Source organism: Rutidosis leptorrhynchoides, chromosome 6, assembly GCF_046630445.1.
Source record: "Rutidosis leptorrhynchoides isolate AG116_Rl617_1_P2 chromosome 6, CSIRO_AGI_Rlap_v1, whole genome shotgun sequence".
Taxonomy (NCBI): Eukaryota; Viridiplantae; Streptophyta; class Magnoliopsida; order Asterales; family Asteraceae; genus Rutidosis; species Rutidosis leptorrhynchoides.
Genome location: NC_092338.1, coordinates 31,814,858 through 31,886,946, shown reverse-complemented (window position 1 = coordinate 31,886,946; position 72,089 = coordinate 31,814,858). Strand labels below are relative to the sequence as shown.

At 35.3% G+C, this 72,089-nt stretch overlaps 5 protein-coding genes across 5 annotated transcripts; 3 read left to right on the top strand and 2 right to left on the bottom strand.

Moving 5' to 3' along the window:
* The first annotated feature begins 29,069 nt into the window (after positions 1 to 29,069).
* LOC139851830 (putative DUF21 domain-containing protein At3g13070, chloroplastic) lies at positions 29,070 to 33,353 on the top strand. Its single transcript, XM_071841005.1, has 14 exons — positions 29,070 to 29,820; positions 29,907 to 30,004; positions 30,086 to 30,179; positions 30,513 to 30,590; positions 30,682 to 30,785; positions 30,879 to 30,960; positions 31,052 to 31,191; positions 31,441 to 31,519; positions 31,597 to 31,660; positions 31,741 to 31,832; positions 31,905 to 31,970; positions 32,062 to 32,178; positions 32,778 to 32,957; positions 33,051 to 33,353. Exons 1-14 carry the CDS (start codon positions 29,281 to 29,283, stop codon positions 33,288 to 33,290), a joined length of 1,974 nt encoding a protein of 657 aa, XP_071697106.1. The 5' UTR covers positions 29,070 to 29,280; the 3' UTR covers positions 33,291 to 33,353.
* Positions 33,354 to 35,864: 2,511 nt separating this feature from the next.
* Positions 35,865 to 38,218, top strand: LOC139851538 (scarecrow-like protein 21). The gene is made up of 2 exons (XM_071840621.1): positions 35,865 to 35,989; positions 36,528 to 38,218. Exon 2 carries the CDS (start codon positions 36,586 to 36,588, stop codon positions 38,104 to 38,106), a length of 1,521 nt encoding a protein of 506 aa, XP_071696722.1. The 5' UTR covers positions 35,865 to 35,989; positions 36,528 to 36,585; the 3' UTR covers positions 38,107 to 38,218.
* A 4,415-nt stretch (positions 38,219 to 42,633) lies between these two features.
* LOC139853036 (probable serine/threonine-protein kinase WNK11) lies at positions 42,634 to 45,390 on the top strand. Its single transcript, XM_071842403.1, has 2 exons — positions 42,634 to 43,179; positions 44,713 to 45,390. The coding sequence occupies exons 1-2, from the start codon at positions 42,664 to 42,666 to the stop codon at positions 45,088 to 45,090; spliced, it is 894 nt and encodes a 297-aa protein (XP_071698504.1). The 5' UTR covers positions 42,634 to 42,663; the 3' UTR covers positions 45,091 to 45,390.
* A 1,158-nt stretch (positions 45,391 to 46,548) lies between these two features.
* On the bottom strand, positions 46,549 to 47,850 carry LOC139853531 (beta-1,2-xylosyltransferase-like). The gene is made up of 3 exons (XM_071842922.1): positions 47,737 to 47,850; positions 47,456 to 47,617; positions 46,549 to 47,010 (listed from the first exon to the last, which is right to left on the bottom strand). Exons 1-3 carry the CDS (start codon positions 47,848 to 47,850, stop codon positions 46,549 to 46,551), a joined length of 738 nt encoding a protein of 245 aa, XP_071699023.1.
* A 570-nt stretch (positions 47,851 to 48,420) lies between these two features.
* Positions 48,421 to 54,167, bottom strand: LOC139851505 (glycerophosphodiester phosphodiesterase GDPDL3-like). Its single transcript, XM_071840579.1, has 8 exons — positions 53,913 to 54,167; positions 52,954 to 53,247; positions 51,685 to 52,299; positions 51,553 to 51,588; positions 51,180 to 51,464; positions 50,070 to 50,212; positions 49,070 to 49,556; positions 48,421 to 48,954 (listed from the first exon to the last, which is right to left on the bottom strand). Exons 1-8 carry the CDS (start codon positions 54,013 to 54,015, stop codon positions 48,653 to 48,655), a joined length of 2,265 nt encoding a protein of 754 aa, XP_071696680.1. The 5' UTR covers positions 54,016 to 54,167; the 3' UTR covers positions 48,421 to 48,652.
* Positions 54,168 to 72,089: the final 17,922 nt, after the last annotated feature.

Here is a 72,089-nt window from a genome sequence, read left to right as displayed (position 1 = left end):
CGAAGGGTGTCCCGGAATGATGGGGATATTCTTATATATATGCATCTTGTTAATGTCGGTTACCAGGTGTTCACCATATGAATGATTTTTATCTCTATGTATGGAATGTGTATTGAAATATGAAATCTTGTGGTCTATTGTTACGATTTGATATATATAGGTTAAACCTATAACTCACCAACATTTTTGCTGACGTTTAAAGCATGTTTATTCTCAGGTGAATACTAAGAGCTTCCGCTGTTGCATATTAAAATAAGGACAAGATTTGGAGTCCATGTTTGTATGATATTGTGTAAAAACTGCATTCAAGAAACTGATTTCGATGTAACATATTTGTATTGTAAACCATTATGTAATGGTCGTGTGTAAACAGGATATTTTAGATTATCATTATTTGATAATCTACGTAAAGCTTTTTAAACCTTTATTTATGAAATAAAGGTTATGGTTTGTTTTAAAAATGAATGCAGTCTTTGAAAAACGTCTCATATAGAGGTCAAAACCTCGCAACGAAATCAATTAATATGGAACGTTTTTAATCAATAAGAACGGGACATTTCAGTTGATATCAGAGCGTTGGTCTTAGAGAACCAGAAAATTTGCATTAGTGTGTCTTATCGAGTTTGTTAGGATGCATTAGTGAGTCTGGACTTCGACCGTGTTTTCTTTAAAAATGATTGCTTAACATTTTTGTTGGAAACTATATATTTTTAACATATGAATATTATGTGATATATTAATCTCTTAACGTGTTTGATATTATGTGATAGATGTCTACCTCTAGAATAAGTCCCATTGACTCACCTAATAATAATGAAGAGTCAAATGCAAATTGAAATGATTCGTGGACTGATTCACAAGTTCCCGAAGAGGAACCGGAAGAAGAGTCGGAACCGGAAGAAGAATCGGAACCGGAAGAAGAAATAGAACCGGTGGGGAAAATAATAAAACGGTTATGTAAAAGAGAATCCTCAACCAACCGACCAAGGTTAATTATGGTCAATGGTGTTTCCGCCAAGGAAGCAAAATATTGGGAGGATTACCAATTCTCCGATGAATCGGATTCCGACGAGAATTCCGATGATGTTATAGAAATTACCCCAACTGAATTTAAAAAGGCAAAAGAAAATAATAAGGGAAAGGGCATAAAAATAGAGAAATCTAATTCCAACCCCGATGAACTTTATATGTATCGTCAACCCCCGAAGTCCTTAAGTTGTAACAATGACCCGGGAACCTCTAAACCACCAGGTTTTTCTAAACCAATGTGGACAACGACGGCTCGTATTAGGGGAACATCATATATCCCTAGAAACTTGGCAAAACGAACCAAAACCGAAAAAGAAGAAACGAGCGAGTCGGAATAAGATAGTTGTATTCGTGTGGTGTAATATATGTAATATAGTGTGCTTATGCTTTATGATATATGTAAAACTTGCTTGTATTAATAAGTATTTTTTTTATGAATCTAACTCTTGTCTATTTTACAGTATAAAAACACAAAATGGATAGACAACCCAATATTTTAAGAGACTTACCCGGAGACATGATTGATGAAATCTTGTCTAGAGTCGATCAGAATTCCTCCGCACAACTATTTAAGGCGAGATCAGTTTGTAAGACATTCGAAGAACGTTCCAAGAATGCCTTGGTTTATAAAAGGCTTTCGTTCGAAAGATGGGGGATATCACATTGGGAAATCCATAAGTTACGATGTGTTTACTTTGACGCATATATTGCGGGGAACCCAAATGCTATTTTACGCAACGGGTTAAGAAATTATTTTGATTCAGTATATCCGAATATAGGACTTCGTGATTTAGAAAAAGCGGCTAACATGCAACATAAAGAAGCATGTTATGCTTACGGGTTAGTAATGTTCGCTTCTCACCAAAGTGAGAACAAGAACATCGGGCTACAACTATTAAACAAAACGTTCCCACAAGTGACGGAGTCGGTAATTGGGGTAAGAAATGAGGTTTTTAGGTTATTACGAGACTGTTGGTCATTACGTAACCCTCGTCCCTTTGACGATGTTACAACACGCTGTCTTATCAACGGCCATAACGGTTATGTTCCACAAGACCAAGGATGGGAAGTAGTCCTAGTAAAACCAGAATGCATGACTTGTTTCTGGACGTATGAATTACGTGTCTTTATTGCCTTTGCTGAACGACTTGTGTACTAGCTAGAATTATCTTCACAACTATCTTGTATCAAAGTTATTGTGTGCTATATTTCATGCTTTATGTAAAATAAGCGGTATTGTAAGTTTGTAAAATATTGTATAAAAGTTTGAACGCGAAATATTATTACAATCAGTTTTTCATATAGAATTGTAGTAGTTGAATTGTATATTAGCTACTAAGTATGAAAATTAACGGGTAGGTACTACCCGAATTTAAACTTATAAAACGCTAATATGAAGAAAAAGCTTTTATAAATGAGTTCATATTATGCTACGAAATACTATTAACTACTCTTAATATTCTGTATGATTAACTTGTTCCATTTGACTATTTTGAAGGAAATGGCACCGACTACTCGACACACCGTGAATATGAATGAAGAGGAATTCCGTACTTTTCTAGCTTCAAACATAGCCGCAGTACAGGCTGCGCTACATACCAACAATAACCTTGGATCTGGCAGTACAGGAAATCGTGTAGGATGCACCTACAAAGAATTAACTGCCTGCAAACCTTTGGAATTTGATGGAACCGAAGGACCGATCGGATTGAAACGGTGGACCGAGAAGGTCGAATCGGTGTTTGCCATAAGTAAGTGTAGTGAAGAGGACAAAGTGAAGTACGCTACGCATACCTTCACAGGTTCTGCGTTAACATGGTGGAATACCTATCTAGATCAAGTGGGACAAGATGATGCGTACGCACTACCGTGGTCAGCATTCAAGCACTTGATGAACGAGAAGTACCGTCCCAGAACCGAGGTCAATAAGCTCAAGACAGAACTTAGAGGGTTACGAACCCAAGGATTTGATATTACCACGTATGAAAGACGATTCACAGAATTGTGCCTATTGTGTCCGGGAGCATTCGAAGATGAGGAAGAGAAGATCGACGCGTTTGTGAAAGGATTACCGGAAAGAATCCAAGAAGATATAAGTTCACACGAGCCCGCCTCCATACAACAGGCATGTAGAATGGCTCACAAACTAGTGAACCAGATTGAAGAAAGAATTAAAGAACAGACTGCTGAAGAGGCCAATGTGAAGCAAGTCAAAAGAAAGTGGGAGGAAAACGGTGATAAGAATCACCAATACAACAACAACAGTAATTACAACAATAATCGCAACAATTATCCCAACAATCGCAACATCAATCGCAACTACAACAAACGGCCCAACAACAACAACAACAACAGCAACTACAACAATCATCCCAACAACAATAATAACCGCAACAACAACAACAATCAGAAGCAGCTATGCCAAAGGTGTGAAAAGTATCACTCGGGGTTCTGCACCAAATTTTGCAACAAGTGTAAAAGAAATGGTCATAGTGCGGTGAAGTGTGAGGTCTACGGACCAGGGGTTAATAGAACAAAAGGAACAAATGGTGTCAGAACGAGTAATGGCGGAGCAAGTAGTGTCGGAGCAAGTTATGCCAATGTAGTTTGTTATAAATGTGGAAAACCGGGCCACATTATTAGAAATTGCCCGAACCAGGAGAACACGAATGGACAAGGCCGCGGAAGAGTTTTCAATATTAATGCAGCAGAGGCACAGGAAGACCCGGAGCTTGTTACGGGTACGTTTCTTATTGACAATAAATCTGCTTACGTTTTATTTGATTCGGGTGCGGATAGAAGCTATATGAGTAGAGATTTTTGTGCTAAATTAAGTTGTCCATTGACGCCTTTGGATAGTAAATTTTTACTCGAATTAGCAAATGGTAAATTAATTTCAGCAGATAATATATGTCGGAATCGAGAAATTAAACTGGTTAGCGAAACATTTAAGATTGACTTGATACCAGTAGAGTTAGGGAGTTTTGATGTGATAATCGGTATGGACTGGTTGAAAGAAGTGAAAGCAGAGATCGTTTGTTACAAAAATGCAATTCGCATTATACGAGAAAAAGGAAAACCCTTAATGGTGTACGGAGAAAAGGGCAACACGAAACTACATATTATTAGTAATTTGAAGGCACAAAAACTAATAAGAAAAGGTTGCTATGCTGTTCTAGCACACGTCGAGAAAGTACAAACTGAAGAAAAGAGCATCAATGATGTTCCCATTGCAAAAGAATTTCCCAATGTATTTCCGAAAGAATTACCGGGATTACTGTAGTGACCCGAACTTTTCCATGTTTATATATATTAATTGAGATTGATGTTTACATGATTAAATGTTTCCAACATGTTAAGCAATCAAACTTGTTAAGACTTGATTAATTGAAATAGGTTTCATATAGACAATTGACCACCCAAGTTGACCGGTGATTCACGAACGTTAAAACTTGTAAAAAAAAACTATATGATGACATATATATGGTTATATATATAGTTAACATGATATTATGATAAGTAAACATATCATTAATTATATTAACAATGAACTACATATGTAAAAACAAGACTACTAACTTAATGATTTTGAAACGAGACATATATGTAACGTTTATCGTTGTAACGACATTTAATGTATATATATCATATTAAGAGATATTCGTACATCATAATATCATGATAATATAATAATTTAAAATCTCTTTTGTTATTATAAACATTGGGTTAACAACATTTAACAAGATCGTTAACCTAAAGGTTTCAAAACAACACTTACATGTAACGACTAACGATGACTTAACGACTCAGTTAAAATGTATATACATGTAGTGTTTTAATATGTATTTATACACTTTTGAAAGACTTCAATACACTTATCAAAATACTTCTACTTAACAAAAATGCTTACAATTACATTCTCGTTCAGTTTCATCAACAATTCTACTCGTATGCACCCGTATTCGTACTCGTACAATACACAGCTTTTAGATGTATGTACTATTGGTATATACACTCCAATGATCAGCTCTTAGCAGCCCATGTGAGTCACCTAACACATGTGGGAACCATCATTTGGCAACTAGCATGAAATATCTCATAAGATTACAAAAATATGAGTAATCATTCATGACTTATTTACATGAAAACAAAATTACATATCCTTTATATCTAATCCATACACCAACGACCAAAAACACCTACAAACACTTTCATTCTTCAATTTTCTTCATATAATTGAACTCTCTCAAGTTCTATCTTCAAGTTCTAAGTGTTCTTCATAAATTCCAAAAGTTCTAGTTTCATAAAATCAAGAATACTTTCAAGTTTGCTAGCTCACTTCCAATCTTGTAAGGTGATCATCCAACCTCAAGAAATCTTTGTTTCTTACAGTAGGTTATCATTCTAATACAAGGTAATAATCATATTCAAACTTTGGTTCAATTTCTATAACTATAACAATCTTATTTCAAGTGATGATCTTACTTGAACTTGTTTTCGTGTCATGATTTTGCTTCAAGAACTTTGAGCCATCCAAGGATCCATTGAAGCTAGATCCATTTTTCTCTTTTCCAGTAGGTTCATCCAAGGAACTTAAGGTAGTAATGATGTTCATAACATCATTCGATTCATACATATAAAGCTATCTTATTCGAAGGTTTAAACTTGTAATCACTAGAACATAGTTTAGTTAATTCTAAACTTGTTCGCAAACAAAAGTTAATCCTTCTAACTTGACTTTTAAAATCAACTAAACACATGTTCTATATCTATATGATATGCTAACTTAATGATTTAAAACCTGGAAACACGAAAAACACCGTAAAACCGGATTTACGCCGTCGTAGTAACACCGCGGGCTGTTTTGGGTTAGTTAATTAAAAACTATGATAAACTTTGATTTAAAAGTTGTTATTCTGAGAAAATGATTTTTATTATGAACATGAAACTATATCCAAAAATTATGGTTAAACTCAAAGTGGAAGTATGTTTTCTAAAATGGTCATCTAGACGTCGTTCTTTCGACTGAAATGACTACCTTTACAAAAACGACTTGTAACTTATTTTTCCGACTAGAAACCTATACTTTTTTTGTTTAGATTCATAAAATAGAGTTCAATATGAAACCATAGCAATTTTATTCACTCAAAACGGATTTAAAATGAAGAAGTTATGGGTAAAACAAGATTGGATAATTTTTCTCATTTTAGCTACGTGAAAATTGGTAACAAATCTATTCCAACCATAACTTAATCAACTTGTATTATATATTATGTAATCTTGAGATACCATAGACACGTATACAATGTTTCGACCTATCATGTCGACACATCTATATATATTTCGGAACAACCATAGACACTCTATATGTGAATGTTGGAGTTAGCTATACAGGGTTGAGGTTGATTCCAAAATATATATAGTTTGAGTTGTGATCCATACTGAGATACGTATACACTGGGTCGTGGATTGATTCAAGATAATATTTATCGATTTATTTCTGTACATCTAACTGTGGACAACTAGTTGTAGGTTACTAACGAGGACAGCTGACTTAATAAACTTAAAACATCAAAATATATTAAAAGTGTTGTAAATATATTTTGAACATACTTTGATATATATGTATATATTGTTATAGGTTCGTGAATCAACCAGTGGCCAAGTCTTACTTCCCGACGAAGTAAAAATCTGTGAAAGTGAGTTATAGTCCCACTTTTAAAATCTAATATTTTTGGGATGAGAATACATGCAGGTTTTATAAATGATTTACAAAATAGACACAAGTACGTGAAACTACATTCTATGGTTGAATTATCGAAATCGAATATGCCCCTTTTTATTAAGTCTGGTAATCTAAGAATTAGGGAACAGACACCCTAATTGACGCGAATCCTAAAGATAGATCTATTGGGCCTAACAAACCCCATCCAAAGTACCGGATGCTTTAGTACTTCGAAATTTATATCATATCCGAAGAGTGTCCCGGAATGATGGGGATATTCTTATATATGCATCTTGTTATTGTCGGTTACCAGGTGTTCACCATATGAATGATTTTTATCTCTATGTATGGGATGTGTGTTGAAATATTAAATCTTGTGGTCTATTGTTACGATTTGATATATATAGGTTAAACCTATAACTCACCAACATTTTTGTTGACGTTTTAAGCATGTTTATTCTCAGGTGATTATTAAGAGCTTCCGCTGTCGCATACTTAAATAAGGACAAGATTTGGAGTCCATGCTTGTATGATATTGTGTAAAAACTGCATTCAAGAAACTTATTTTGTTGTAACATATTTGTATTGTAAACCATTATGTAATGGTCGTGTGTAAACAGGATATATTAGATTATCATTATTTGATAATCTACGTAAAGCTTTTTAAACCTTTATTGATGAAATAAAGGTTATGGTTTGTTTAAAAATGAATGCAGTCTTTGAAAAACGTCTCATATAGAGGTCAAAACCTCGCAACGAAATCAATTAATATGGAACGTTTTTAATCAATAAGAACGGGACATTTCAGTTGGTATCCGAGCGTTGGTCTTAGAGAACCAGAAAATTTGCATTAGTGTGTCTTATCGAGTTTGTTAGGATGCATTAGTGAGTCTGGACTTCGACCGTGTTTTCTTTAAAAATGATTGCTTAACATTTTTGTTGGAAACTATATATTTTTAACATATGAATATTATGTGATATATTAATCTCTTAACGTGTTTGATATTATGTGATAGATGTCTAACTCTAGAACAAGTCCCATTGACTCACCTAATAATAATGAAGAGTCAAATGTAAATTGGAATAATTTGTGGACTGATTCACAAGTTCCCGAAGAGGAACCGGAAGAAGAGTCGGAACCGGAAGAAGAATCGGAACCGGAAGAAGAATCGGAACCGGATGAAGAAATAGAACCGGTGGGGGAAATAATAAAACGGTTAAGTAAAAGAAAATCCTCAACCAACCGACCAAAGTTAATTATGGTCAATGGTGTTTCCGCCAAGGAAGCAAAATATTGGGAGGATTACCAATTCTCCGATGAATCGGATTCCGACGAGAATTCCGATGATGTTATAGAAATTACCCCAACTGAATTTAAAAAGGCAAAAGAAAATAATAAGGGAAAGGGCATAAAAATAGAGAAATCTAATTCCAACCCCGATGAACTTTATATGTATCGTCAACCCCCGAAGTCCTTAAGTTGTAACAATGACCCGGGAACCTCTAAACCACCAGGTTTTTCTAAACCAATGTGGACAACGACGGTTCGTATTAGGGGAACATCATATATCCCTAGAAACTTGGCAAAACGAACCAAAACTGAAGAAGAAGAAACGAGCGAGTCGGAATAAGATAGTTGTATTCGTGTGGTGTAATATATGGAATATAGTGTTCTTATGCTTTATGATATATGTAAAAATTGCTTGTATTAATAAGTATTTTTTTTATGAATCTAACTCTTGTCTATTTTACAGTTTAAAAATACAAAATGGATAGACAACCCAATATTTTAAGAGACCTACCCGGAGACATGATTGATGAAATCTTGTCTAGAGTCGGCCAGAATTCTTCGGCACAACTATTTAAGGCGAGATCAGTTTGTAAGACATTCGAAGAACGTTCCAAGAATGTCTTGGTTTATAAGAGACTTTCGTTTAAAAGATGGGGGATATCACATTGGGAAACCCATAAGTTACGATGTGTTTACTTTGACGCATATATTGCGGGGAACCCAAATGCTATTTTACGCAACGGGTTAAGAAATTATTTTGACTCAATATATCCGAATATTGTACTTCGTGATTTAGAAAAAGCGGCTAACATGCAACATAAAGAAGCATGTTATGCTTACGGATTAGTAATGTTCGCTTCTCACCAAAGTGAGAACAAGAACATCGGGCTACAACTATTAAACAAAACGTTTCCACACGTGACGGAGTCGGTAATTGGGGTAAGAAATGAGGTTTTTAGATTATTACGGGACTGTTGGACATTACGTAACCCTCGTCCCTTTGATGACGTTACAACACGCTGTCTTATCAACGGCCATAACGGTTATGTTGCACAAGACCAAGGATGGGAAGTAGTCCTAGTAAAACCAGAATGCATGACTTGTTTCTGGACGTATGAATTACGTGTATTTATTGCCTTTGCTGAACGACTTGTGTACTAGCTAGAATTGTCTTCACAACTATCTTGTATCAAAGTTATTGTGTGCTATATTTCATGCTTTATGTAAAATAAGCGGTATTGTAAGTTTGTAAAATATTGTATAAAAGTTTGAACGCGAAATATTATTATAATCAGTTTTTCATATAGAATTGTAGTAGTTGAATTGTATATTAGCTACTAAGTATGAACTTAACGGGTAGGTACTACCCGAATTTAAACTTATAAAACGCTAATATGAAGAAAAAGCTTTTATAAATGAGTTCATATTATGCTACGAAATACTATTAACTACTCTTAATATTCTGTATGATTAACTTGTTCCATTTAACTATTTTGAAGGAAATGGCACCGACTACTCGACACACCGTGAATATGAATGAAGAGGAATTCCGTACTTTTCTAGCTTCAAACATAGCCGCAGTACAGGCTGCGCTACATACCAACAATAACCTTGGATCTAGCAGTACAGGAAATCGTGTAGGATGCACCTACAAAGAATTCACTGCCTGCAAACCTTTGGAATTTGATGGAACCGAAGGACCGATCGGATTGAAACGGTGGACCGAGAAGGTTGAATCGGTGTTTGCCATAAGTAAGTGTACTGAAGAGGACAAAGTGAAGTACGCTACGCATACCTTCACAGGTTCTGCGTTAACATGGTGGAATACCTATCTAGAGCAAGTGGGACAAGATGATACGTACGCACTACCGTGGTCAGCATTCAAGCACTTGATGAACGAGAAGTACCGTCCCAGAACCGAGGTCAATAAGCTCAAGACAGAACTTAGAGGGTTACGAACCCAAGGATTTGATATTACCACGTACGAAAGACGATTCACAGAATTGTGCCTATTGTGTCCGGGAGCATTCGAAGATGAGGAAGAGAAGATCGACGCGTTTGTGAAAGGATTACCGGAAAGAATCCAAGAAGATATAAGTTCACACGAGCCCGCCTCCATACAACAGGCATGTAGAATGGCTCACAAACTAGTGAACCAGATTGAAGAAAGAATTAAAGAACAGACTGCTGAAGAGGCCAATGTTAAGCAAGTCAAAAGAAAGTGGGAGGAAAACGGTGATAAGAATCACCAATACAACAACAGCAATTACAACAATAATCGCAACAATTATCCCAACAATCGCAACATCAATCGCAACTACAACAAACGGCCCAACAACAACAACAACAACAACAACAACAACAGCAACTACAACAATCATCCCAACAACAATAATAACCGCAACAACAACAACAATCAGAAGCAACTATGCCAAAGGTGTGAAAAGAATCACTCGGGGTTCTGCACCAAATTTTGCAACAAGTGTAAAAGAAATGGTCATAGCGCGGCGAAGTGTGAGGTCTACGGACCAGGGGTTAATAGAACGAAAGGAACAAATGGTGTCGGAACGAGTAATGGCGGAGCAAGTAGTGTCGGAGCAAGTTATGTCAATGTAGTTTGTTATAAATGTGGAAAACCAGGCCACATTATTAGAAATTGCCCGAACCAGGAGAACACGAATGGACAAGGCCGTGGAAGAGTTTTCAATATTAATGCGGTAGAGGCACAGGAAGACCCGGAGCTTGTTACGGGTACGTTTCTTATTGACAATAAATCTGCTTACGTTTTATTTGATTCGGGTGCGGATAGAAGCTATATGAGTAGAGATTTTTGTGCTAAATTAAGTTGTCCATTGACGCCTTTGGATAGTAAATTTTTACTCGAATTAGCAAATGGTAAATTAATTTCAGCAGATAATATATGTCGGAATCGAGAAATTAAACTGGTTAGCGAAACATTTAAGATTGATTTGATACCAGTAGAGTTAGGGAGTTTTGATGTGATAATCGGTATGGACTGGTTGAAAGAAGTGAAAGCGGAGATCGTTTGTTACAAAAATGCAATTCGCATTATACGAGAAAAAGGAAAACCCTTAATGGTGTACGGAGAAAAGGGCAACACGAAGCTACATCTTATTAGTAATTTGAAGGCACAAAAACTAATAAGAAAAGGTTGCTATGCTGTTCTAGCACACGTCGAGAAAGTACAAACTGAAGAAAAGAGCATCAATGATGTTCCCATTGCAAAAGAATTTCCCGATGTATTTCCGAAAGAATTACCGGGATTACCCCCACATCGATCCGTTGAATTTCAAATAGATCTTGTACCAGGAGCTGCACCAATAGCTCGTGCTCCTTACAGACTCGCACCCAGCGAGATGAAAGAACTGCAAAGCCAATTACAAGAACTTTTAGAGCGTGGTTTCATTCGACCAAGCACATCACCGTGGGGAGCTCCTGTTTTGTTTGTCAAGAAGAAAGATGGTACATTCAGGTTGTGTATCGACTACCGAGAGTTGAACAAACTTACCATCAAGAACCGCTACCCACTACCGAGAATCGACGACTTATTTGATCAACTACAAGGCTCGTCTGTTTATTCAAAGATTGACTTACGTTCCGGGTATCATCAAATGCGGGTGAAAGAAGATGATATTCCAAAGACTGCTTTCAGAACACGTTACGGTCATTACGAGTTTATGGTCATGCCGTTTGGTTTAACTAATGCACCAGCTGTGTTCATGGACCTTATGAACCGAGTGTGTGGACCATACCTTGACAAGTTTGTCATTGTTTTCATTGATGACATACTTATTTACTCAAAGAATGACCAAGAACACGGTGAACATTTGAGAAAAGTGTTAGAAGTATTGAGGAAGGAAGAATTGTACGCTAAGTTTTCAAAGTGTGCATTTTGGTTGGAAGAAGTTCAATTCCTCGGTCACATAGTGAACAAAGAAGGTATTAAGGTGGATCCGGCAAAGATAGAAACTGTTGAAAAGTGGGAAACCCCGAAAACTCCGAAACACATACGCCAGTTTTTAGGACTAGCTGGTTACTACAGAAGGTTCATCCAAGACTTTTCCAGAATAGCAAAACCCTTGACTGCATTAACGCATAAAGGGAAGAAATTTGAATGGAATGATGAACAAGAGAAAGCGTTTCAGTTATTGAAGAAAAAGCTAACTACGGCACCTATATTGTCATTGCCTGAAGGGAATGATGATTTTGTGATTTATTGTGACGCATCAAAGCAAGGTCTCGGTTGTGTATTAATGCAACGAACGAAGGTGATTGCTTATGCGTCTAGACAATTGAAGATTCACGAACAAAATTATACGACGCATGATTTGGAATTAGGCGCGGTTATTTTTGCATTAAAGACTTGGAGGCACTACTTATATGGGGTCAAAAGTATTATATATACCGACCACAAAAGTCTTCAACACATATTTAATCAGAAACAACTGAATATGAGGCAGCGTAGGTGGATTGAATTATTGAATGATTACGATTTTGAGATTCGTTACCACCCTGGGAAGGCAAATGTGGTAGCCGATGCCTTGAGCAGGAAGGATAGAGAACCCATTCGAGTAAAATCTATGAATATAATGATTCATAATAACATTACTACTCAAATAAAGGAGGCGCAACAAGGAGTTTTAAAAGAGGGAAATTTAAAGGATGAAATACCCAAAGGATCGGAGAAACATCTTAATATTCGGGAAGACGGAACCCGGTATAGGGCTGAAAGGATTTGGGTACCAAAATTTGGAGATATGAGAGAAATGGTACTTAGAGAAGCTCATAAAACCAGATACTCAATACATCCTGGAACGGGGAAGATGTACAAGGATCTCAAGAAACATTTTTGGTGGCCGGGTATGAAAGCCGATGTTGCTAAATACGTAGGAGAATGTTTGACGTGTTCTAAGGTCAAAGCTGAGCATCAGAAACCATCAGGTCTACTTCAACAACCCGAAATCCCGGAATGGAAATGGGAAAACATTACCATGGATTTCATCACTAAATTGCCAAGGACTGCAAGTGGTTTTGATACTATTTGGGTAATAGTTGATCGTCTCACCAAATCAGCACACTTCCTACCAATAAGAGAAGATGACAAGATGGAGAAGTTAGCACGACTGTATTTGAAGGAAGTCGTCTCCAGACATGGAATACCAATCTCTATTATCTCTGATAGGGATGGCAGATTTATTTCAAGATTCTGGCAGACATTACAGCAAGCATTAGGAACTCGTCTAGACATGAGTACTGCCTATCATCCACAAACTGATGGGCAGAGCGAAAGGACGATACAAACGCTTGAAGACATGCTACGAGCATGTGTTATTGATTTCGGAAACAGTTGGGATCGACATCTACCGTTAGCAGAATTTTCCTACAACAACAGCTACCATTCAAGCATTGAGATGGCGCCGTTTGAAGCACTTTATGGTAGAAAGTGCAGGTCTCCGATTTGTTGGAGTGAGGTGGGGGATAGACAGATTACGGGTCCAGAGATTATACAAGAAACTACCGAGAAGATCATCCAAATTCAACAACGGTTGAAAACCGCCCAAAGTCGACAAAAGAGCTACGCTGACATTAAAAGAAAAGATATAGAATTTGAAATTGGAGAGATGGTCATGCTTAAAGTTTCACCTTGGAAAGGCGTTGTTCGATTTGGTAAACGAGGGAAATTAAATCCAAGGTATATTGGACCATTCAAGATTATTGATCGTGTCGGACCAGTAGCTTACCGACTTGAGTTACCTCAACAACTCGCGGCTGTACATAACACGTTCCACGTCTCGAATTTGAAGAAATGTTTTGCTAAAGAAGATCTCACTATTCCGTTAGATGAAATCCAAATCAACGAAAAACTCCAATTCATCGAAGAACCCGTCGAAATAATGGATCGTGAGGTTAAAAGACTTAAGCAAAACAAGATACCAATTGTTAAGGTTCGATGGAATGCTCGTAGAGGACCCGAGTTCACCTGGGAGCGTGAAGATCAGATGAAGAAGAAATACCCGCATCTATTTCCAGAAGATTCGTCAACACCTTCAACAGCTTAAAATTTCGGGACGAAATTTATTTAACGGGTAGGTACTGTAGTGACCCGAACTTTTCCATGTTTATATATATTAATTGAGATTGATGTTTACATGATTAAATGTTTCCAACATGTTAAGCAATCAAACTTGTTAAGACTTGATTAATTGAAATAGGTTTCATATAGACAATTGACCACCCAAGTTGACCGGTGATTCACGAACGTTAAAACTTGTAAAAAAAAACTATATGATGACATATATATGGTTATATATATAGTTAACATGATATTATGATAAGTAAACATATCATTAATTATATTAACAATGAACTACATATGTAAAAACAAGACTACTAACTTAATGATTTTGAAACGAGACATATATGTAACGTTTATCGTTGTAACGACATTTAATGTATATATATCATATTAAGAGATATTCGTACATCATAATATCATGATAATATAATAATTTAAAATCTCTTTTGTTATTATAAACATTGGGTTAACAACATTTAACAAGATCGTTAACCTAAAGGTTTCAAAACAACACTTACATGTAACGACTAACGATGACTTAACGACTCAGTTAAAATGTATATACATGTAGTGTTTTAATATGTATTTATACACTTTTGAAAGACTTCAATACACTTATCAAAATACTTCTACTTAACAAAAATGCTTACAATTACATTCTCGTTCAGTTTCATCAACAATTCTACTCGTATGCACCCGTATTCGTACTCGTACAATACACAGCTTTTAGATGTATGTACTATTGGTATATACACTCCAATGATCAGCTCTTAGCAGCCCATGTGAGTCACCTAACACATGTGGGAACCATCATTTGGCAACTAGCATGAAATATCTCATAAGATTACAAAAATATGAGTAATCATTCATGACTTATTTACATGAAAACAAAATTACATATCCTTTATATCTAATCCATACACCAACGACCAAAAACACCTACAAACACTTTCATTCTTCAATTTTCTTCATCTAATTGAACTCTCTCAAGTTCTATCTTCAAGTTCTAAGTGTTCTTCATAAATTCCAAAAGTTCTAGTTTCATAAAATCAAGAATACTTTCAAGTTTGCTAGCTCACTTCCAATCTTGTAAGGTGATCATCCAACCTCAAGAAATCTTTGTTTCTTACAGTAGGTTATCATTCTAATACAAGGTAATAATCATATTCAAACTTTGGTTCAATTTCTATAACTATAACAATCTTATTTCAAGTGATGATCTTACTTGAACTTGTTTTCGTGTCATGATTTTGCTTCAAGAACTTTGAGCCATCCAAGGATCCATTGAAGCTAGATCCATTTTTCTCTTTTCCAGTAGGTTCATCCAAGGAACTTAAGGTAGTAATGATGTTCATAACATCATTCGATTCATACATATAAAGCTATCTTATTCGAAGGTTTAAACTTGTAATCACTAGAACATAGTTTAGTTAATTCTAAACTTGTTCGCAAACAAAAGTTAATCCTTCTAACTTGACTTTTAAAATCAACTAAACACATGTTCTATATCTATATGATATGCTAACTTAATGATTTAAAACCTGGAAACACGAAAAACACCGTAAAACCGGATTTACGCCGTCGTAGTAACACCGCGGGCTGTTTTGGGTTAGTTAATTAAAAACTATGATAAACTTTGATTTAAAAGTTGTTATTCTGAGAAAATGATTTTTATTATGAACATGAAACTATATCCAAAAATTATGGTTAAACTCAAAGTGGAAGTATGTTTTCTAAAATGGTCATCTAGACGTCGTTCTTTCGACTGAAATGACTACCTTTACAAAAACGACTTGTAACTTATTTTTCCGACTAGAAACCTATACTTTTTTTGTTTAGATTCATAAAATAGAGTTCAATATGAAACCATAGCAATTTGATTCACTCAAAACGGATTTAAAATGAAGAAGTTATGGGTAAAACAAGATTGGATAATTTTTCTCATTTTAGCTACGTGAAAATTGGTAACAAATCTATTCCAACCATAACTTAATCAACTTGTATTATATATTATGTAATCTTGAGATACCATAGACACGTATACAATGTTTCGACCTATCATGTCGACACATCTATATATATTTCGGAACAACCATAGACACTCTATATGTGAATGTTGGAGTTAGCTATACAGGGTTGAGGTTGATTCCAAAATATATATAGTTTGAGTTGTGATCAATACTGAGATACGTATACACTGGGTCGTGGATTGATTCAAGATAATATTTATCGATTTAATTCTGTACATCTAACTGTGGACAACTAGTTGTAGGTTACTAACGAGGACAGCTGACTTAATAAACTTAAAACATCAAAATATATTAAAAGTGTTGTAAATATATTTTGAACATACTTTGATATATATGTATATATTGTTATAGGTTCGTGAATCAACCAGTGGCCAAGTCTTACTTCCCGACGAAGTAAAAATCTGTAAAAGTGAGTTATAGTCCCACTTTTAAAATCTAATATTTTTGGGATGAGAATACATGCAGGTTTTATAAATGATTTACAAAATAGACACAAGTACGTGAAACTACATTCTATGGTTGAATTATCGAAATCGAATATGCCCCTTTTTATTAAGTCTGGTAATCTAAGAATTAGGGAACAGACACCCTAATTGACGCGAATCCTAAAGATAGATCTATTGGGCCTAACAAACCCCATCCAAAGTACCGGATGCTTTAGTACTTCGAAATTTATATCATATCCGAAGAGTGTCCCGGAATGATGGGGATATTCTTATATATGCATCTTGTTATTGTCGGTTACCAGGTGTTCACCATATGAATGATTTTTATCTCTATGTATGGGATGTGTGTTGAAATATTAAATCTTGTGGTCTATTGTTACGATTTGATATATATAGGTTAAACCTATAACTCACCAACATTTTTGTTGACGTTTTAAGCATGTTTATTCTCAGGTGATTATTAAGAGCTTCCGCTGTCGCATACTTAAATAAGGACAAGATTTGGAGTCCATGCTTGTATGATATTGTGTAAAAACTGCATTCAAGAAACTTATTTTGTTGTAACATATTTGTATTGTAAACCATTATGTAATGGTCGTGTGTAAACAGGATATATTAGATTATCATTATTTGATAATCTACGTAAAGCTTTTTAAACCTTTATTGATGAAATAAAGGTTATGGTTTGTTTAAAAATGAATGCAGTCTTTGAAAAACGTCTCATATAGAGGTCAAAACCTCGCAACGAAATCAATTAATATGGAACGTTTTTAATCAATAAGAACGGGACATTTCAATTACCCCCACAGCGATCCGTTGAATTTCAAATAGATCTTGTACCAGGAGCTGCACCAATAGCTCGCGCTCCTTACAAACTCGCACCCAGCGAGATGAAAGAACTGCAAAGCCAATTACAAGAACTTTTAGAGCGTGGTTTCATTCAACCAAGCACATCACCGTGGGGAGCTCCTGTTCTGTTTGTCAAGAAGAAAGATGGTACATTCAGGTTGTGTATCGACTACCGAGAGTTGAACAAACTTACCATCAAGAACCGCTACCCACTACCGAGAATCGACGACTTATTTGATCAACTACAAGGCTCGTCTGTTTATTCAAAGATTGACTTACGTTCCGGGTATCATCAAATGCGGGTGAAAGAAGATGATATTCCAAAGACTGCTTTCAGAACACGTTACGGTCATTACGAGTTTATGGTCATGCCGTTTGGTTTAACTAATGCACCAGCTGTGTTCATGGACCTTATGAACCGAGTGTGTGGACCATACCTTGACAAGTTTGTCATTGTTTTCATTGATGACATACTTATTTACTCAAAGAATGACCAAGAACACGGTGAACATTTGAGAAAGGTGTTAGAAGTATCGAGGAAGGAAGAATTGTACGCTAAGTTTTCAAAGTGTGCATTTTGGTTGGAAGAAGTTCAATTCCTCGGTCACATAGTGAACAAAGAAGGTATTAAGGTGGATCCGGCAAAGATAGAAACTGTTGAAAAGTGGGAAACCCCGAAAACTCCGAAACACATACGCCAGTTTTTAGGACTAGCTGGTTACTACAGAAGGTTCATCCAAGACTTTTCCAGAATAGCAAAACCCTTGACTGCATTAACGCATAAAGGGAAGAAATTTGAATGGAATGATGAACAAGAGAAAGCGTTTCAGTTATTGAAGAAAAAGCTAACTACGGCACCTATATTGTCATTGCCTGAAGGGAATGATGATTTTGTAATTTATTGTGACGCATCAAAGCAAGGTCTCGGTTGTGTATTAATGCAACGAACGAAGGTGATTGCTTATGCGTCTAGACAATTGAAGTTTCACGAACAAAATTATACGACGCATGATTTGGAATTAGGCGCGGTTGTTTTTGCATTAAAGACTTGGAGGCACTACTTATATGGGGTCAAAAGTATTATATATACCGACCACAAAAGTCTTCAACACATATTTAATCAGAAACAACTGAATATGAGGCAGCGTAGGTGGATTGAATTATTGAATGATTACGACTTTGAGATTCGTTACCACCCGGGGAAGGCAAATGTGGTAGCCGATGCCTTGAGCAGGAAGGACAGAGAACCCATTCGAGTAAAATCTATGAATATAATGATTCATAATAACCTTACTACTCAAATAAAGGAGGCGCAACAAGGAGTTTTAAAAGAGGGAAATTTAAAGGATGAAATACCCAAAGGATAGGAGAAACATCTTAATATTCGGGAAGACGGAACCCGGTATAGGGCTGAAAGGATTTGGGTACCAAAATTTGGAGATATGAGAGAAATGGTACTTAGAGAAGCTCATAAAACCAGATACTCAATACATCCTGGAACGGGGAAGATGTACAAGGATCTCAGGAAATATTTTTGGTGGCCGGGTATGAAAGCCGATATTGCTAAATACGTAGGAGAATGTTTGACGTGTTCTAAGGTCAAAGCTGAGCATCAGAAACCATCAGGTCTACTTCAACAACCCGAAATCCCGGAATGGAAATGGAAAAACATTACCATGGATTTCATCACTAAATAGCCAAGGACTGCAAGTGGTTTTGATACTATTTGGGTAATAGTTGATCGTCTCACCAAATCAGCACATTTCCTGCCAATAAGAGAAGATGACAAGATGGAGAAGTTAGCACGGCTGTATTTGAAGGAAGTCGTCTCCAGACATGGAATACCAATCTCTATTATCTCTGATAGGGATGGCAGATTTATTTCAAGATTCTGGCAGACATTACAGCAAGCATTAGGAACTCGTCTAGACATGAGTACTGCCTATCATCCACAAACTGATGGGCAGAGCGAAAGGATGATACAAACGCTTGAAGACATGCTACGAGCATGTGTTATTGATTTCGGAAACAGTTGGGATCGACATCTACCATTAGCAGAATTTTCCTACAACAACAGCTACCATTCAAGCATTGAGATGGCGCCGTTTGAAGCACTTTATGGTAGAAAGTGCAGGTCTCCGATTTGTTGGAGTGAAGTGGGGGATAGACAGATTACGGGTCCAGAGATTATACAAGAAACTACCGAGAAGATCATCCAAATTCAACAACGGTTGAAAACCGCCCAAAGTCGACAAAAGAGCTACGCTGACATTAAAAGAAAAGATATAGAATTTGAAATTGGAGAGATGGTCATGCTTAAAGTTGCACCTTGGAAAGGCGTTGTTCGATTTGGTAAACAAGGGAAATTAAATCCAAGGTATATTGGACCATTCAAGATTATTGATCGTGTCGGACCAGTAGCTTACCGACTTGAGTTACCTCAACAACTCGCGGCTGTACATAACACTTTCCACGTCTCGAATTTGAAGAAATGTTTTGCTAAAGAAGATCTCACTATTCCGTTAGATGAAATCCAAATCAACGAAAAACTCCAATTCATCGAAGAACCCGTCGAAATAATGGATCGTGAGGTTAAAAGACTTAAGCAAAACAAGATACCAATTGTTAAGGTTCGATGGAATGCTCGTAGAGGACCCGAGTTCACCTGGGAGCGTGAAGATCAGATGAAGAAGAAATACCCGCATCTATTTCCAGAAGATTCGTCAACACCTTCAACAGCTTAAAATTTCGGGACGAAATTTATTTAACGGGTAGGTACTGTAGTGACCCGAACTTTTCCATGTTTATATATATTAATTGAGATTGATATTTACATGATTAAATTTTTCCAACATGTTAAGCAATCAAACTTGTTAAGACTTGATTAATTGAAATATGTTTCATATAGACAATTGACCACCCAAGTTGACCGGCGATTCACGAATGTTAAAACTTGTAAAAATGACATGATGATATATATATGGATATACATATGGTTAACATGAGATTATGATAAGTAAGTATCTCCATAAGTATATTAACAATGAGTTATATACATATAAACAAGACTACTAACTTAAGGATTTCGAAACGAGACATATATGTAACGATTATCGTTGTAACGACATTTAAATGTATATATATCATATTATGATATATTAATATATCATAATATCATGATAATATAATAATTTAACATCTCATTAGATATAATAAACAATGGGTTAACAACATTAATTGAGATCGTTAACTTAAAGGTTTCAAAACAACACTTACATGTAACGACTAACGATGACTTAACGACTCAGTTAAAATGTATATACATGTAGTGTATTTAGATGTATTAAAATACTTTTGGAAGACTTCAATACATATATCAAAACACTCATACTTAACGAAAATGGTTACAGTTACTTTTCCATTCTTCTCTTTCATCAAGAATTCTAGTCGTATTCTTACCCGTATTATACACAGTTTCAAAACGTACTTACTATGAGTATATACCAATAGGAACTAGCATGGGATTCCATTCTTGATTATGTCATGTATGACTAATCAATTTTAACTTCTACCATGAGCTAGTCAACTAACTAGAACTCCTTTTAACCCCACTCACCACTCACCAATTACCACTCATCATTCACTCCATTTCACTTCCAATTCTCTTTCTAATTCTCTCTCAACACACACACACACACTATTATGAACGTATTTTTCCAATAGTTAATCATCATCTTCATCAAAAATCACTTCAAGAATCAAGCTATAATCATCATAGGAAGAACACTTCAAGAACACTTCAAAAATCCCTTCAAGTTTACTAATTTACTTCCAAGCTTTCTAATCCATTCCAAGTAATCATCTAAGATCAAGAAACCTTTGTTATATATAGTAGGTTATCTTTCTTATTCAAGGTAATATTCATATTCAAACTTTGATTCAATTTCTATAACTATAAACTATCTTAATTCGAGTAAAAATCTTACTTGAACTTGTTTTTGTGTCATGATCCTACTTCAAGAACTTTCAAGCCATCCAAGATCCTTTGAAGCTAGATCATTTCTTGTCACTTCCAGTAGGTTTACCTACTAAACTTGAGGTAGTAATAATGTTCATAACATCATTCGATTCATATATATAAAACTATCTTATTCGAAGGTTTAAACTCGTAATCACTAGAACATAGTTTAGTTAATTCTAAACTTGTTCGCAAACAAAAGTTAATCCTTATAACTTGACTTTTAAAATTAACTACATACATGTTCTATATCTATATGATATGCTAACTTAATGATTTAAAACCTGGAAACACGAAAAACACCGTAAAACCGGATTTACGCCGTCGTAGTAACACCGCGGGCTGTTTTGGGTTAGTTAATTAAAAACTATGATAAACTTTGATTTAAAAGTTGTTATTCTGAGAAAATGATTTTTATTATGAACATGAAACTATATCCAAAAATTATGGTTAAACTCAAAGTGGAAGTATGTTTTCTAAAATGGTCATCTAGACGTCGTTCTTTCGACTGAAATGACTACCTTTACAAAAATGACTTGTAACTTATTTTTCCGACTATAAACCTATACTTTTCTGTTTAGATTCATAAAATAGAGTTCAATATGAAACCATAGCAATTTGATTCACTCAAAACGGATTTAAAATGAAGAAGTTATGGGTAAAACAAGATTGGATAATTTTTCTTATTTTAGCTACGTGAAAATTGGTAACAAATCTATTCCAACCATAACTTAATCAACTTGTATTGTATATTATGTAATCTTGAGATACCATAGACACGTATACAATGTTTCAACCTATCATGTCGACACATCTATATATATTTCGGAACAACCATAGATACTCTATATGTGAATGTTGGAGTTAGCTATACAGGGTTGAGGTTGATTCCAAAATATATATAGTTTGAGTTGTGATCAATACTGAGATACGTATACACTGGGTCGTGGATTGATTCAAGATAATATTTATCGAATTATTTCTGTACATCTAAATGTGAACAACTAGTTGTAGGTTACTAACGAGGACAGCTGACTTAATAAACTTAAAACATCAAAATATATTAAAAGTGTTGTAAATATATTTTAAACATATTTTGATATATATGTATATATTGTTATAGGTTCGTGAATCAACCAGTGGCCAAGTCTTACTTCCCGACGAAGTAAAAATCTGTGAAAGTGAGTTATAGTCCCACTTTTAAAATCTAATATTTTTGGGATGAGAATACATGCAGGTTTTATAAATGATTTACAAAATAGACACAAGTACGTGAAACTACATTCTATGGTTGAATTATCGAAATCGAATATGCCCCTTTTTATTAAGTCAGGTAATCTAAGAATTAGGGAACAGACACCCTAATTGACGCGAATCCTAAAGATAGATCTATTGGGCCTAACAAACCCCATCCAAAGTACCGGATGCTTTAGTACTTCGAAATTTATATCATATCCGAAGGGTGTCCCGGAATGATGGGGATATTCTTATATATATGCATCTTGTTAATGTCGGTTACCAGGTGTTCACCATATGAATGATTTTTATCTCTATGTATGGGATGTGTATTGAAATATGAAATCTTGTGGTCTATTGTTACGATTTGATATTTATAGGTTAAACCTATAACTCACCAACATTTTTGTTGACGTTTAAAGCATGTTTATTCTCAGGTGAATACTAAGAGTTTCCGCTGTTGCATACTAAAATAAGGACAAGATTTGGATTCCATGTTTGTATGATATTGTTTAAAAACTGCATTCAAGAAACTGATTTCGATGTAACATATTTGTATTGTAAACCATTATGTAATGGTCGTGTGTAAACAGGATATTTTAGATTATCATTATTTGATAATCTACGTAAAGCTTTTTAAACCTTTATTTATGAAATAAAGGTTATGGTTTGTTTTAAAAATGAATGCAGTCTTTGAAAAACGTCTCATATAGAGGTCAAAACCTCGCAACGAAATCAATTAATATGGAACGTTTTTAATCAATAAGAACGGGACATTTCAACATGCACCTATTAGCAGAGCACCTGCGCATCCAATGATACCAGTCTCCTCACCGTGGCCATTCTGCAAATGGGCAATCGACATAGTCGGACCATTCCCAAAAGGCCGAGGAAACATCAAATTCTTGATTGTTGCAATCGACTATTTCACAAAGTGGGTCGAAGTGAGACCGCTGGTAGCAATCTCAGGAAAAAGGGTGCGAAATTTTGTATGGGAAGACATCGTCTGTTGATTTGGTATACCAAACGAAATTGTTAGCGATAACGGTACGCAGTTCGCGGGTGACCCTTTTCGCAGCTGGTGCGCGGAGCTTAATATTAAGCAAACTTTTACATCTGTTGCGCATCCGCAGGCGAATGGCCAGTACGAAGTCACCAACCGGGATATAGTAGCTAGAATCAAAGCTAGGTTGGGTCATGGTCGCGTTGGTTGGGTGGATGAACTACCGAAGGTTTTATGGGCGCATAGAACAACACCCAAAGCAAGCACTGGTGAGACCCCGTTCAGTTTGGTCTATGGATCAGAAGCTGTTGTACCCGCAGAAATTGGGGTACCAACGTTCCGCATACAAAATTTTGATGAGCAAAATAACTCTGAAGCTTTGCGGGAAAATCTTAATTTGCTGGAAGAGCGCAGAATCTCTGCGGCTGTCAACGAAGCAAATAACAAGCAAAAAATTGCAAAGTACTATAATCAGCGTGTGCGTTCGCGCTCTTACAAGTGCGGTGACTTGGTTTGGCGTCAGAACGACGCAAGTCATGCGGAGGATACTGGGAAACTGGGCCCCCGTTGGGAAGGTCCAAACAGGGTAGCGAAGGCAAACAATACCGGGGCGTACCATCTCGAGACATTAGATGGAAAACCTGTGAAACGCACTTGGCATGCGACGTTATTGAAAAAATGTTATATGTAGCTAGGTGGACCTGATCACTCCAGTTTATTGTAGCACATTATTTTTTCTATGTATTTTCCGTCCGTTTGGATGTGTCGCGGTTGTAATTGTGATTAATGCCAATTAAATATTTACTCGCGCATACTTTTGTTGTTTAAATCTTTTTTGTATGCGGTTCCTGCCTACTTAAGGGGTGTCCTCTAGCCCCCGTGCGGCAGAAGCCTGTTTGGTTACAAGGCTAGACGCTAACGGCAGGCAAAGGGAATTGGTTTTCCCCTAGCCAAGCGCCACGCAGACTAGATGGCTGCAAAGTCGACTTAAAAAATTACAAGCATTGGTTTGCTTGTGCGTAATTACTCTCGCATTGGTTTGCTTGAGGAACTCAAAGCATAAAAACATTGGCTTGTTTTTAGTTGCGTTGCTTACCATACAGCTATAGTGCACCTCTAGTACATGACAAAGCGATAACGCAGTAGCTTTCGAGTCTAAATTATTAAAGGGTAATTGTTAAAGTATTGGTTTATTTTACGCAGTAATACCCGCATACGCATGAGTTTTGGTTAACTATGCGCATGGGCATGCGGTTCACCTTTTGTTTTGATTCGCGATATATAAACAAACAAACTACGCATGCATAACAGTAAGATACATATACATTGAATTGAGTTATTACATAAGTGGTAATTGTTTCAAATGCCTGCCCGACACGGGACTTAGGGCTCAAAATACATTTACAATTGCCTGCCTAAGCATAGGACTTACGGCGCAAACCATCACAAATACAAACTAAAAATCCTCCTTGAGAAACCCATCAATCGGCATGTTTGGGTCCGCCGCAAACGCATCGATTAGAGGGATAGGAATGGTGGTGGTAGCATTCTCCGCTTCCAGCAATGCCGCAGCTGTACCCTCCTTCAATTTCTTCTGCACAGCGTCAGGGTACGGTGGTGTGAGGCTGCAGGCTTGAATCACCTCTAAGACTGCCTTGTTGACTTTGTGGTCTTTCACCGCGTCAACATAGGCATTGAACTTATCGGTAACTGGCCCCAGAATCCATCACCTTTTGCGCAATGGTGGGGAGTGCAGTGCGCAGCTTCGCCAGATCCGCCTCTGCCAGCTCGCGGTTGGTTACCGCGTCATCCCTTTCCCTCGTCACCCTTTCTAGCTCCACCCGCAGACGCTCCGCCTCCCCCTTGGACTGGTCAACCGCACTAACCAGCTCGCGGTTTTTCTTTCTCTCTTCAATCAGTGCAGTTTTGGTTTCCGCCGCGGTTAACTCCACCGCCTTGCGCGCTTCTTCTGCGGCGTCCCTGTCTTTCTTCACCTGATCAACCCCCGCTTGCAGCAGCCCTAGCTCTGTTTCTTTCCGCAAGGCCACTTGATACAAGTTAGTCGAACGGCGGGCTTGATCTGCAACCATGCCAAAAAAGACAAGGCCATTTTGGATGAAGGCGTTGAGTGCCTGATTAAAAGGCAGTGCGGCTAGTTGGTTGCGGAACTCAGCCGGGAAGATTTGTTGGAGGAAGGCGGACTGCTCTGCGGCGTTTTTCGCCGATGACTGGGTGAGCTGCGCCAGGTTTGCCAATCGGAAGCTACCGTGTGGCGGGGTTGGTGTGGACTCGGAGTCCAGGTGTATCGTCTTATCCTTTGACTCGGCAGTAGCTTCGAGGTCCGGATTGACCCGCGGTGGGGTGTGATGAGTTTCTTCCGCATGCCCTGCGTGTTAATAAGTGGTTATATAAATGCAAACTTAAATGTGCGATATGCGCGAAAGCTGAACTCTTACCAGAGGATGGGGGAGGTAGATCCGCAGAACAGGGTTCGATGGGAACGAAGTTATCGTTCCGCTTGTCCTCCCTCTGTTTGGGAGTGAGTTTCTTCTTCTTCTGTTGGGATTGGGAGGCTTCGGCGGCCTTGCGCTTATTGCCGGAGGTGGCAGGTGCATTCTCGCCAGTCTTCTCCTGCTCTAACGGCTGGTTCACATTCTGTTTGCGGAAGGCGATGCCCGCAATCTCCTCCGCAGTCAGTACTCTCTTCATCTTCATCTCTGCAAACATGCACGCATGCGTTAGAGCACATAAATAGCAAACTGTTGTTAGTACGTGATTATACTATTCCTACCCTTTCCATCCGGTCCGACTATGGCTGGACGCACTTCCTCCCATGGCCAGTTTGCGGATATCTTCCCTAGCCGCAACATCACGTTCCCGTATGACCGGTGCACCAACTGTGCGTTAGCGCACTCAACTAACAGCTTTGTTTCCTCGTCATCAAGGACCGGGGTTTTGTTCACATCCTTTTCCACCTTCTCGCACCATATAAGCGTTTGCGGAAAAGCGGTACCAACTACAGTTTGGTCAATGAAAAAGAAAGATTCTTTCCAGTTACCCGCATTCGACTTTGGGGTTTTGGTGAAATTTTGTCGGGCGAAGAAGGTGAACCAGGATTTGTGGTGATTGGCTAGGCGGTATAGATGACAGAAAACTTTAACCAACGGTACCCTGTCGATTGCGGCACACCACATTTCAAACAGAACTATTTTGCCTATGGCATACGGGTGTAGTTGCCCTAATCTCACTCTGAAGTGATCTAATACGCCTAAGTAGAAGTCAGAGGGAGGAACCCTAAAGTTACCATGCTTGAACGCATGTTCATAAATGGCCACTTTCTTCTCCGGTGGCTCGTGAGCACGCTGATGGGGTAGGGGTGGCACCGGATTGTACTTGGCTAAGGGAGGATACTGTTTCACTAAGTAATCTATGTGCTTCTTCTCTATAACAGACTCTACGCTATCTACATACGTCTCGTTAGCTTTAGTCATTTTCTAGGAGTAATCGGATGAATACTAACCTTTAAATGGTGGCCGGAATGTTTGATTTTTGATCGGAATTCAAATTGGCAGCGTAACGAGGAAGCTTGAAGTAGGAAAGTGGAAATGAGCTGCAAAATGGGGTATTTATAGGGAAGATTGGGAGTCATGGGATGGAGTGGTGTGATCGTGGCTGTACACGTGTTACGCGATCGACGGCCAGCACTTTATTGATGCGCGTGGATGCCAGTTGGGTATGATTACATGTACGTGAGTGGTTGGCACGCGCCTGACACACTGCCACTTTATGTCATGTCCGCCGAATGGGCTTCTGCGATTGTGACAGGCATTTAATGGCATCGAGGCGCACGCGGAATATTAAATGCTAGCCGTTTTCTTATTTTTTCCGCTTAATAGTTTGATGTCATGTGTCTTGCGTCATATAACATCAAACTGGGGGGACATAATGATACCGCAACCCGCATGCGCACCTCATATGCATGCGGGCGCTTAATAGTGTGCGTATGCGTGTGCTTGTGTGCGCTATGCGGTATGCGGATTGTATCTGATTCCTTTGTTCCCGGTACGGCGGTTGCTTAGCTGTCAAGTAAATATCTTTTCCATAATTATATCCGTGATTCGGGGGAGTCAGTTATGGATGAGATTAACGTGATCTGGGACGGTTCTAGAATTAGGGTTTGCCTATAAATACAACCCTAATCATCATTTACCAGACACGGCATATTACGTAACTATCGCACACGAGATACATTACGCAAAACAGCATCATTCAGCATCTCTTCAAGGTTAACAGGTTAGTCTTTCGTAAGCTAGTACCTACGACCTTATTTGGGGCCTCTTGATCGATGACCGTTATCAGAGGTGGACTTAATCACTTGGCCACCCCGCCGACATCATCATGTCGGCCAGGGTTATTCACGGTAGCCGGACCGGAGAGCCACGTTCTAAGATCCTTAAACCCCTCCTTATGTATTGAGCAGGCATATTAAACCTCACGGTTAAAATATGCATGATCAGCAATAAAGTTAATGCAACAATATACTATACTTCATAATTCATAATACGAGTTTAAATTAAATATTTAACAGCCGTGTAGATGGAAGTGTTTCCAATAGAGTTTATTTTGAGTTATAATGTTATAGAGGTTAAATATCTAACACTCACTCTAATGTTAAAATGCTTAAAAATGTGGGTTCAGTTTTGTTATTGAACTCGATAAAATTTTGACTTGGAACAATTTACTATACTCAACCAAATGTGGTGGTTAGGGTTGAACCTTTAGTAGTGAAGGTCGGGGTTCGAATCCACAAAATTTTGACTTGGAACAATTTACTATACTCGACCAGATGGGGTGGTTAGGGTTTAACCTTTAGTAGTGAAGGTCGTGGTTCGAATTCACAAAACTATGTAGCTCACCGATGATTATTCAAGCTCCTTGTAAAACAATTAATCGTTCTGAAATTAGTCAGTTCCTAAATTGAGATACTATATTCCTTTATCCTTTATTAAGATTGTAACTTAAATCTAGTCTAGATCAAACATATTATTCATTTTTTCCCCTTGTTTTCACTTTTCACCAGAAAGTTTATTTTATTTATATATATATATATATATATATATATATATATATATATATATATATATATATATATATATATATATATATGCCAATCAAATTGTTAGATCTGCACCTTTAAGGCTTTAACAATGACACTTTATACTATGCTAAAATGACACTTTTACCTATGCATATTTTTCTATACTATGCTAAAATGTAAGGGTGTAAATGTCATTTTAACAATCAATCCCACTTGATGAAAATTCAAGAAAAACAAAAAAAGAAAATAGGGGTTGTTGTTGTGTGGAACGACGACGATGATGGTGATGAAGAAACAACAACAAAAACAACAACAAAACCCTAATCTCATCAAATTCAAAATTCATCATCACTAATTTTACACCCATCTCTTAAACCCATAATTTCATCTTCCATTTTCATCCCCATTAACAATCTATCAATCAATTTCAATCTCAAGATAGAAAATTGAAAACCCACATGGATGTAGCAGCAGTAGAAGCCTTTTTAGTTTGGAACAATTCATCTTCATCATCATTATATAAAAAAAGAATTCCAGAACCATCTTTTTTCAGATTATCAACAACAACAACAAGATTAAGAAGTTGCAACCCTAAAATCTTACATTGTAGGAGCGACAGTTCATCTGCTGCAGCTGTTACTGGATTCAGAAACCATAGGCTAAACATTCTTGATTCAAGAAATAGTTTGAGGTCTGTTTTGGTTAAAAGTAGCAACCACCATTCAACAAACCCCAACCCAAATGTTGTGGATTTTGTTAAAAAAGGTTTGATTTTGGCTGCAGCATGCTGTGTGTTAGGATGCTGTAAGGCTGCTCATGGTGTTGAATATTCTGTGGGTTTAGAGCAGATTAAGTTGTCATTTATTGATTCTTTACCCAAAATTTTGATGGTTCTTAAAGTTTTGAAGGAACAAGGTTTAATCTTAGCTGCCCTTTTTGGTCTTTCTGCATTTTTCTCCATGGCTGAAACTTCAATTACCACTCTTTGGCCTTGGAAGGTATCTATTACTATTTGTTTATTTGTTCATCTATCATTTAGAGATATAAAAATTTAAATTTTTATACATATATGTGTTTTTTTCAGGTTCGAGAATTGGCTGAGAAAGAGTCGGAAAATGGTGTGTTTAAAATGCTCCGTAATGACGTTACTCGGTTCTTGACAACCATACTTATTGGCACGACGTAATGTTCTGTCTTTACTTGCATTGAAAATATTGATTTTAAGTTCGATATGAGTTGATACTTATTTGTTATCACTCTTAGTGTTGTCAATATTGGAGCTACAGCACTGGTTACTGAAGCTGCAACTACAATCTTTGGCGAAGCAGGTGTCAGTGCAGCCACCGGAGTAATGACGGTATGTTTAGTAACTACTTTTTTGCGTGGTGTTTGGATTTGTGATATTAACTTGCAATCTAAAAACTTTAAAATTTGAATTGTAGTATTTACAGTATAGTGTTTGCATAAAAGGTATGCTAGTTATGGTTGTTTGACTATTTAGAGGTTAATTAATCAGTTTCATTTCATTTCAGCTGCAACGAAAAAACTAAATACTCTGTATTGCTTAGATGTTGTTAGATGTTTGTTTTAAAAGGGATTATATTATTATTATGTAATAATTAAATATGTAATAAACTAATATAGTATCAGCAATGAGACTTTAACCCAAATAGTTATCTATTAATACCAGGTTGCTGTTTTGCTACTGACTGAAATAACTCCAAAAAGTATAGCTGTTCACAATGCTACCGAGGTTGCTAGATTTGTGGTACGCTGACAACTTTATTTTTTCTTAGAAACTATAAAAACAGCCATTTTTTAAGGGCTTTACCTGACAAATTAACCGTCGTTGGCTCTAGGTCAGGCCGATTGCATGGCTTTCGTTAGTTTTATATCCCGTTGGAAGAGTTGTAACTTATCTATCAATGGGAATGCTAAAGTTGCTTGGGCTGAAAGGAAGAAGGTGTGCTACGTTTACGACTTTCTATTTTTTATTTTTTGAGTATTTTGGATTTATGTAATGCTGATGCTAGCTAACAATTGTAATTTCTGCTAGTGAACCGTATGTGACTGAGGATGAGTTGAAGTTGATGTTGCGAGGTGCTGAACTTAGTGGGGCCATAGAAGAGGAAGAACAGGTATATCATCACTTTTGGAGTCTTATAACACATGTTCATGAGGTTATCAGTTATTGGATAAATCGATTAACACTTTTTGTCTTTTTTTCAGGATATGATTGAAAATGTTTTGGAAATTAAAGACACGTATGTTCGTGAGGTTATGACGCCTTTGGTTGATGTTGTTGCTAGTGATTCTAGTGCAACACTCGTTGATTTCCACACCTTATGGGTAACTCATCAGTATTCAAGGTATGTTATGTGTCATGGTTGCAAAAATCGCTACTCGGGGGAGTACTCGGTCAAGACTTTTTTATGGAGTACTCGAATGTTGACCAAGTTTGACTTTGACCGGTTTTGACCGATTTTTTGAGTAATCCTAAGTTTTGACCGAGTACTCACTGAGTAATTCTGAGTTCTGCATCACTGTTATCTGTTATTATATTAAGCTGGAAATTTGATGTATTTAAGCATGCTAAAAAAAGTTGCAAATGCTCACAGGGTACCGGTATTCGAGCAACGTGTTGATAATATAGTGGGTATCGCTTATGCGATGGATCTATTAGACTATGTTCAGAAGGTTAGGAATCGACACGTCAGCTTTCTGTTACTACTTATCAAGTTGTATTTAATGTTCAAATTTGTTCTGTTTTGAAGGGAGACCTACTGGAAACTACCACCGTGGGTGATATGGCTCATAAACCTGCTTATTTTGTGCCTGGTATATCGATTTTTTTTTTTCATTAGTTGAATCAGACGAAATATTTTGGATATAATATGCTGATTGTTCATAAAATTCAGATTCGATGTCCGTGTGGAATCTTCTTAGAGAATTTCGCATCAGGAAAGTGCACATGGCAGTTGTCTTGAACGAATATGGTGGGACAGTTGGAGTAAGTACGATCATTTTGTTGTGGATACTTAACTCTCTAGTTTTTGTGATGCTAACATCATGAATGCAACAGATTGTAACATTGGAAGATGTGGTTGAAGAAATTGTTGGCGAAATCTTTGATGAAAATGATTCAAAAGTGAGCACTGCGGCTTTAGTTGTTGTTGATATTTTTTTTTAAATGTATTTGTGATTCAAAGCTAATGTTGTTTTTATTTTGGTTATAAAAGGAGGAAATAGAGAAAAAGACTGGTTATATTGTAATGCGGGCTGAAGGAATTTACGATGTGGATGCAAATACATCTATTGATCAGCTTTCTGAAGATCTCAACATAAAGATGCCAGAGGTATCCCCTGTTCAATAGTTATAGTAAGATTCTCGTTTGCCCGAAGAAATGTGCTTATTAATCAATTTACGTGTGTGCGAGCCTCTAATGTTATATGGTTATATGAATTATGAGGTCCAAAGTTTGGGTAGGGTTCACAGTAGGTTTTTGTACTGAATCAATTCGAATAAGTACTTTACTGAAACCAAATCGGTGCCATACAATACAGTATTTTGTATGTAAATTTTCAAATTCTTGAAATTGGTACAGGATGATACGATGGTCCCGTCTTCATAACATTACACACCTCAACTTAAGGTGTACAAAAAGGAATTTATGTTGCATAACATGAATATCTTTTAAGAGTACATTTGTTATTATATGCGATTATATATCCCTTGATAATACCCTTTAGGTGATTTTTGACCCGTTTGACAAATTCAATCCATTTCCTTTATAGCTAAGTTTTTTAGATTTTACCCATTTGATTCATCATGGGCATAACATAATTCGACTGACCTAGTATTCAACTATTCACAAGTAAACGGGTCGACATTTCCACCTGTACCCGTGCATGATGGATTTTTTATTATTCTCTGAACCGGTTTTGGTTTTGATAGGGCCATCAATATGAAACAGTGTCAGGATTTGTGTGTGAGGCATTTGGATACATCCCAAAGACAGGTGAAAGTATAAAAGTTGTGCTTGAGAAGGAAGAAGATCATGATGAGTATCCCGAAGATGATGGTGATCGCCAAAATCATAAAGAAAAAGAAAAGAACCAAATATTTCAAATAGAGGTACATTTACCATCTTCCCTTCTTTTTCCCACCTTTTAATCGGTAATAGTTTTTCGAACATAGTATGTGAACGTTGTGGTGTATGGTGTGTAGATATTAGCAGGAAATGCGAGAAAGGTCGGTGCGGTGAGGTTTGAACGTGTAATGCATGAGGAGGAGGAGGAAAAGGCGGCGAAAGATGTGAAAAAGGTGGTTCCAAAAATCATGAAAAGAAGATGGGGAGGTGATGATTATTATAGTTATAGTGATAATGATAATGAAACAAGTAGGAAAATTGAGTATGAGAAGAATAATGATGTAATCCCACAACTTGAAATCAAACAGGGAGAATAAATACCCTTTTTTTTTCTTTATATTCAATATTTATATTTATAGCAGCAAAATTTTGTAGATGCTACTTGTAGAAAAAAAGGAGGTTCAAGGCATCTGGTTAAAGTGCTTCGAATAACAAACAAGGAGGATAAAGTTTATTTTCCTGTTTGTTTCTTTTCAAAAATAAATAAAAAACAAAGCCTTTATCAAAGGAGAAAATTAGTCATAATAGGTGATTCATATATGCATTTTGTTGATATCTTGATTGATCTTTACTTTATGTGTTGTGACTCGAAGGTTTTATGTAAGTGGTGCCAAGATGAGTGACGAGACACGTGAGATGGAAATAACCCAAAACAAGCTAAGCTTATATACTATATACAATAATATACACTAAACAACCCTGATGGTGTCACATGTCATGTCACCTTATAAAGTTAATACAGGTAAAAAGTATCAAACATCAAGTTCAACACATACAATGGAACTCGGATAATTCCATACATCACTATGAATGTATGAATGCTGTAAAATACAAGTAATTACGTTGTCGCATTAAGTTCACCACAGTGGGTAACTGAGTTGCGGCTCAGTTATTATGTCGAGGACGGGGGTGGTCACACACTCCATGCTCTAAACATATTAAGCGAAAATATAACGATTTATTTTTTATTTTTATTAAGAGGCGTATAGAAATAAACAGAAACATGCATCCAAAAAGTGTTGGTAAATCGAGTGATCAATAGGTGAGGAAAGAGTTTGACAAACACCAGATTGAGTCAACACAAGTCAAACCTGTCTAAGGTCTTAAACGTGGTACGAGAGTATCTACGAATATAAAAATGTTTGTTAGGGGACAAGAATATTTGTATAATTTGTTCGGGTAAGCCTCAGACCGTGTGGACTGCCATAACCCATAACATGCTCACGTGCACAATTTATTTTGTGTCTAACATGCACCACCCAATTACCCACCTCACGAGCTCATGATATTCTTGTTCCTTCCACACATGACTAACTATTTTTTCATGATTGTATGTAAGTTGTTGATAAAAGATATTAATTCTATTATTATTCAGTTTAATTCAGATATAGATATTTAGATTTAGATTAAGCTAGTTACAAGAAAATACCATTCATAATTTCCAACATCCACATCAACCAGTTGGACTTGACACAAATACTGTGTAATTTATGGCTTCCGTATAGGGTAGTGATATATCCAAATGCATTTTTGATAAATCCAACTAAAAGTACTTAAATACCCTTAAATGATAACTACACAGATTTTGATATTAGAATTTTTCTAAGAGTATTTTGGGAAGAAAGCACCAAATATATGTGGATCTATCAAAATTGAATTTGGATATATCATCTCCGGTCTTTTGTATAAGTAAGGACCATATATGTATCTTATTTGGAAATTTCATCCTAGTTTTGGATTGGTTTGCCTATGGACAAATTTGACTACAAGGAACTAATATTGACACAACAACCATTTTTTGACTTGGACTTTTTACACGCAATTCAGTTTGATGTTTTTATAAAAATCAATAATGTTTTAGTTTGACTTTAACTACATCACAATTTTCCTACATGTCGAACTCGCCTTTCGTTTTCAGTGGTACCAAATAAGGAGTGATATTTATACAGAGTACAAAATGAACATCATATAATTTCATTTTTCATTTTTAGTTAAAAAATACTACGAGTAAAATTTGTCATTAAAGCGTCAAACAAGTTTCTCACATTTGTACGAGACTTGAGATATATGGTTGACAAAATCCGTAAAAGTTTCGTAAATCTCGTTAGAACATTTGACAATATATAAAATGTGTGTGTGAAACTCATAAGACTTATCCCATCGTAGCGTTAAATCCATTCCGTCAGATGAGTTGGCATGATTTGGCATCATGTGACGGAACTAACGCCGGTTAACCTGGTGTCAGTTTGTGACTCACAGTAGTGTGATTTGAATTTTTTTTGACGAAAGTGTATTTGCATGTGACATTTTTCTTATCCAATCACAATTCAACACATTTTATATTTATTATTTGATTTGTTTTTTTTTCACTTAATTTTCAATCAGATTTTACTATATCACCTTATCAATATATGACACAAAAATTTGACCTTTAGAATTAATGAAAGTCAAATACAGTCACAATCAAAAACTCTTTTTTTCATTAAAAAGTGCATAATTCGACTCTAACATCACAGTCAGGGTTAGAAATAGTCTAAAATATCAACTAAACCGATCTACATTAACTTGTTAATTATGGTTGAATACTTTTGCGTAATGGTTGATATATATATATTAGTAGAAACGTGTTTTTAGATGCGAGTGGTTAGACTTGAATTATCAGACCACATGCTTTATCATCTGGTGAAGTGCAGTAAACCAGCAGAATCAGACAATGTCATAGAAACTTCCAACTAATTGTACTTGAATAACCTTACACTTTTTTTTTTTTTTTTTTTAGACAAAAAAATAACGAAAACTTTAATTACAAACACCGCGTCATTCATTCTTTCTTTCTTTCTTCCCAACAGCTTTATAAAATAAAGCAACTACCTGTTTCTTCTTTATATATATATATATATATCTATACTATATATCTATATATCAGTACTCTATACTACAGAGGACTTCATTACATCTACTGCTTCACGACCGTACAGCTCAACTCTGATAATTTTGACAACAAGAAACTAAAAAGGTACCAACTTTCTTATTTACTCCGTATTTCAATTCTAATTCAAGATTTGATATTTAAATCTTAAACATGTTACTATAATTTAGGGGGACCAATATTAGGGTTTCTTTATTTGAAAGATTTTGGTTTCAAGAACCAAGATTTGTTTCTAATTTAGGGGTTATTCTTCTTATATGTGAATTTTCTAATTAGGGTTTGGTCTTTACCTTTTAGTCTGATTTTGATTGATGGTTCTGCAACGATATACTGTATTTACTTCTACCAAATCAACCGTGTTAGCTTATTTTATAATATGAGGTTACAAGTTCATTATGTTAAAAATGTCTTTAAGCACCTAGATTTTGATTTCGTAGAAACAGCTTAGTTGGCCCAAAATAGCTCTTAACCCATAAGCTATTTACTTATTTTGGTATGCAAAAGTGATTTTTGCAGTAAGATTAGAGTATCACAATAAGCTAAAAATATGTGTAAATGAGTCGACTTAAACACCCCTAATCATTGTTATGTTAGGCAATGACTTACATAGTCATCTTGTATGCAGTTAGCTGAATCAATCAACTTATGATGATAAGCTGAAATCTGAAACTAGTCTTAATATCATGGAGACAACTAAGCAAACCTATTACTGGCAGAAACAGCAACAGCAGCACATGGATCAGAATTCATTCTTTGAAGATGTAAACCCGTTTGATGTTCAGACGCCCGATCTCGCTACCAATTCATCATCTTTTACGGCCAGTTTTTCATCAAATGGCAGCCCTTCATCACTACAAGATTCTCACTCCTTTCAACCTGATGATACTTACACCTCTCACGTACATGTACCGCCCGGTTTCGAAGACAATAATGATGATGATGAGTTGTTGCTCATGATGAGTGAACTAGAGACTATACTGGGAAATCAAGATCCGTTTTTTAATGTTTCTTCTTGGGAAACTAATCAAAATATTAACTCGGGTGACGATGAATGTCGAAAAATGGAAGACTTTATTGCTAGAGGTGACTTAAAACAAGGTCTTTTTGCTTGTGCTAAAGCAGTTGCAGAGAAGAACACAATAACAGCCGAACAGCTTATCTCGATGTTACGGCCTTTGGTGTCGGTTTCTGGTGAGCCCACACAAAGATTAGCAGCTTACATGTTGGAATCGCTCGTGTCCCGATTACACGGCTCGGGTAACGCGATCTACAAATCGTTAAAGTGCAAAGAACCAACGGGTCGTGAACTCTTCTCTTATATGATGTTACTATATGAAGCATGTCCGTATTTCAAGTTCGGTTATTTATCTGCAAACGGAGCGATAGCCGAAGCCACCAAGAACGAAGATAGTATTCATATAATTGATTTTCAGATTGCGCAGGGTGGTCAATGGGTGACCCTTATCCAGGCTCTAGCGGGTCGACCCGGTGGCCCACCAAAGTTAAAAATAACCGGTATTGATGATTCTAGGAACGCGTTCGCTAGGGGTGGTGGACTGAACATCGTTGGTCAAAGACTTGCAAAACTTGCAGAATCGGTTAAAGTACCGTTTGAGTTTCATGGTGTGCCGGTTTCTGGTTCGGATATCGAGATTCATCATCTTAGGGTTCAACCAGGGGAGGCTTTGGCTGTTAATTGTGCGTTAGTGTTGCACCATTTACATGATGAAACTGTGAATGTTCATAATCATAGGGACCGATTGATAAGGTTAATCAAGAGTTTGTCTCCTAAAGTTGTGACTCTTGTTGAACAGGAAGCTGATGTGAATACGACAAACTTTTTTTCCAGATTTAAAGAGGTGTTTAGCTACTACTCGGCCATGTTTGAATCAATTGATGCTACTTTACCAAGGGATCATAACGAGCGAATCAACGTAGAACAACATTGTCTTGCTGGTGAAATAGTTAATATATTGGCGTGTGAGGGGACCGATAGGGAGGAGAGACACGAGCTTTTCGGGACGTGGAAATCACGTTTTACGAAGGCGGGGTTTACTCCGTTTCCGTTGAGCTCGTATGTGAATGCGACGATTAAGACGTTGCTTGAAAATTACTGTGACAAGTATAGTCTTGAAGAACGAGATGGGGCTCTGTTTCTTGGATGGATGAATCGAAATTTGGTGTCGTCGTGTGCATGGATGTGATGTGAACCAACTTTTTAAGTTTTAGATAGGAATAGTAGTACTGTCTGGAATTAGTATTCTAAATGTTGTTTACTTTGTAACTTTGTGTAATATCACTGTCAAATTTATTTTATCATTATGTGGTAAGGTAATAAAGCCTCATTTCTTGCAATAATGTAACGGCTCAGGTTGTTACATGTTGAACAATTAAATCATGTATACCTGAAGAAAATGCCAGAAGAATACAGTTTAGTAGTCTATATTATTATGTTTGGTTGAAACTATGTCTATAAAACAAAGTAAACGTAGGCACCCTTTTGGTCTTAAAATGTATCATGGTATAATACTGGCTAGAGTTGCTATTGACTAAAACCAGACACATTGTGTTGACCTGTATTGTAGTTTCAATATACCGGAGGCCTTATTTTTAAAAGGTTAAAAATTCGGGTTATTCGATCAGTGGCGCTTTCAAGATTAGATTTCAATGGGGTCCCGATTTTTTTTATTAGTACTGTTTATATTTGAATGTTATTTTTGTGGTTGTTTATCTTCAAAAACACTACAAATCGAAAAATATATGCGGTCCGAGTGGTTAAATTTAGTGGTGTATCGTGACCCACGGGTATTAAGCTAAATTTGCCCGTCTTCGATGTAAATTAACCCGGCTGTATTGAGTACAGACCCTCTTGCTGGTTGTTTTTGGATCCCACTTTTCACTTCATTTTTATGCATTTAGCTGTTTTGCATGAACTGAATCTACATATTTCAATGATAGTTCCACGGCAACACGATCACCATCGCTTTATCCTTTAACAGCTCGATCGAACAATGCCTATTTATATCATTTTTATTTGTAGACAATAACAAAGCCTGCCTCCAAACAAACATACTTTTCTACATTTATCATCATAAATATCTTAAGGGGTGTAAAACCCTGCAACTGAATCCAAAACCATAGCTGCAGCATTTGGGTCCAAATTATAGCATCAAAAAGTTGGGTCAAAATTGATGCTTGATCATCTTTGTAACTCTGAAACATCCAAATTCAAGCAGTAGTAGAAAAATGATTCATAAAGGTGTTGTCTTTTGACATGGGTTGATTTTGGGCCACTTAAAGTTTTCCATGAAAATATTTGCTTGCCGAAAACTACAACCATGACTATATACAACTACTTTATATACGTTAATGACAGTTCAAAAGATAATCGTTAGAAAATTGTGTTACTATAAAATTGACATTTTATTTATATAATTCTAGTGCACTATTTTGAGTTTCAAAAGACATGAAAATAACATTAAAGGCAATTTTTAGTGTGTCGTCATCTAGCTTCTCCGTCTAGAAAAGCATTTGTAAACATAAAGCATGGGGCCCAACGTTTTGCGTAAGCCCTGAAGGCTTCTTTTTACGCTTAAGTCCTAAAAAGAACACGTGAGCAGCACACATGCCACGTCTGCGTAAAGCACAATGTCGGTTACGCATTTTTCGCATAAATCAATCAATGCCAGCATGACACGTGTCTCCGAACATTACGCATCACTCATGCCTATAAATAGGCCACATGGGCCATCACTTTTACTTACTTGGACTGATGACAGAGATCCCACTTTCTCTCTCACACAGTACTTTCTCTCTCACAGATTTCGTAGCACTCATGCCTATAAAATAGGCCACATGAGCCATCACTTTTTACTTACTTGAACTGATGGCAGAGACCCCACTTTCTCTCACACACAGTATTTTCTCACTCTAGAACTTGAAGATTAGCCGCAGTGCGCCGAATGAGCCGATTCTCAGTTTGGCTCCGAACAATTGATAAAGCCACCCCACGGTACTAGACCGTGATCCAGGTCGGCAGTGAATTATCTCGAAAGTAAACATCAATCAGCAATTCACCCCATCTCAGTATGTAGTTCTAGTATTGTACTGATACTTATTAGTCGCTAGAAATTGGTATCATTAGGAGTTTTTTTGGACTAGAGAGTAATTTATTTTGATGTAGATATGGTGGCAATGATATTAAGTGAGAATATCATTGATTCGAATCTTAATTTGTACTGGAGTTGCCTGGCTGCCATTGATTAGGGTTGTTTCTTTTTTATTAATCAAAATAAAATGGACTTTATAAAAATTCCTCAAATAACCCAACTGCATTCAAAATGCTTAGTTGCAGCTGATGTCACATTCTTTTACAAGTTCCTTTTTCGTAGTAATATTCTTGTGCCTAAAATTCCAAAATGAAAGCTAACGTACAAGTAAGAATAATAACAATCTTATTCGTATGCCATACAAAGCATAGAACTAGAAGCATATACAAAACGTGTTTAAGTTGATATTTAGTTGATAAATTCTCTATGAAAATGAAAATTTTGAGTTATATAGTTTTATACAATTTCTTATTATGCACAACAAAATTTTAATATTTATATATTTTTTTTTTTTGAAAGGCAAGCTTGCATCAGTCCGGACCGAAGCCTAGTCATCATTTGCACACACACACGCGCTTTCGGGCAGGAAACCCGAACCACACTCTGAGGATCCGACCCTTAAACCTTCCCGAGGGGCAGGCGGGCCGGACCTTAGTCCCGGAGCGGGTCGGTAAAACCTTCCCTTTGGGCCACCTTCAAGGAATATATTTCAATTCCTAGAGCGGGTGACGAGGTTCGAACCCGAGACCTCTAGCCCTGCGAGTACACAAGTGTAACCGCGGTACCGCTGGACCGAAGATCCGTTGGTTAATATTTATATTTTAATACGTGTTATCAACTTATATAAGTTTTCAAAACACGGAAGATATTAAAAAGAAGATGAAAATTGAAGACGCTTTGCACCTGAATAGAACTAATGCAGATAAAAAAAAATGGGTCCTGGTTTTCGAAAGAAAAAAATCTTTTTTTTTTAACGGCTGAATTTATTAAAAAAAACTAGCAATGAGCTAGAAAAAATACAAAAGTTTACAAAGGATTACATAGCCAACTATTTCAAAGAGGAGCAAATTTACTCCTACATTTTACCCAAGAATAATAAAACAATCTAACAAGATCAAAAAGGTTTTATTTTCTAATACGATTCGAGGCAAAAAGAATACCATAACCACCAAAGAGTCGCTGAGAAGATACATAAGATTCTGATACTTGTCGTGTTGTGATGAGAACGCGAAATGATCCAAGTGAAAAAGTCTTCCTTGTTGGAGAAAATAGGACACTGAAGGTCGACCCAATTGCGAATACGAGTCCAAAGGGGAGCTGCGACGCTACAAGATAAGAAAGTATGATCACGAGTCTCGAATCCATTACCACAAATAAGGCAAACAATAGAAACAAGATCAAGTCCACGAGCAGATAAGTTGAACCGTGATGGCAATCTATCCAAGTGTAACCTCCACATGAATACATTAACCTTAGTTGGGATAAACTTAAACCAACAGGAGGCATGACCACTCGATGGCAAGTAAATCTTAACTAATGAGTTATTAATAATTCATAATTCATACGGAGTAATTAATAAAAAATAAAAAAGGAAGAAAATGCAAATTCACGAAAATACAAGAAAAAAAAAAAACATAACAAAACAAAATATTGTTGCTACTTTGCTTCAATTGTTTTTATTTTAAATTGTTGCTTAAAAAAAAAAAAAAAAAAAAAAAAGCCAAACGGCCACCAACCCGGTTGAAAATTGACTCCTGACCATGGTTAGAAGTTATAGGTTTCAACAAACCCCGGCCCTCACAAAGTCACAATGAATACTTTGTAATTCTTTTGATTTATTAAGTATTACGATACGATACGAAGTGTTTTATATTTTTATTTTTCATACTAAAAATTTAATTTATTTATTGGTTATTTTTAACGGCTCTAGTTATTAGTAGACAACAAGCGTCGATTTATTTGCGACTTTATTGACTCTTAGAGCCTAAATTAAATTTCAGGCAGAATTTAAAACTCATGGAAATTTGATTTTACCATTTTCATGGCGTCTCAATTTTATTTTTAATTTAATCTTATTTTTTTTTTAAAAAATTTCCTACTTATTGGCCGGAGGTCCACTCGGAAGCAATCTCTCTATCTTTCGAATAGAGAGAGGGATGACTTTCTCTACTTTTGAGTGGAGAAATGACTTGTCTTTATTTTCGGATAGGGGAAGGATTGTCTACATCTCACCTCCCTCATACATCACTTATGTAGTATTGGGTTTTGTTGTTGTTGTTGTGATTGGTTATTTTTATTTTTTAACAAACCCTTTCTCGTTCCTACCTTCGTTCCTCTACATTCTTTAACTTCACACCTTCTCCCATTTGGCAATCGCCGTCATTATTAATTTCATCCATCCACAATCATCATCATTTTTTTTTTATGTTTTTATCATCATATAAAATATAAAATATAAAATATATAAATATAAATACGAAACATGTTATCCACTTTTTGATTTATGCTACTTCTCTGTTGTTTCAAAAACAAAAAGTTACATGGTACTTCGTCTCTTCCCCCTTGTATATATATCTTCTTCTTTCTATTCTAATTCTATATTCTACACGTATATATGTTTTTTTTTTGCACTAATAAATATATTCGTGTTAGATGCCGGCAATGGAATATTCATTTTCGACATCCGATCATAGCTCGAACACGGAGCCGTTTATCGAGCTAGACCCAACAGGCAGGTACGGTCGCTACCACGAGCTACTCGGTTCAGGCGCAGTAAAAAAAGTATACCGAGCTTTCGATCAAGAAGAAGGCATTGAAGTCGCATGGAATCAAGTGAAATTACGAAACTTTATCGACGATGAATTCATGATCAAACGGTTATATTCAGAGATCAGTTTATTAACTACTTTGAACAATAAACACATCATTACGTTGTATGGTGAATGGAGAGATACACAACGAAATACGTTGAATTTTATTACAGAAGTTTGTACATCTGGTAATTTAAGAGATTACAGAAGGAAACATAGGCATATTTCGATGCAGGCGATTAAGAAATGGTGTGTGCAAATATTGAAAGGATTAAATTATTTACATACACATGAACCTTGTATTATTCATAGAGATCTAAATTGTAGTAATATCTTCATCAACGGCAATATTGGACAGGTATAGTTTCATCATCTTTTTTATTTCATTGTTAATTTCCTTTTTTTTTTTTTTATTAAGTCCACTTTGCTTTTCTTCAAAGTAATACTCCGTAATAATTAATCTAGTAGTGCTTAATACGATCATTACCATTTCACTTTGTGAATCGTTGAATCTTATTTTCTTTTTCTTTTTATCCTTTTTAATATTATTTCTTTATTTTGATTTTGAAAAAAAGAAATAATATGCTGTGCTAGCTGTTGTGTTTGATGACCTATTCACATTATCAATTTGACCATAGAATAGTACTTGCTGTTTAAATATAATTGATATATCATGATCACATTAAAGATTTTGTACCCGGATTTTAGGGAAGACTTAATGTTGTCTCTCTTAAAATAGAATAGGAGAAAATGCGTGTTAATGTTATATATATGTTAGAGATTTAGATTGGTCTTTAATTTAAATTAAGATTATGTTAATGTTACTCTTAATGAAGACGTACTTTAAGAGTTATCATTAATTTTCGTGTTTGGGTGAAGTTTAAAATGAACTAATTTTTGATAAATTCATCAAAATTTCATGGACATTTATTTTTTAATGGTCTTGGTATAAGTATTGATGAATAGAGTTATCTTTTCTATGACATTAGACTTAATTTAGTTATGTTATCTTTTCTATACAGTTCTAGTCTAGTCTAGACGTCTAGTCGTCTTGTTTCATTCCCGCCGAGTCGAGATATCAGTAGACATGATGTAGAGAGTCATGCCCTCTCGAATGGAGACTAATTTTTGAAGAACCTCAGGCCGAACAAAATGCTTTAAACATCAAATCAAAATATAAATGATAAATAAATAAATAAATAAATAAATAGGGCAGTAATAATTCTAATAAAAAAAGTTAGAAGGTAAGGAGAAATATATAATTGGGATAATTATATTTCATAAGAGATATACTATATATGTTTGTCAAACTAGTTGATAGTTTGTAGCTGATAACTGGTAGCTTGTAGTTGTTATCTGTTAGTTTGTAGCTGCTAATTATTATTGGAGGATTTATGTCTCCTCGGGACTACCAATAACTTAGGTTGTTGAAGTAGCTGATTGCTGGTAATTGTTAGTTTTTTATGCGTATTTAGCTGTTTGACAGAGTAGCTGAAACTGTTAAAATAAAGAGTAAAATGAGAAAGAGTTAGAAGTTTTTTCTCAAACGCAAGTCCTAGTAGTTTTTTAGCTTTTTCTCTCCGTCTAAAATTTTTAAGATCTTTTACTCAAACGAATCTTATTATTAGATACAATCATTTTCATAAAAACTAGATACTAAAATCTCTTAAAAATTCCAAAAAAACTACCATCCAAACATACCCATAATATAAATAAATATGCATTTACAACATGATGGTATAAAAGAATAAACTTCATGATCACCCGTAATGAAAAAGACCACTTAAATAAATTAGAAAATCTAGTCATTTTCATGCAGGCTGATATAGGATTAACGATTCATGTGCTTCTAAAATATTAATTTGTTTATTTATTGGTTGATGCTCATTAGGTAAAGATTGGTGATCTGGGCATGGCTGCAATAGTTGGTACCGATCATATAGCACATTCAATACTCGGTACACCTGAATTCATGGCACCCGAACTGTACGATGAGGATTATACAGAGCTAGTTGATATATATTCATTCGGCTTGTGTTTGCTGGAGATGGTGACTCTTGAATTACCATACAGCGAATGTAATAATGTTGCTCGAATCTACAAAAAGGTGACTTCTGGACTTAGACCAGAAGCCATGAATAAGGTTAAAGACGTTGAGGTCAAGACATTTATCGAAAAATGCTTAGCCCAACCGAGGGCTAGGCCGTCTGCTGCCGACCTCTTAAAAGATCCATTCTTTGATGGTATTTCTGATGATGACGAAATTTAAAACCGATTTGGGTCAACTGTCATATATAATAATATGGCATGGTGAAACTTAATTTTTTTTTTTTTTTTCTTATGGCTTTTTATGATGTGCTGTTTATTTGGTGACGTTGTGATTGAATTGTTTATTTTTGCAAGTTTATTAAGTTTGTTAGGGGCCATTTAATAGGACTATATGGGTTTTATTGGGGAAATTGCTTGCTGGTGGAATCAACATATGTAGTACATAATTTGGATTGTTTTTGACGATATTATGTTAGTAATATGTTATTCTTTTAGGGAGTATAAAATGTATAAGATATACTTTCTCCGTCCTATAATATCCAAAAATAATTGTTCACTTATTTCACTCTCATTTATTTACTCTCAAATCTCAATCATTCATTTCTTAAAAATTTCAGTTAAACTTATTTTGAATTTAAAGGGTAAAATTTACATTTTTCAACTCAAATCCAACAAATTTTTTTACAAGACATTTATGGAGGAAGTATATGTTTCAAGATTTATGAAAATTCTCTATGTATGAAACAGTTTTGGGTGATTGGTATGATATAACAATATCAATGTTTGACTTTTAAAGTACGAGTATGAGTATTTATTAACATATCTTTATTATGCACTTCTGAATTATGATGTTTTTAAAACGTGTTTGAGATGTGAACTAACCCATTCATAGCTGTAAAAATTGAAAGTCAATGACTAAAATTTGGCTCAATAAATATGAAGGCATGGATAGCAGAATCACTCTGTTAAAAAAGGAAAAGATATGGTGTTTTATTTCCACATGAATTGCTATTTTTGGAAGGTCATTTTAGTTTGTTTAAAAATAAGAAAAACATTGACGTTGGGAACTTGGGATTGAATTGTTAAATTTTAGTTCTTCAAACTTATCCTTAAACATAATTGGGGCCCTTCTTGTAGTATTTGGTACAGATATAATTCCTGCTGTTGACTGTTTGAGATCTATAAGTATGTATTGTTCCATTTAGTTTCTTGTTCCATTTGGTTTATGAAACAAATGTTGTCTTCCTCTTGCAATCAAGTGAGCAAAAGCATATTTTTAATGGATCAAAAATTGAACCTAAGAATATATCTATAATGACCAAAAACGGAGACATAAAGTGCGGTTTTACAAATATATCTGTCCATCGACCATTTACGTAGAAAGTACCTCCAACACTAAAATTAAAAAAGGTTAACCAAAAGTATGTGTAGGGGTGTTCATCGGTTCGGTTTTTTCGGTTCGGTGTATTCGGTTTTGAACTTTTTAAAAGCAAAACCGAAAACCGAACCGAAAATCGAATTCAAAGTTGGAACCGAAACCGAAACAGAAGGGCCCTAACCCAACATCATTTTTCAAGCCATTCGATAGTCATCAAACAGCTTCGACCCCCAATAAAGATTAGCCGACAGACAAACCAAGAGGTTTGACTCAGTTCACATAAGTACCTCGATCCCACTATCAGCATCCTAATCTTAAACATGTCCATGAGCTTGTCGATAACAATAGCGGGACTAGCTGTGACCCACCCAAATATAGTGGGGGATAACGTAACCCTTTCCACTTATAAATTAGTTCAAAATGAGGCTTCCCTAAACTCACTAGCAACAATCTCAAATGTTTCAGCTTATGTTGTCTAGAGTGAGTCTTGCACCATGAGCACCCACAATAACTGATGCATCTTGAATTTCTCTCACTTGTTCTTTCACAGACATACGTCCAAATTCCAAAAGTCCAAATTAACTTTGATTCATTTTGACTCGATGACCATGTTTTTAACGCGTCAAATACTTGTTGTTCATTGCTAAGCCTCGATTGAAAGGTGCCACCATGATGAGCCAAATAATTTTCACGCCGAACAAACAGAACGTTATGATTCCGAGATCCTGATTTAAACTGTGGTGGAGTACGTGTAGAGTATACCTGACAATGACAATTGAGACTCATACTCTTAAATTTGGGTCAATTAGGTCAAGCCTTTGCGTCAATTGGGTCTTGGAAAAAAAAAGTTCGGCAATGTAAACTCTAAACCTTAAAAAAAAGGTCCAGTGAGTTTCGATCCAACTTATTGGGTTCATACAAAATATATAGAAACATGTCCAACAGGTATCAATTCCTAAAGCTCGAGAAAAAGATATAGGTCTAATGGATCTTATGAATCGGTCAAACGGGTCAAGCATTAAGATTGTAATAGGTTTCATCCGTCGTACATTTATGAAGGCATTCATGGTTATATCGTTTATTATGTATATAAATTAATATTTTCTTATATATAATAAATTTAGATGATAAATAATAATAACTAAAATAATTTCTTTTTACCCATTAGACCCATGAGTCCATGACCCGTTTCGACTCATTACCCAACCTGATCCGTTTGATCCATGACCCATTTCAACTCATAACCATTTAGCCTAGTTAGCCAAACCGACCCAACCTGTTTGCCTGGTATAGTGTAGACAAAAAAAAACTGCAGTCGTATCATCTCCACGAACTCTGAGATTCTTGTCGTCTTCTTGTCATTGGGGTTCTGCCATAAATCATGGGCTCAAACCGTAAGGGGAAAGAATAGCAGCTCGTATTTCATTTTAGTATTCGAAAAAACAAACTTATATACTCGTAAAAGGTTTCATTCAAGAATAAAAGAACCCAACAACGATACAAAGAAGGGCCAACTGAACCAAACAAAGCAAAAAGCTTTAATAGTATGATTTGAATTTGCAATTTAAACCCTACCAATTTCCTTTTCATCCTACCTGTCATCATCACATAATGTGTGCTTCCATTACTCTAATTTTGATCTTGAACCTCAAGATAGGTTTCTACGACATTCGTTGTTCCATAAAACAAACGACACGCTTTAATTTAACGTAACAAACACGTTACCTTTGTAATACTGAGTATCAAAATCGTTATTATCCTTATCATTATTGTTGAAGTTTTCTTCTTTTTTGTAGATGTTTATCAAGGATGTGACCTCTTGATATAATCTTTTTCCTATATGTTAAAATGAGCTGTGTACCACCATTAAAGATAGAAAAATAAGAAAGAATATATATCAAACATATGATCCAAATCTTAATCCTTTTTGGACCATACTTGAAAGGTGCGTACAAGCACTACTTGCCAATTGCCAGGAAAAGTTAGAAAAAGACTTGGTAGCACCACCTTGTTAATTTAAGTATACGGTGGAATACACTCAGCAGTCAAATTAGGTAAGCTAACACAGCAATATCAATGTCCAAAAAAGGTTAGAGCTCATTTCATTGCTGCATTTGGGTAACTGACAGTTCGTTGCGAACAAACAGTATAAGTTTGATTCGCAGAGTAACATATAAAGAAAGAATCAAATACTTATTTAATCAAGATACAACGAATTCACAAATATATGTTCCTCATAATCCATGTTCAGTATGTTCAAATGACATATAACAAATTAAATTAATACTTACAATATCAAAACAAAATTAAATAATCCCAATGACGAAGTAGTCCTAAACTAGCTGTGGACTCATTACACATACACAAGGGGTATAAAATCAAAACGATGGTGTATTTAATCAAATCAAAACATCAATACAATTGTTGCAACAATAGCCACATGAGAAAACAGAATGCTCACGGCAGATTTAGGTGGTTGACTACTTGGTGGGGCCTGGGGTGGTGGTGCTGACCCACTAGAAGGCGGTGATGGTTTATTCCCCTTTGGAGGTAAGGGTCCTTGTGCCACGTCAGCTTCGGTTAACACGGGGTTAGGAGCCTCAGCTGGTGGCATCAAAGTGGGTGCCATAAGCTGGAATAGTTGACCAGGTGGTGCTGGAAACATGTATGATGGTGGTGAAGTCTTGCCACCTAAACAAGGGCTCCCTAAATTCCACATAGACAAATTTAAAAAGTTAGTAACAGAAAGAACAATCGTTTGACTTTAAAAGTCAAAGATTAGACTTTTGAAGTCAAAGTGTAAGTAAATAAATAAACTTACTTCTGTAACTGGCAGCAGTAGCTGGATAACTTGTAATAACACCATCAACATCAGCTCCATTAACATACGAGTTAACTTCAACATACGGATCTGAAAAAAAGTCCCAAGGTTGTGAAGCGTACTCGTTGTTGAAGAACTGGACGTAAACTGTGAGCTTAAAAGCATGAAGCTTTGCGACAACATCAGTTTGATCAACAAGAAATCCGCTGTCTTTCGGGAACACAGATTCCTTCCCAATGATTACGGAATTTGCGAAATTACTGATATCTGTAATTGATGAATTAACGGCATCACGTATATTCTCATCAAGTTCATAAACAAGTTCATGCCTGTTGCTTCTTGCTTTGAATACTCGTAAAACGGCACTATCGGATGACTGGATCAAGATTTTTTTGTTCTTCTGGTTGTATATTCTAGAACTATTCAAAGCATCCATTACTGCATCTGTTACACTCAATCCCTGATTTTCAGCTAAGTAAGCTGCGTTCTGCAAATTTAGAACGAAAGTAGTGTCACATATATTGGTTAACTTATTTATACACTGGAGTTTGTTACTTTAAAACACACCTGATGGAAAAAAAAAAAAAAAAAAAAAAAAAAAAATATATATATATATATATATATATATATATATATATATATATATATATATATCACGGATGGTCCCTGTGTGGTTTGTATCAGTAAACCCTGGTGGTCCCTGTACTTTTTTTCGTCATAGATGGTCCCTGTGATTTGCATTTTGAATCACTGATAGTCCATGTGGTGCATATCCACAGTGACCATCCTTGACAAAAAAAATGCAAACCGCGGGGACCATCTTTGACGGAAAAAAAGTACAGGGACCGCCGGTGATTTCTGATACAAACCACTGGGACCATCCGTGATATTTTGTCTAAGATAAATAAAAATAAAATGTGAAGGCAACATGTGGTAATTTTTGGACGGGTGTGCAACAGCTTTTTAAATCTAAACGATGTATTGAAGGTCACCGACTCACCTTAATGTTGATCAAGACACCAGAAACTGAAGTGGTGTTACTTGCAATGTCCAAAAAATCAGATAGTTTCACAAATTTCCCAGCATTCATGGATCTCGGATTTCTCGGTAAAGAATAATTCGTATATGGCGTGTATATTACAGCTAAAACATAAAAAAATACATAAGTTATGTAAGAAAACGGGCAATTATATATATATATATATATATATATATATATATATATATATATATATATATATATATATATATATATATATATATATATATATATATATATATATAGGGGCAGGATCAATGGAGAAGCAACCAATCGGGGGAAGCAAAAAAAAAAAAAAATTCGTTTTTTTTGGAATTTTTTTTTTCCGGCATCAAGATCACACGAAAATATGAACATTTAGAAAAGACACTTCGTGATGAATGTTATTATTTAGGCGGGAAAACGATCGACAAAAATAACATTCAAGATAATATTGTTCGTAAAGAATGTGAACGTTTTTTTTTTCATGTTTTGTGAAGTAAAATTTAGCCCGATTTAGAGTTTAGGGTTTAGGGTTTGGTGTTTTGGGTTTATTCCATAAACCCAAAACACCAAACCCTAAACCCTAAACCCTAAACTCTAAACCGTTCGTGTTAAAAACTCAATCTAAATCCTAAATCTAAACCCTAAATCCAAGCCCTGAACCCTAATTTCTAAACCCTAATATCTAAACCCTATAAACCCTAATATCTAAACCCCAATAGCTAAAACCTCAACATACGCTTGAAAAACACGATAATTGTTATATATTACTTCTTCGAGCGTTTTTCCGCCAAAATAAAAACATTTATCACAAAGTGTCTTTATTAAATGTTCATATTTTCATCTCATCTATAATGTTCGTGAACAAAATTTTTTCAAAAAACGAAAAAAAAAAAAAAAAAAAAAGTTTTTGCTTCTCCCGTTTCCCCCCGATTGGTTACTTCTCTCTTGATTCTACCACTATATATATATATATATATATATATATATATATATATATATATATATATATATATATATATATATATATATATATATATATATATATATATATATTCACGAAAGGAGTGAGTAGACTAGAATAGTTACGTTTCAAGCTTTGAATCTGGTCCCACGTGAGACTGAAGGTAAAGATTCCGAGACCACTTTGAAACGGAACGGTTGGTGTTGTAAGGTTGGCAAAATCTGACTGGGCAACCGACGTTCTATCAAGAAGATTTATAGAACCTAAACAAAAAGGTATTCCATCGGTTGTTATTTGAACAGGACAATCGATAATATCTGCACCATCTGAAACCGCTTTTTGATATGCCAAATCAGTACATCCTGGTAAATCGCCACTTGCTCCTTCGTATGATATAATCAACGGTTTTACTGTATCAACCAACAAAAATGAGATAAACAATGATAAACGTTATGTTATCAACTTGCTACAAGAATTATAATATCAAAAAGTATATACCTTGAGTTTTATTTTTATCCAAGTGAGATAAGCAATCTGCAGGTATAAAAAACAATAATAATAATAATATTAATTATTAATTAATATTTTTTTTAAAAGGGTTATGAAAAAGGGTTGCTTGTACAAACTTACCGAAAGCTGCAGAGGGGGTTATTGGGCTATCAGAAAGAACACCATCAACTGAAAACAGGCCATTATCGACATAATTAAGATACTCTTTCACAGGGTCATAACTGTAATTATACGGGATTGGAACATCGTTCTGAAATTCGGAAGCGAAAACTTCGAGACCCTGCTTATGAGCATCGAGAACCAAAGACGTAGACGGTTGCAAATACAAGTCACTTCCAACAGGCCAAATATAATATTTCGGAACCATAATCCCGGAAGCAAACGTGGTAATAAACGTCAGATTCTTCAAAAGTGAATTATAAGTTTGGTTGGTTGACGGCTCAATTTCGTCAGGTCCTAAGAATCGGAAAACTAACTTGGTTGTTTTTGGAGTGAATCTTGTCGCGATACTTTGAAGAAAGCTCACTTCGGGTGACGATATATAGTTAATGATAACATTTTTTGAAATAGCAATAACATAATTTCTCATGCTCATATTATGTTGTGCGTAAAATGCAGCGTTCTGGATATTCAACCAATATCCTGGTGGTTTTACTTGCGTAAAAACGCTTTCTACAGTAAGAATCTCCATGGTACCATCAAAATATGGAGGTCTAGAATAGATACCCTGTGTTACTGTTACATACAATACAAAACAATGATATAATCAATGAGAAAATTAAGGTGGTGTTTGTTTTTCAGTATGTTTGCACGCCCGTAGACATTTTAATTACAGACTGTTTGTTTTTCTGAAGTCATAAGATAAAATAATGTCTTGTTCTGTCTGCAAACTCACAGACTTAGAAATATGTTTCTAAGGTGCTGTTTGTTTTTTAAGATGTTTTTGTCTAAAGATTTGCGGACCATGTCTGTAAAGAAGATGTGACCTAAAGGTATGTATGCCGAAGAGTGAAGACAATTTATTTTTACGTCTGCATAATAACTTAATCCTGTATGCAGCACTTAGAAGCATATTTCTAAGTCTGTAAGGTTGCAAACAGGATAAGACATTAGTTTGTCTTATGTCTTCAGAAAAACAGTCTGCAGTAAAAACGTAACCAGGCGCAGAGATAAGACATAATAAGCTATGCAGACTGAAAAACAAACATCACCTAAGTGTTGGAGAGATGATTAAGTTATTTTGCAGAAATGAAAACAAATTGTCTTCAATATTCAGCATACAGAACTGACATGGTCCGCAGCCAAAAACATCTTAAAAAACAAACAGCACAACTGGCCGTGATAAAAAGATGTTGGAAAAAACGATATTAACTAACTGGATTGACTTACATAAAACTTGGCCAAGGTCTTTGAGGGTGAAATCGATAGGAAAGTATCCTTGTGTAGATACTCCATTAACATCATAGGTTTTTTTGCCATCAGGAAACGCGTAAGTGATTGAAGAAGAATTATCCAATAAGAGACTAGGAAAACAGATGCCGATGTTATCTTTAGTTAATTGTACATCGCACCAAACAAGCAGATCGGGTACGCTTGTTGCTACAGCAAAATTGTAGGCATAGCTACTGGAACTAGGAAATAGTAATGAAAAACCACCATGTGCTACAACCAATGGAGGGTTTCCTGCAAGGTATTCGATTTTTCGGATCAGATTACTAAAAAACGCATATATCTATAACCTCGTAATGATATTTTAACAGTGAATTGAAAGCAATGTAAACACAAATACAGACTTTTTGACTTTATATTGGATAACATATTCATATGCCCAATTCATCAAGATCATTTTTCTATACTCAAATTAACATTTTCTACTATGTATTGGTTCGTGAATGTTTACAAAATTGATTCAAAAAAAGTGAATTCCTTCAATCAAAGGAATTTAGACCCTGAGCCAGAATCCAACGCTCTTATGGTATGATTCCAATTAAATAGAGTTTCATAGAATTATGTGAACCAAACACAACCTTAAATTACTTAACAACCCGGAAAGCTAAAGCTGATGGTGATGGTGATCATAAGTTTGATTGATTAAGAAAAATTGACCGTTAATTAAAGAAACTAAACTCACAAAAATTAAATCTTTGCACAATTTTAGAGTAATAAGTGCACTATAAATAAAATTAAAAATAAAAAAATAAAACAATTGCTTAATGTTTTGGATCGATTAACTAGACAGAATTTTTGTTATATAATGCAAAATCTCACAAAGATAGTGAACATATAAAATTGAAATGGGCATAATGATGTAAAATATATATGTATGTATGTAAGTGTAAATATAATACCACTTAATGTTTGCCATGGAGAAGTAGAAGGTGCTGATCCCTGAGCAGCAGCCAAGGAGATCAACGGTAACAAGCAAAGAAGGCGCCGGAGGGAGTTCCACATTGCCGGAAACTAGGTTCGCCGGCGGTCAATAACGGTACGTTGACTTGACTTATTCCAGTGAGGAAGTGCAAACAGAGGATAAAAAATCTGAGGGTCAGGAGTGAGGGGAACCTTTTATTTTCTTTTCTAACAAATGTTCTTTACAGACAAGTACAGAGTATAAAATGGGTGGCAAATTATTGGAAATTATTTGTGGTTTATATATAAATAAAATGATAAAATAAATTTAATAGAAAAACAATTTGGGTCGTACTATAACGCGTCGTCACGTTCTCAATTACCTAAAGCCAGCTAGGCAGCCACTTAGCCGTCTTCAAATAACCTAACCTTAATTTTTTTATTCTCTATTGCTCCGTATAATTTTTTTTTAACGGCATATTTTCGCATCGAACACTCTCATCTGCGATTCACACACTTTGCGACCCACACATACTACGTAGAAAACTCCAATGATTGACACGGGTTCCTTGGCAACTAATCGCGGGTTCCGGGTTGTTTGACAACTAATCGCGGAAAAATCCTGAAGAAAAACCTTCCTCTTATCGGAATTGAACCCGAGTTGTTTGACAACTAATCGCGGGTCTCCCTACTAAGACTTAAAAACCACTCAAACAATACCTAGGTGGTTCTATTCAGTGGCGGAACTTGAACTCAAAGACAGATGGGGCGAATGCGAAAATTTAATAAATTTTTTTATTTTCAGTGGGAGTAAACTCTAATAAAAACCTTATTTTTTAGTAAAAAAAAAATTTTTTAGTGTAAAATTTTTTTATCCGTTAAATCAAAGTGGGGCGGATACCTCCGAGGGTACTCTAACCTCCGCCACTGGTTCTATTGCTCCGTATAGTTACCTCCATTTCATATTTATTTTTCCTATCAAATAAATATATTTTGGGTACTATGACTCATATTCCAATCAAAAACCACTCAAGCTACACGACTTCTGTTTATTATTTTAATAATATAGATGAAATGAAAGACGATTAAAAATTATAATTGAGAAATGTTTAAAGAGTTTAATTAGCTTATGTAACGATAAATGATTAAAGATAATAAGTGAGAATAATGTAAATAAAGAGTTTAATTAGTTTATGTGATATATAATGAGACAATTTTGATAGGACAAGCAAAACTAAGAAGGGGAACAATAAAAATAGGTACAAAAAATTATTCTTTTTCTCACCAAAAAGATATTTTATTTAAATCAAATCAAATCAAATATTCCTATTTAACAAATTGAAATTGTCTTTTTGACCCCATATTTGTTGACTTATATATTAATTATTATTAATTAATTATTAACCCTTATATACTAAAAGCCATTGCCGAATTTGTAGTTTCATTTCTTAAAAGCCATTGCCGAATTTGTAGTTTCATTTCTTTTGGAATGTAGTTTTGAGTTTGCGTTCACACTACAATCGATCCCTCAACTTCCGCTTACTTTACACAACAACCCCTCGAGTTTACACTTTTTCGGGTAGGAATCGTAATTATATAATTTTATTAAAATAAAAGAAACTAATTCCACCCGAATTTTTAACGGGCCATATATTCTCGCTCGGTGCGAGTTAAATTTTTCCGAGACCACCGTTCAACTCGAAAAAGTCTCACGAACCCAACGGGACTAACTATACGCGAAACGGACACTTTTAAAAAAATGCTTAACACAACGACAGCCCGTATTCTTCTCTTCGCCGCAAGTTAAATTTTTCCGACAGCACCGTTACAGTCGAAAAAATTTTATGAACAAAACGAAACTAACTACGTTCGAAACGGACAGTTTTTAAAAAACGTTTAAGACAACGACATTTAAAACGCCGCTTAAGACATGAGCCGTTTTTCCCTCTGTAAATACACAACGCTACGTTAAATATGAATACACAAGTCGAAAACCCCCGCCGCATCGCGCGGTCCGGATCCGAACTAGTTTTTATAAAATTCGTAAGGCATTATATAATTAAAAAAAAAAGGTAAAAGGGGACGAATTAGTGCAGGCCGTGGGTTTATACATGAAAACACATAGTAATTCACGTATATGAAGCCGATCGGGGGTTTCACGGCTTGCTAATTGGAGAACAGCTCAGAGACATGGGTCCCAACCAAATATATGATGTCATTCGCAACGCACATTTGGAACCACTTTCTGGTGGGACCATATTATATGGCCCGCCGACCGAGTGGAACTAAGCCAGATGCCACCGATTTGCTGCTAATTTGTCCGGTGTTTCTTATTATATTCATCTAAATCTAAATCTAAATCCAATTATCTATTATCTAATCTAATTATCTAATTATACTTACTATGTATTATATGTAATTATGTATATATTTTGCAATACATATTTGTTCATACTAAAAAACGTTAAACCATTGGCTTGGTCATTCCTTTGAATGTGACCTGTGAATCCGTTTCATTTTTTGGTTTACGTACCATAAAGTTTTTATTTTACCAAACTAGCATTTACATCTTATACTATGACAACTATATATATATATATATATATATATAATTTTTTTTTTTTTTTTGGAAAGGCAAAAAGTTTTTATCACGAAACCAAACGTACAAAGAAAGACAGGGGGAAACAACTATACCCCGGCCAAAAAACTCAACATACACATGACTACACGAAAAGCAAAGGGTGCAAAGTTTGCACTCAAATAACAATTACAATTGTAAATACAAGCTTGGATTTGTAAGCCATGTTTGCCACTCAATCTTTTTTCCTTTTTATCTCCTCGAAAGTCACTCAAAAGAAATGCCTTGAATCTCATTTAGAGCCACCGGGGGAGTCCAATACATATTTTTGAACACCAAGTTGTTCCGGTTTTTCCAAATAAGATACATACATATCCACCGTGTTGCTTGCCAAAGCCATAACCCGTGTTTTGAACTCGAGCTAAGATCCACCTCTTTAACAAAATCATGAAGACTTGTCGAGGCTGCTTGATTTAATTTCCACCATTTGAAGAAGCGCGTCCAGATTTCACTCACTTTATTGCACGAGATAAGCGAGTGCTCGACTGTTTCAAGATCCTCATCACAAACCGGGCACCGAACACTGTGAAGATCCAAACCTCTTTTATCTAATTCGACCCTTGTCGGTATTCTTTTTCTATGGGCCCGCCATATGAACAATTCAACCTTTTTTTGTACCAATTTATTCCTTAAGGTTTCCGGCCCATGACTACTCGAATGCAATGCTTGTTCATCGATCAGACTAGACAAACGCTTTACTGTAAAGTTGCCGTTCGAAGAGGCTGACCATCTCCACCTATCTGACGAGATTGGAGCTAAAACCGTACCTGCAATAATAGAGTTTAGACTGTCCAGTTCAGCTGTCGTTCGACCCGTAGGTTGCCTACTCCAGTCCCAGACCCCACGACCTTCAGCAATACGATCTTTAACTGTTGCTGATTTCCTGTTTTCGAGCCGATATAATCTGGGGAATAAAGTGCGAAAGCTGTTTGGACCCAGCCACTCATCTTCCCAGAATGAGGTTGATCCTCCATCGCCAATTTTCTTTACAAAGAGGCTTTTGAAAGCCACGTTTTCACTTTCGATTGCCGCACCTGCTGCAATGATATCGTTCCAGGTACCTGTGAAAAAATTGTTTCTTGGGAGATTATCACAAAATAACCCCCCTCGCGAACCGTATAGACTTTGAATAACTTTAACCCACAAAGTGTTAGATTCGGTTAAGAACCTCCACCACCACTTTCCGAGTAAAGCTAAATTTTTACTTTTTAAAGTCCCGATGTTAAGACCCCCCGCCCTGTAAGAATTTAAAATATTTTTCCATTTGACCCAAGATATTTTTTGTGAGCCCGAACCAGAATCCCCCCAAAAGAATTTACGTCTAATACTCTCAAGTAATTTAAGGATACAATAGGGAGCACGAAAGAGCGAGAAGTAGTACACCGGGATACTCAAAAGGACCGATTTTATTAGGACTAGTCTTCCTCCAAATGACATCGATCTCATCCTCCAATCCGCAAGTTTTCTTTTTATTTTTTCCACTACCGGCTTCCATGAACTAGCTTTATTCATTTTCGCCCCTATTGGGATTCCAAGATAAATAAAAGGAAAGACACCCATTTGACAACCTACCTGACTTCTTGTTGCATTCAACTCCCCCACATTTGTACCAATACCATACATAGAACTTTTGTGGAAATTCACTTTCAAACCCGAAGCCAATTCAAAACATTTTAGCAACTTCATGAGGTTATGTATATTACCAAGGTTCCACTCTCCAAAAAATATAGTGTCATCCGCATATTGGAGATGCGATGTGATGCCCCGTACAAAACCATCGTGTACGAATCATCAACAACAGGATCATTACAAGGTCAAATACTATATGCGGTTTTAAAATAAGTTTGCATTCATGATAAAAGGTGACGTTTTAACCAACGTCAAATGTTTAACATCCGAAAGTATGCTTCAACGAATAGCAAGCAAAAATAATACGTGACCCATAGGTCGTTACAAATACATCGTTTCAAAAGTAATATAGTTTGAATGCAAAATAAACGTTTCATGCGGTGACATCTCTAATAAGCGCAGCGGGTGTCTACAAAGCATGACTAGTACAGCAGAAGCAAGCAACCCTTAAGCACCTGAGAAAAATATGCTTAAAAATGTCAACACAAAGGTTGGTGAGCTATAGTTTAAGTATAACAGTAATGTAAGGTAGGCCACTAGATTTCAGTGCTTCAACAGCGTTTCAAAACAGTATGAAAAGTATATGTATAACCGTGGGCACTTGGTAACTAACTTAACGTAAATAACACCCCCTAAAAGTACACTTGGTGAGTGCGTAAGTTTACGAAGTATTAAACACCCATTAAATGCTAGCGCTACTAGCCCGCGTGGGGATGTCAAACCCTATGGATCCATATCTAAGATTCGCGTTCACCGGTTCAAAGACCAATGACTAAACGTTACCGAGCTAAGGGGAAAGTTTATGCCGTTGTATAACCCACACATATATAAAGTTTAAGTACTCGTGCCTAGTATGTAAAACGTAAAATGCGCATGTATTCTCAGTTCCCAAAATAGTTAAAGTAAAAAAGTGATGCTATAACTCACGGTGGAAAGTAGTAAAAGTCGATACGCGGGAATAGTAAGCAAGTAGTTTGGTCCGGAAGGTCCTCAACCTAAGTCAAAAGTTACTAAGTCAGTAAATTGTTCCTAAAGGTTTAAATGTATGTAAATTAGGTCTTAAGTATCATCATCATTCATCATTAAACAAAAAGTGTTAAGCAAGTTTTAAGTCAAGACTAGGGTTTGAAATAAAAGCTGACTTCATTCAGTCGCCACGACCTCTATACAAACTGAAATGAGGTGAGACCAGTGGCCATGGCTCCGTATATGAGTCCCCTAGAGGCTGACCAATTTCCAGAACCAAACTCATCTTCGTTTGACCGTGGTGACGGTTTAAGTGCGAGTAGGTTAGAAATTTCAGCACAACGTTAATAGGTGTAGTGATTTTCGGGAGGCCATAGATCCTAAACCGTAACTCGGATTAAGACGAGGTCTAAACAGAAAATCATCTAATCGAACCGAACTAACTGAAAATCAACTTTCCAGTAGCCTAGGTAGTTTGATCAGTTCCAGAAACAGTAAGTAAAGGTGTTCTGTTGGGTTCTTGGTGCTTGATGCTCATCACTGTTCTCATCCTTGATGCGTATAGCTTCAAGTGTACAAATCGTTGATGGGTTTGCATCATCTTAACCAAGATTTGACCATAATAACACTAGTGTAAGTCTAAGATATGTAGCACAACTCACTTAAGAGTTGTATGTAGTTTGATGAACCAAAGTTACATCAAGATCTTAGATCCGACACATACATGAGTTACAAAAGTAATATTAAGCTATAAACTTGAAAGTAAACTAAATAATTAAGATCTTAAGTTATAGAACTTAGATCTTAGCTAGATCTTAAAGATCCTAGACTAGAAAGTCTAGATCTAGTGTTCTTAAGTTAGATCCTAAGTTACAAAACTTGGATCTACACTTTAATGAAACCATAAGTTATGAAACTTAGATTTTCAACTTGAATAATGTATGTAAGCTTGTAAGCTCTTATTTACAACAAAATTAGAAGACCATAAGTTATATAAACTTAGATCCAACATATGTATATGAAGTTATAACTAGAAAGTTATACTTCCATGTTCTTGAACTTACAAAGTTAACTTTTAGTTCAAGAAAAATGAGATCAAGATTAACTAGTAATACTTGACCAAATTAACAACATTACAACTTTAATGTACTTACAAAAGAAAGAAATAAACTAAAGTACAAGTATTATGTTCATGTTTGTTTCATACTTAGGAAGATTCAAATCAAAGTTTGGATCTTAGGATTTAAGTCTACAAAACATGAACACAAGTATGATTATGAAACTTATGAACTTTAAATCTTGAAAACACTTAAATGTAGAACCATAAACTAGTAAGTTTAGATTCTTGTTCTTGGTTCTTCATCAAACAAAAGATGGAAGTAACCAAGATTACATGAAGATACAAGTTAGAAAACTTGATCTTTAATCATAAACAAGAAACAACAACAAGTAACAACAAACTACAACTAGTAAATGATGATGATGGATGGTGGTTTTAATGGAAGAAAAAGAAAGAAAGTAAAGCTTGTTACTTACAATATTTGAGAGAAAAAAAGAGAGAAAAGTGTAAGTGATGTCAAAGCAGAGGTGTATATAAAATAGCTTATATTTTACAAGGAAATACTATTAAATATTATACAATTTTACACAAGATATTTATTTATTTATAGAATGGATATACTTAAACCTTGCCGCAACACTTATAGGCAGTGTACCTAATTGTACAGTAGTGTAGTTTTTAGTAAGTCCGGTTCGTTCCACAGGAAAAATCTTTAAACAAAGCTTAACGCTATATTAGTTTACTTTTATAAAAATACAAATATATATATATAAGTAATATTATTATTATAAAGGGGGGTTTTTACCGTTTAATGGCCGGTTTGTCGATTTTAAAACTTTAGTCGCAGTTAAAACCAAATGTAAAAAAAATAAATACAAGACTTAATTTAAAGCGTAAAGTAAATAACGATAATGAAATTGAAATAAATAAAAGTGTGATAAAATAAACTTGCGATAATTAAAAGTACGATAATTAAAAGTGCAATTAAATACAATAACAATAAAATAAAATGCGATAATTAGAAGTGCAATTAAATATAAAATAAAGGAAATTAAATATGAAATAAAATAATTATGCTTATTTAAACTTCCGTAATCATGATGTTTGACGTGTTGATTTTAGTTTTATGCCCATGGGTTAATTGTCCTTTGTCCTAGATTATTTAATATGTCCGTCTGGTTTTTGTCCATAACAGTCCATCAGTCATAAATATAAAGTGCGAGTGTCCTCGTCAAATTATTCTTATACCCGAAATTAAATATTCCAACTAATTGGGGACTTAAACTGTAACAAGATTTTAATACTTTGTTTAATAATTACACTAGGATGTCGACTGAGTGTAACCCAAGGTTTTAATACTTTGTTATCAATTATACCAAGTGTCCTTGTACATAATTTCACCCCTGTTTTAATTATTCTAGTGGCTATTAATCCATTCCCGTGTCCGGTTAAATGAACGATTATTCGTACATATAAATACCTCGCCCATCGTGTCCGATCGAGTGTATATGGTAATTTATAGGGACGCCCAATTGTAAATCTTTATATTAACATTAACAAACTATCATTTAGTTAAACAAATATAAAGCCCATTAATAGCCCATAGTCTAATTTCCACAAGTGTCGTTCTTTTGTCCAAACTCCAATTATGGTACAAAGCCCAATTACCCAATTTTAATATTTTTAGCCCAACATCATGATTACTTCAGATTAAATAAGCATAATAATAACTTAGCTACGAGACATTAATGTAAAAAGGTTGAACATAACTTACAATGATTAAAAATAGCGTAGCGTTACACGGACAGAATTTTGACTTACACCCTTACAACATTCGCTAACATACCCTTATTATTATGATTTAAAATTAAAATTAAAATATAAATTATAAATATAAATATTACGTATAGATATAGAGAGATTGATATTTTTTTGATATTAAAATGATCAGAATTCGTTTGCTTTTATAGGGAATTGAGTTCAGGGGGTCTCCGCGACTCGCGGCCTTTTCTGCCTTCAAACTCCGCGAGTCGCGGAGTTTGAAATTCCGGCTCACCAACTTTGGAGTCTTTCTTGCCGACGGATTTTTATTATTTATATAATATATAAATAATTATAAGAATTATTTAAATATTATATTATATTTATGTGCATAGTTGACTTGTAATTTTTAGTCCGTTGCGTCGAGCGTTGAGAGTTGACTCTGGTCCCGGTTCCGGATTTTTGAACGTCCTTGCGTACAATTTAATATCTTGTACTTTGCGTTTTGAATCTTGTACTCTTGTAATTTCGAGACGTTTCTTATCAATAATTGGAACCTCTTTGATTGTATTTTGTACTTTTGAGCTTTTTGGTCGTTTGCGTCTTCAATTCGTCGAATCTGTCTTTTGTCTTCACCTTTTAATATTTAAACGAATATCACTTGTAAATAGAACAATTGCAACTAAAAGCTTGTCTTTCTTGGGGAATAATGCTATGAAATATATGTTCGTTTTTAGCATTATCAAATATTCCCACACTTGAGTGTTGCTTGTCCTAAAGCAATATAGTCTTGAAATACTAGAATCACTTCTTTATTCTTCACACTTTGTACATCAGTGATTTCTTTACGGCGGTATAAACAATGGTAGTAACGTTGTGGTTTACAGTCCCATATGACTATAAAAATTTAGATCCTTTAAGGAAATTGGATCTTTATGAAAACATTTGATCTTTTGAAAATTAAATCTAGCTTTTACCCTAGATAAGTTTTCAGGAATAACCCTTCACCGGTGTTTGCAAGTTCTTTTTGTGGGTTTGGTGGGTTTCAGATTTGAAAATTTTAGCTCAAAACTTGCGGTTTTGTGTCACCCACTTGCTAACCTTGTATTAGGAAAGCAACACGTCCAGTTTACTTGCTCCGTATATTACCTTTCGATAAACTACCGTCCGGTTGTAAAGGAAAGCGTTGAACAAGCAACTGTTAAGGCAATGTCCTCTGACATGCTTTTAATTATGGTCTTTTAACGTGTCGGACGCAATTACTATCCTTTGTAGGAGCAATAGTAAAGCTCACTCGGTTGACACCCAATTTGGTTCAGGCGACCTAATGAATTCCAGGTGAATTCCTAGGATTTTACGTTCAATGGTAATGAACGCATTGAAAATGGGTTTTCAGAAAACAAATCGGTTTGTAATTTTGATCAAAATATTTTCTCGTTCAAGCTCGAGTCTAGATATCATTGAATTCCATGAGTTTGTAATTCTCAATCTTTAAGGTCAATCTCTAGGATTGAGTAATATCAGTCTTAAAAGCTGATTTTTAATCTTTAAGGAGATTATCCTTTCTGGGGATCTGATTCATTAGTCTTATCCAGCTAATTTGCACGGTGTCCCTCCATTGTACGAGATAAATCCTTCTCATGGTTAGGATAAATCTGACCACTTGACGACCCTGTTTTATGCTGAGGTTCGTGGATTTCCTGCTGATTTTAGAGATGACTTTTCTAGATTTTTCGTCAACCTACAGCTGGTCTGGACGATAACTTCATGACCTAAATCAAGAAGCGCGTTTCTTTTTCGAAAGACTTTACTTCCTTTTAACGATGGAATTGATTCATCGTGTACATCCATCTCTTCTTTTCTTTCATCGGGTAAAACAGTTAATTATCGTCCAAAACAAAAGTATTTTCAATTATTTGTATCAAAATATGTGATATGTATTTTGAATAACTCGGTGAAAATTTCCCACACTTGGCTTTTATTTTCCTTTTTATTGTCCTTTATTCCATTTTAAATGAATTTTAACATTTTGGTTTGTTTCTCAATTTATGTCCTTTTCGAGGTAACAATAATTTCGGTGTTAACACCTAGTTTTATCATTCATAAATATGTATAAACATGATTTTGAGTTCATTTAGTTGAAAATTTTAAAAATTTTTACTAGAAGTGGGTAGTCAGTATATAAGACTAGGGCTGTTCTTTATTATCAGAGAGCACTAGATTCTAATACAACTACTGCTTTACTAGTATTTTTAATGGTAACCAAGTGTATGAAGTAAAAAATATTAAAAATCCGAAAGAATTTAACCCCTTTCCACACTTAAGATCTTGCAATGCCCTCATTTGCAAGAAATCAGTAACAATTTAAATTATTGAGGGTGATTAGCGTAGAAATGATTAAATTTTACCAAAGTTTCCAAACATATTTGTGTTTGCTTGCTGAATGATAAATGGTGCATATCATTTGTTCATTCCGTCTTGTTGTTATTTCACATATATTTTGCATCTTGTCGTCAAAATTAATTGCTTTTGCTGAACTTAATGCCAGTGTTTGAAAATGCGTTGTTTTACCCTGTTGTATACATAAGATAAACTGCAAACATATATACATATTTTTGAAGTTTGGTATATTACCTCACATTCAAAAATTATTAAAATCTAATAATAAAATTTAGAAAATTATAAAAACTAATACAAATCCAACATAAATATTAAATGTATCAACATTACAAATAATAAAATAAATAAAACTAAGTAGACTAGGGATGATACTGATACCAGAAGGGGTTCCATGCATAACCATATGTGCTATAAAATGCTTCTCCTGGGTTATACGTAGGATACGGTGGTTGCATCTCTATAGACCAGGGAGGGAATATGGGCGTTGGGGTAGGAATATAGTTTCTACCTATATGTTGGCAATAAGCTATGATTTGGTTTTGATGAACTTGCCAATCTTCAAATGCTCTATGTCTAGCATTTTCATACTCTTGTGAAGCTATAAACCTTTGCATTTCTGCCATTTCATTTCCCCCTCCTACATTACCTTGCTGTTGGTTTCTCTCAACATGTGGATGTCTACCATTATATCGTACTGCGGCGTTATTTCGCCTCTTCAAAACTTTAGCACCATGGTATAAATTTAAACCAATTGTATCTTGGGGTTCTGGTTCTTCGACTAATAATCCCGACTTATATCCACATTGAGATATTCAGCAATCAAAGTAATAAATATACCACCTCCTATTATGCTATGCGGTCTCATCCCCCTAACCATAGCTGATAAATAATAACCCACACAATATGGTATACTTACAGCGCTTTGTGGGTCTCGAATACACATGTGGTAAAACAAATTCTGTTCATTTACCTTTTCCTTATTCTTACCTCTTTGTGTAATCGAATTAGCTAAAAATCTATGAATTACTCTTAACTCTGCTCTATCTATATCCAAATAAGAGTAATTTCCCCCTTTGAATCGGTGATGGCTAGTCATTTGACTCCATACACCATGTGTATCAAAATTCTCATCTATCTTCCTACCGTTCAATATCAACCCTCTACAATCGGCAGATGCTAACTCCTCAGGCGTATATATACGTAAAGCCTGAGCCATGTCTAGTAAAGACATGTGGCACATCGAACCTCCTAACAAAAATCTAATAAAAGATCGATCGGTTAAACTAGCTACCCGATCATTTAATTCTATACTACACAACAATTCTTCACACCATACTTTATATACAGGTCTACGCATGTTGAATAACCGTACCCAATCGTTGAAAGTAGAATTACCATACCTCTGTGCAAGTAATTCCCTAATTGGCCCGACCAATTCTACAGCTTCTAATGGTCCCCATTCTATGACCCTAGGTACCTCAACAGCTTTAGAATGAAGAGTATGCAATTCTCTTTGGTATTTTGGATAATCTATCCAACGTCTGTCAAATCTCAAGTTCGGGTGCAAATCTTCTAAGTGCATATCAGAAAATGTCATTACTGGATGAGATATATCTTGCTTGTAGTAGTTATCCACCTCATGTTGGTCCGCATTCTCAGGAGGAGCATTTCGAGCTTGGGATGAAGATTCACCCCTTTTTAGTCTGCAAAACACATCAAACACAATTTTTGTGCATCCAAATATGCATTAATGTCAGCAAAATCATCAATCAAAATAATTACAATAACATGTCCAATTTATATTAAATTTAAGCTCATTTTCATATTTTTATCAAATCTACACTTTTTCAAATAAGCATATACGAAAATGTTCGCCAAGTTCACAAGCATTCAACTCAAATAACATGTCAAAATAATCATTACTAGCAATTAAACAAGTCTCAATTGGCATTATCTCTCAAAAATCAAGTTCATGAATTTTAGACTTGAAAAAGTCCACTTTAATTCTCAAAGTCATGTTTAGGCTCAAAGTTTGGATCATTTAACTACCTAAACATGTTACACTACTTAATTTAGCAACAATTCATGACAAAAATCGGCCATAACCTGTTTATATCAAAAAGCCCCAAATTGCTCAAGAACACAAACCCCAGATTACTCAAAATTTGAAGTTTAAGGCTTCTAATCATGTTAAATAGCATCAATCTAGGTTATACAAGCATAATACATAAGCAATTTAAGCATAATTACACTAAAAAGCATCAAAATCGAATTGGGTATAAAATTGCTCAAGAACACCAATTTTCGGATTAAATGGTGTTTAGGTGTAGAAATTTACTATTTTTCTTGAGTAATTCCTTGATAGCATCCTTCTTAACATGATTTTAGTAAAAGATTTGATGATTAACGGTGAAAAATTGTGAATTTGGGAGTGTTTTCTCGAGTTTTTTCGGGTTTATTTCGCAGTTTGTTTTTATGGTGTGTGTAACTGATCTGTTTGTTCAGCTTTTTATTTTTTCTGGATTTTGCAAGCTCCGCGAGTCGCGGCGTATTTACCCTTCAAACTCCGCGAGTCGCGGGGTTTGATATATATATATATATATATATATATATATATATATATATATATATATATATATATATATATATATATATATATATATATATATATATATTTTAAATAAAATCTTAACTTATAAAACAAATATAAAATAAATTTAAAATTTTGTTTTCCTTTGTTATTTAGGACGAGGTCGTTTCGGATCGATGTCCTAGTCCGTCCTTCGACAAAATTTTAAAATTTGTCTTTTTCAAGCGATTGTTTTAAAAGCTTAGATTTTTGGGTTTTTTAATGTTTTTGGCATACTTTAATTCAATAAGATTAAAAATAATGGTAATAAAAGTTCTCGTCCCTTCCTCGAGTAAAGCAATTTCGGTTCAAAGACCTAGTCTTCAACTTACGACGAATTTTAAAAATCATATTTTTAACTTAGCGAAATAAAGTAAATTTTTGTTTTTAAATTCACACCAAACTTAAATTTAAAATGCATAAAATTCAAAATTCATATAATAAAAATTAAAAATTCACACCAAACTTATATTATATTTTTGTTTTTAAACATACAAACTTATATTGAAAAGATTAATTTTTCAAATATTTACAATTTTAAATATATTAATTTTAAAAAGTTTACAATATTATTTTAATTTTTATATATTAATTTTAAAACATTGTAAAAATAAAATTAAAAATCTTTTTGGCTTTTATCCCACTTTAATCAATCAAATATTATCAAAAACATGCGCCCCTCTTTTCGGTAAAGTAATTTCAGTTCCATGACCTAATTTAACTCATGAACAATTTTTGAAATATTTTGGGTTGATTGATTAAAGATATTTATACCTTATGAATAAACGTTAAATTTCGCAGTGATGTAATAAATTTTTGTATGGTATCAATAATTTCGGTCGCCAAACCTAATTTTATTTAATATCAATTTAATACTTTATAGTGAACAAATTAGCGTTTATTATCAAAAGGTTAAAAATAAAAATAAAAAATAAAAACAAAAAACTGTACAGACTTACCTGTGAGATAGTATTCTTAATTATACGATCTATCTCATTCATAAGATAGTCGGTTTAATTGGTTTTCCATGGCTACATAGGCGTAACCTCGAGCATTCAGTGTTTTTTCTTCTAAACATATGAACGGTCCGTCTCTGCATAAAGTAACAAATTCGGTGTTTGAATAGGTTTGATTATTTGAACATTTACCTCCATGTGACCATTTTCCGCATATGTGACATCTTTCAAGGTGTTGTGCTCTTCTTTTCGCTGCGGATTTTGATTTTCCTTTACCAAATTGTAACTTATTATCTTCGCATCTGGATTCTTTTCTTACTCCGTCTAATCTTTCTCTGATTACTGATACTATTTCACTCGGTAGTGTGTCATTATTACGTTTAATGATCAAAGCGTGTAGCATTAGACCATGGTTTAGTTCACAGGCAGTCTTCATTTCCTAAAAAAAATAAAAATTCAGAATGGGGGGAGAAGACTAGTTCTTTAGGGTCTGCTAGGGAAAGACCATTCGGGTTCCATTTTCGAGAACTACACGAAAACAGACAATCTAACTCTAACAGAAATACATATTATCCTTTAAAGACTTGATTCTCCCCACACTTAGTTAGCTGTGGTATCGAAATTGTGATTAACTTCGTTGTTGACTTCCATCGGACTATCTATGTAATGTTTAACTCTGTGACCATTAACTTTAAATTCAATCCCATTTGAATTTATTAACTCTACTGTTCCGTATGGGAAAACTCTTTTGACTATGAATGGTCCAGACCATCTTGATTTCAATTTTCCAGGAAATAGCTTGAATCGTGAATTGAAAAGAAGAACTCTGTCTCCTTCTTTAAATTCTTTTGAACTTCTGATTCTTTTATCATGCCATTTCTTCGTTCTTTCTTTATAGATTAACTAATTTTCATATGCTTCATGTCTTAATTCTTCTAATTCGTTTAGTTGACTTAATCGTAGACGTCCAGCTTCATGTAAATCAAGATTACATGTCTTCAAAGCCCAAAATGCTTTGTGTTCAATTTCTACTGGAAGATGACATGCTTTTCCGTAAACGAGTCTAAAAGGTGTGGTTCCAATTGGAGTTTTGTAGGCTGTTCTAAAAGCCCAGAGTGCATCCTCCAATTTATTGGACCATTCCTTCGGATTTAATCCTACGGTTTTCTCTAGAATACGTTTTAAAGCTCGGTTGGTATTTTCAACTTGTCCACTTGTTTGTGGATGATAAGCAGTGGAGATTTTATGAGTTACTCCATATCTTTTAAGAACTTTCTCAAGTTGATTATTACAGAAATGAGTACCCCGATCACTTATTAAAGCTTTCGGTGTTCCAAACCTTGCAAAAAGATGTTTTAAAAAGTTGACTACAACTCGTGCATCATTAGTTGGGAGAGCTTGTGCTTCCGCCCATTTAGATACATAATCAATGGCAACGAGAATGTAGAGATTATTATGAGATTTTGGAAATGGACCCATAAAGTCAATACCCCAAATGTCAAATACTTCACATACTTGAATGACATTTTGTGGCATTTAATCACGTTGACTTATTTTTCTGGCCCTTTGACAAGCATCACAGGATTTGCAAAGAAGGTGTGCGTCTTTGTAAATTGTAGGCCAATAGAATCCAGCTTCATAAACTTTTCTTGCTGTTAGTTGAGGCCCATAATGCCCTCCTGTTGGTCCTGTGTGAGAATAGTTTAAGATTTTACTAGCTTCATTTCCAAATACACATCGGCGTATTATTCCATCGGGACAACTTTTAAACAAATGTGGATCTTTCCAGAAATAGTGCTTTATATCACTGAAGAATTTCTTTCGTTTTTGGTATGATAATCCTTTTTCAAGGTATCCACAAACTAAGTAGTTTGCATAGTCTGCAAACCATGGGATTTCATAATAATATATCTTCAATAGATATTCATCAGGAAAGTTGTCTTGTATGGCCGATTCATTTAGAACTTCTAATTCGGGATTTTCAAGACGAGAAAGATGATCAGCGGCGAGATTTTCTGTTCCTTTTTTATCTCGGATTTCAATATCGAACTCTTGTAAGAGTAAGATCCAACGGATTAATCTTGGTTTAGCATCTTGTTTTGAAAATAGGTATCTAAGAGCAGAATGGTCGGTATAGACCACCGTTTTAGCTAGAACGAGATATGATCGAAATTTGTCAAAAGCAAAGACAATAGCAAGGAGTTCTTTTTCAGTAGTTGTATAATTTGTTTGTGCTCCTTGTAACGTCTTACTAGCATAATATATAGGTTGAAATCGTTTTTCAATCCTTTGTCCTAAAACGGCTCCCATTGCAAAATCACTTGCATCACACATTAGTTCAAACGGTAGATTCCAATTTGGTGTTATCATGATCGGTGCATTAGTGAGTTTTTCTTTAAGAATATTAAAAGATTTGATACATTCATCTGAAAAGATGAATGGAGCATCATTTTCTAGGAGTTTATTCATAGGAGTGGCAATTTTAGAAAAATCTTTTATGAAACGTCGGTAAAAACCGGTATGCCCTAGAAAACTCCTAACTCCTCTAACATTGGTGGGATGTGGAAGTTTAGCAATTACATCTACTTTAGCTCTATCCACTTCAATTCCTTCTTTTGAAATTTTATGTCCAAGAACGATGCCTTCTTTAACCATGAAATGGCATTTCTCCCAATTAAGTACTAGATTTGATTGTTCGCATCTAATAAGCATTCGTTCAAGATTAGCTAGAAATGTTTCAAATGTATCACCGAAGACTGAAAAGTCATCCATGAAAACTTCCATGCATTCTTCTATCATGTCGTGAAAAATCGCCATCATGCACCTTTGAAAGGTTGCAGGAGTGTTGCAAAGTCCAAATGGCATGCGTTTGTAAGCAAAAGTACCATAAGGGCACGTGAATGTGGTTTTATCTTGATCTTCGGGTGCTATTGGAATTTGAAAATATCCGGAAAATCCATCAAGAAAACAATAGTAACTATTTCCGGATAATCTTTCCAACATTTGATCAATGAAAGGTAAGGGAAAGTGATCTTTTCTGGTGGCGTCATTTAATTTTCTATAATCAATACATACACGCCATCCTGTTACAGTCCTAGTAGGAATAAGCTCATTTTTCTCATTTGTAATGACAGTCATGCCACCCTTCTTAGGCACGCATTGAACTGGGCTTACCCATGGACTATCAAAAATTGGATATATTAAACCTGCATCTAGCAGTTTAATAATTTCTTTCTTAACTACATCTTGCATATTCGGATTTAGTCTTCGTTGGCTTTGCACATACGTTTTATGACCTTCTTCCATAAGGATTTTATGTGTGCAATACGAAGGACTTATTCCTTTTATATCATGAATCTTCCATGCAATAGCTGGTTTATGAGCTTTCAACACAGAAATGAGTTGTGATTTCTCATTTTCAGTAAGAGAAGACGATATTATTACAGGTAATTCAGATTCACCATGTAAATAAGCGTATTCCAAATGGTTTGGAAGTGGCTTTAACTCTAATTTCGGAGGTTCTTCTATCGATGATTTATATCGATATCTGTCTTCTTCTTTTAGCATTTGAATTTCTTCTGTTGTTGGTTCATATCCATTAGCTATAAGTGTAGCTAACATTTCAGCTTCATCAATTGGTTCATTACCTTCTCCTAAAGAACATTCTCCTGTTCCTTGTAATTCTGGAAATTCTTCTAACAATTCTGCATGTGAGTCTATAGTTTGAATATAATAACATGTATCATCTGCAGATTGCGGTTGTTGCATTGCTCTATCAACTGAAAAGGTAACACTCTCATCCTCTATACTTAGGGTCAGTTTCTTACCAAACACGTCTATCATTGCTTTAGCCGTGTTTAAGAATGGTCTTCCTAATATGAGAGGAACTTGAGAATCTTCTTCCAAATCCAGAACAACAAAATCTACTGGAAATACTAAAGTACCAACTTTAACTAGCATATTCTCCATTATCCCTCTAGGATATTTTATTGATCTATCGGCTAGTTGTATGCTTATTCTTGTTGGTTTCAATTCTCCAAGGTCTAGTTTAGCGTATAGTGAATACGGCATTAAATTTATACTAGCACCTAAGTCTGCCAATGCTTCTATTGAACTAAGACTACCCAGAAAACATGG

What these genes read in the sequence shown, in the direction of transcription:
- LOC139851538 (XM_071840621.1), top strand. Translation starts at nt 36,586, where the DNA reads ATGGAGACAACTAAGCAAACCTATTACTGGCAGAAACAGCAACAGCAG.
- LOC139851830 (XM_071841005.1), top strand. Translation starts at nt 29,281, where the DNA reads ATGGATGTAGCAGCAGTAGAAGCCTTTTTAGTTTGGAACAATTCATCT. An exon ending in TATTAGACTATGTTCAGAAG is followed by an intron (nt 31,520 to 31,596) that starts GTTAGGAATCGA and finishes TCTGTTTTGAAG; the next exon opens with GGAGACCTACTGGAAACTAC. An exon ending in TCAACATAAAGATGCCAGAG is followed by an intron (nt 32,179 to 32,777) that starts GTATCCCCTGTT and finishes TGGTTTTGATAG; the next exon opens with GGCCATCAATATGAAACAGT.
- LOC139853531 (XM_071842922.1), bottom strand. Translation starts at nt 47,850, where the DNA reads ATGACAGGTAGGATGAAAAGGAAATTGGTAGGGTTTAAATTGCAAATT. An exon ending in CTTCTTTGTATCGTTGTTGG is followed by an intron (nt 47,618 to 47,736) that starts GTTCTTTTATTC and finishes GATTTATGGCAG; the next exon opens with AACCCCAATGACAAGAAGAC. An exon ending in TCATGGATCAAACGGATCAG is followed by an intron (nt 47,011 to 47,455) that starts GTTGGGTAATGA and finishes TGTCATTGTCAG; the next exon opens with GTATACTCTACACGTACTCC.
- LOC139851505 (XM_071840579.1), bottom strand. Translation starts at nt 54,015, where the DNA reads ATGTGGAACTCCCTCCGGCGCCTTCTTTGCTTGTTACCGTTGATCTCC. An exon ending in TCCATGGCAAACATTAAGTG is followed by an intron (nt 53,248 to 53,912) that starts GTATTATATTTA and finishes AATACCTTGCAG; the next exon opens with GAAACCCTCCATTGGTTGTA. An exon ending in AACCCCCTCTGCAGCTTTCG is followed by an intron (nt 51,589 to 51,684) that starts GTAAGTTTGTAC and finishes TTATACCTGCAG; the next exon opens with ATTGCTTATCTCACTTGGAT.
- LOC139853036 (XM_071842403.1), top strand. Translation starts at nt 42,664, where the DNA reads ATGCCGGCAATGGAATATTCATTTTCGACATCCGATCATAGCTCGAAC. An exon ending in TCAACGGCAATATTGGACAG is followed by an intron (nt 43,180 to 44,712) that starts GTATAGTTTCAT and finishes GATGCTCATTAG; the next exon opens with GTAAAGATTGGTGATCTGGG.